The 64,559-nt window shown below is 43.7% G+C and overlaps 3 protein-coding genes across 3 annotated transcripts; 1 reads left to right on the top strand and 2 right to left on the bottom strand.

Annotated features, from left to right (window-relative positions):
* Positions 1-8,457: 8,457 nt before the first annotated feature.
* On the bottom strand, positions 8,458-10,869 carry LOC136655443 (toll-like receptor 6). Its single transcript, XM_066631899.1, has one exon. The coding sequence runs from the start codon at positions 10,867-10,869 to the stop codon at positions 8,494-8,496; it is 2,376 nt and encodes a 791-aa protein (XP_066487996.1). The 3' UTR covers positions 8,458-8,493.
* A 10,299-nt stretch (positions 10,870-21,168) lies between these two features.
* LOC136655381 (toll-like receptor 6) lies at positions 21,169-23,876 on the bottom strand. The gene has a single exon (XM_066631779.1). The coding sequence runs from the start codon at positions 23,874-23,876 to the stop codon at positions 21,660-21,662; it is 2,217 nt and encodes a 738-aa protein (XP_066487876.1). The 3' UTR covers positions 21,169-21,659.
* A 4,135-nt stretch (positions 23,877-28,011) lies between these two features.
* FAM114A1 (family with sequence similarity 114 member A1) lies at positions 28,012-62,934 on the top strand. The gene is made up of 15 exons (XM_066632311.1): positions 28,012-28,132; positions 34,660-34,985; positions 38,163-38,249; position 38,421; positions 44,851-44,961; positions 45,128-45,237; positions 47,829-47,963; positions 48,618-48,770; positions 50,085-50,208; positions 52,635-52,717; positions 53,029-53,196; positions 55,517-55,656; positions 57,951-58,023; positions 61,172-61,225; positions 62,070-62,934. The coding sequence occupies exons 2-15, from the start codon at positions 34,671-34,673 to the stop codon at positions 62,169-62,171; spliced, it is 1,656 nt and encodes a 551-aa protein (XP_066488408.1). The 5' UTR covers positions 28,012-28,132; positions 34,660-34,670; the 3' UTR covers positions 62,172-62,934.
* Positions 62,935-64,559: the final 1,625 nt, after the last annotated feature.

The following is a 64,559-nucleotide window of genomic DNA, read 5'->3' as shown; positions in this document are numbered from 1 at the left end:
AGAAAAATAAGATGAGCAGAAAAAAGAGACAATGTTCCTGAACATAAAGGAGCCTATAGATGTCCTTAATAGCTTGCAAAAGAGAGTGACTAAGATGATTACGGGGCTGGGGCACCTTCCTTATGAGGAAAGGCTACGGTGTTTGGGCCTCTTCAGCCTAGAAAAGAGACACCTGAGTGGGGACATGATTGAGACATACAAAATTATGCAGGGGATGGACAGAGTGGATAGGAGATGCTCTTTACACTCTCACATAATACCAGAACCAGGGGACATCCACTAAAATTGAGTGTTGGGCGGGTTAGGACAGACAAAAGAAAATATTTCTTTACTCAGTGTGTGGTCGGTCTGTGGAACTCCTTGCCACAGGATGTGGTGCTGGCGTCTAGCATTTGGTGGGTCACTGTGAGATACAGGAAGCTGGACTAGATGGGCCTATGGCCTGATCCAGTGGGGCTGTTCTTATGTTATGCATCTAAACCAAGATGGAAAAAGCTATGTGACTAGGGGCACAATCCTAACCAGGTCTACTCAGAAGTAAGTCCTATTTTGTTCAATGGTGCTTACTCTCCGGAAAGTGTGGTTAGGATTGCAGCCTAAGGCACTTATTCTTAAATGTAATAGTGTTTGTGTTTTATCAGTATTGAGGCAGCTAGTATTTAGATTCTGGCTGTTCAGCATTGATTTGCCTCAAGGGTACTTCTAAGCCCTCCCACTGCAAAAATTCCAGCAATGGCCCTGCTTTTCTCTAGCAGTGAGAAACATGTTATTCAGAATCGGGCTGGGTCCCCTGTACAGTACCTTATGGGTCTTTTATCCCATGTTTACTTGTGCCATTTTGTATAGCGAGTGACTGATGTACCATAGTTATTCCCCTGCAAACAGACCCAAAATTTCACTTCCTGCAGGTCTCCTTGGAGCAATTTCTGCACTGTCACAGCACAAAGTAACAGTGGCGTATGAAGGTCATTTGGCACCCGAGTCTCATAGAGTTTTGGCACCCTCCCCATGACAAAATTATTTTCAGTAATAATGATATGAAAAGTGTAAGAATAATGGCCAGAGAAGAAATGAACATTTTCTTTTACTGAACTTTATATTTAATAGGTTTCACATATGTAGTAAACAGAGAGCATAACCCAAAACAAAACAGGGCAGGAAAGCCTATCAAGATAACATGTAGTGGGCTTGTGGTCTATCATACATACAAAAGCAGTTTTGCTGTAATATAGAAGAAAGGCAAAACATGTACATTTATGAAGAATACATTTGGTTTTCTGAAATGCTTACCACAATCTATTTATTCCCAGTAGCAATCCCAATGTAATCCACTTTTTGTTAAAGTGTACACCTCTTGTTATAGGATTACCACTGTAATCTACTTTTTATTACATAGGGTGGATGTGTTTTCCTTTTGTGGGGGGTTGGCAATAACGTTTGCTGGAATAGAGATATTTCAATGCTGTTTGTTTCATTGCATTCTGCATGAAATTACGCATTAATGATATATAACATGATGGTATTATCTGAACATACCAAAATTTTAAAAATTGGAAAGCAGCATTTGTCACCCCCCTGCAACTTGGCACCCAGGGACTGCTCCCCAGCCTCTCCTTTTTTCACACCACTGGGACAGGCACTCAGAATAGCTGACTGAAAGAAAGGCCCATCCAGATCCAAGACTGCATTGATACTAAGGCAATGACTGGTTCTTAACTAACTTCGGGCACAATTCCACCCTGTGCTGGAACAGGCAGGCCAAGAGGCTTACGCTGTATCCAACACAGGATAGGAACCCAAGGTGGCTCAACCAGAGGCAAAGGGAAACTTTTCCCCTTACCCTGGGTAAGGTGCCTTCTCCCCATGGGTCTCCTCAGACTTGCGCCACCTCCTGAGATGGCAGAAGTTCGAGGAGAGTGGAATGGCTTGAAGCCACTCTGATCTTCCTGGGAAGGGGGCTGGGATCCGGCATAACTGCTGGATCCCAGCCCCACCTTCCACTCCCCGCCCGCCCACTGTCCACCCTCTCCCCACCCAGGAACACCTCCCTCCCACCTCCTCTCTGCCCACCCCAGAGACTTCAGCGAGGAACCTGGCTTGGAGGCTTGTGTCAGCTTCCACCAGCTCATCTGAGTGCCGGCCTAGCTTCCTCTCAAGGAGGCACAAACATGCCTTATGGCATGTTTGCAACCCTCCTGGGCCAGTGCAAGGGGCTTGCGTCAGCCCATGGGTGCTTCAGGATTGCTTCCTTCCATAAGAAAACACAGGTAGGATTTCTTGAGCAGATACACAGAACTTCTTAGACTTGCCTCACTCCTCAGGCAGAGGATTACACTCTTTTCTGCCCTCGCAGCTGCCAAATGGGATTAAAGCGTAATCATTTTTCTGCAAATGTCAGAGCCCTATAACCACTTATTAATAACCTGCATCTCAGTTAGATTTGTGGCCTTGTCAGCACACAAGTGTAGACAGTGCTTGCTAGAGATTTATGCCCCATTTTGAAAAAGCATTTTAATGGAGGAGAAAAAACGTTACACAACTTCACAATAATAAACTATTATTTGTGCTGCTCACTAAAATCTCCTTAATTCTCGTGACAAAGTATGCAGTTTTGTGTGCACAGCAAGTTTATATAAGGCCACCAGGGAGATTGACTGTTTAAATATTAACTCCAAAGTTTTTTTTCTTCAAAAACAAACAAAAAAAGAAACCAAAACATGCTGGGTGTGGATGTGTCCTAGTTTAAGGGTGGAGCAGGATTAGACATACTTTGATTATTTACTGAATTGTATGTTTTGAGGAGCAAAAGATGTAAACCCTGTTCAGATGTTCTGAAAAATGAGGACAAGCCCTGCCCCTGCCTTGCCCCATAGCCCCACACCTCACCCTCCCTTAATATAACATTCGTCCAGACCAGCCATTTTCAACTGCTGTGCTGTGGCACACTGATGTGCCGCGAGTGGTACACAGGTGTGCCACAGGAATTTGGGAGAAGGTGATTTACTAATATGGCCAATGGGAGATGTGAGCCTCCACTGGCAGCATGGTGTGCCTTGTCAATTGTCAAAAACCTGGTGGTGTGCCTTGACCATTTTAGTGCCTTGTCAGTGTGTCGTGAGATGAAAAAGGTTGAAAATCACTGGTCTAGACAAACACTGTACCTAGGGAGCAGTCCTCGCCATAATTAGGGGTGCTGGGCACAATAGCGCACCAAGGGGTGGGGCTGTTTGCCCCCAGTGAATGCCATAAGGGGGTGCCAGCATCACATGCCTCCACTGTTTTGTGCTCCACTGGCTGGCACAAAAATCATAGCACCTGACTGGTGTTTGCTGAAGTGCCAGCAAGAAGCACTGCCCACATTGCTTGCCTTTTGGTCCTTCCTTCATTGCAATAAAATATACAGATACAATAGACCCTGGCAGCCCAATCCTGCCATCCCTATCTGGCCCCAGCCAAGTAGAAGCATCTCAGCAATCAGGTGGCTTCCTCCAGGCATGCTGGGAAAGCTGTTAATGAGCCATGCGGAAGACAATTTAGTTGAGAGAGGAAAAGACGAGCAGTGTGTGGAAGGGAGAAAGTGGAGGGGAAGGGGGATGGATGTTAAAAAATTATCTGCTCTGGGTGTCAAATGCACTAAGTATACCACTGGGTGGGTCGCATAGATCTCTTATTGGATACAGTGGTTGTCTGTGCAGATAAACACTGCACACCTTTATTTTGTATACCACCTTTCAAGCCAAGTCCCCCCCCCCCCATAGTTTATGTGCAATTAACAACAACAAAATAATCAGATTTTCTCCTCTCTTCGGATTGTAAATAGCTGGAGCCTTTTCTTCCTCATGACAGCTCCAAGAGGGAGCAGGGGCTGGAGGAATGGGATGGCAGCAGCCCTCACCCAGCCCAGATGTTTTGGTGGCTGCTAGCTGCCTGATATAAAAAGTCACCAGGAAAATGGGTGCTAGGTGAACCTCCTTTAGCTCCTTGGGCCCCTTTTTGCCCTTGGGCCTGGGTACAAATTACCCCCTTCTTCTCATGGGCCCTGGAGGCAAGGCTGGAATTTCTGGCACACTCTTGATGCATTTGTATCTATAGAGCGTTACCACAGTTACAAACATCTGAAGAGGGCTATATAGTTGGTGAGCTGACACTGTATATGGTGAACTGGCACTAGTGGTAGAATGACGAAAGATCCTAGTTCTTCCTGGTCCACAGAGTAGACAAGAAAGTAAGAAATGAAGAAGTTCTAAGACTGAAGTTTGTTCCTGCTTCAAAATGTTCCTGTCTTTCTTACAACCTGATCCTAGGCAACAGTGATATCATCCAAGTTTATACAGTGGGCCCTTGGTATCCACAGACTATTCATTCCAGAAGACTGGGTAGTACAATTATTTGTGGTTGTGATGGTACAATTACTCATGTTAGGACTGCATTGTGCTGTGGCCTGCTCCACAGACCTTCTTAGTTCTTCAGAAGGCCTCTAGGACACAACCAGAAGCCCAGTGTATGTTCTCAACTTCTGGTCATGTCTGCAAGGTGTTCTGAGGTGTGGGGAGGCCTGTGGAGTAGGCCATGGGCCTTTCAGCGCCTCATAACACCGCCCAGACACAACCTGAAGTAGCTTCCAGTCACATCCTGGAGGCCCTCTGAAGCAGCTGCACAGGGTCTCCAGCCTTGTCCTGTGTGTGAAAGAAACTCTGCTAAGTTAGCCTGCCACCAAAAAGTTTAAATGCTTGTATAAAAATAGTTTTAATTTTTTAAAAATTATTAAAATATGTATATCCCACCTTTCTTCTTGCAAACAAAGCATCCTAATTAATTGGAGACACCACCTAAGCAATCAGAAGTTTTTCATCTGTTGAACTGGTTATGCTGCACAGCCCTGCTAGACTTAGCCTTTCTGAGCTGACTGGGAAGTTGTAAGTTTTAGATACTGAGTTCAGCAATAAACAGAAAGGCAAAATCTCTCTATGTGGTACTCACACTTTTAGCACTGGGACCAACATTTTAGAATGAGAATCTGTCAGGACCCACCAGAAGTGATGTCATGACTGGAAGTGACATCATCAAGCAGGGAAATTTTTAACAATCCTAGACTGTAATCCTACTCACACTTACCCAGGAGTAAGTCCCATTGACTATCATTGTTAAAAGCATATACACAGTAGCCTGTTCAAAGTATAGATCTGTAATATTTCCCCAAATGCAGTCACACACCACATGCTCCCTGCCATGTGGCCCAAATCAGGTCTAATATATTAAAAATAAAATATGGAAATGAATGGGAACCCACCTGAAATTGGCTCACAACCCACCTAGTGGGTCCCAACCCACAGTTTGAGAAACACTGCTCTATAAAACTATGTGACTTTCTTGATGCTAAATATAGCAAACACCGCTAGATGGCACCAAGTCTCTATGAAAAAATTCATTTAAAAGGAAGAGGTTCCCTCTCCTAGTAAAAACATCAGAGCACATGGACTGTATGGATGGACTTCGCAAAAGCACAACACTGTTGTCCTGAAGTTGGTACACCTGTAAGTTGGTTGTCCTTAAGTAGACAACCACCTGTGCATACATTAAATTAGGATGTCACTAAAGCATGATAACTAAGCAGTCAAGACACACACAGCTGTGGTACCGATCTAATTTGGAAAAGGGCATTTGGAGCTATGATGCCATCTGAACATTGAGCAACAAATTTGAATTCAGGAGACTCCCCCAAACCTCTCACCCGACCTGAAGGGAGATGCAGTCCCATTCAGATTGAATGTCACTTCCATGGATCATTCCACCTACCTACCCAAAGTCCTTCGATCTTCTCCAGATTCTGGAGAAGCTGCTGGTTAATGAGCTAGAATGTAGATGAATGCTATTACATACATACATACATACATAAACTGCACTAACCTGTTTAACTTAAGGGAGGGCACCAGGATGCAGGTCTCTTGTTATCTGGTGTGCTCCCTGGGGCATTTGGTAGGCCGCTGTGAGATACAGGAAGCTGGACTAGATGGGCCTATGGCCTGATCCAGTGGGGCTGTTCTTATGTTCTTATTAACCTAGGCATATCTCCTCAGATGTAAGCCCTTCTTGGTTTAAGTTCTCAGGTAAATAGGTATAGGATTGGAAACTCACAGCACAAACCTGTGTATGTTTATTCAGAAATAAGGTTCACTGCGTTCAGTGGTACTTATACCTGAACAAGTATGTGCATAGGATTGCTGCCCAAGTATCCTTGAGTGACATGAGGAGAAACAATTGCATGCATCAGCCTGGCCCACACACTCTGTTATGTCCAGGGAGCAGAGGCAGTGTCATTTTGTGCTAAATCCTATCACATGCAACGCAGAAGGTTCTTGGGTGTGCGCACACCCCTTTCCCCCCTGGCCAAGCTTGGACCTCACCACCAGGGATGGGAACTCGAGTCAGGTGACTCGAGGTCAAGTCACAAAAAACACATTTTTACTAACTCATGTACACTCAAGTCACCTGTGTGATGACTCGGACATTGACTCGAGTCTGAGGCCACCTGACTCAGCACTGATTCCCCATGTATGCGTGCTGGAGTCTCTCTGTGTCTGGGTGTGTACTTCTTCTTCAGTGTGTGAAAGAACTGGTGGAGCCATCATTCAGCTTGGGCAAGCAGCAGGGAAGTTCCAGTCAGGGCGCAGAGAAGGGTTAATGTTTTGCTTTTACTTTGAGTGGGAGATGAGGAGGTGGGAGTAGGCTCTATTGCCCATTTCTAGTAGGAACCAATGTTCACTGGATGAAGGATGGGTGGGCTGATATTTTCTTTGGATAAGAAAGGACAGGAGGAGGAGCCCAAGGGGGTTCTTTCCTTGGAATTGGCTGGAGAAGCCCAGGGAGGTGGAGGATACAATTCGTAGTGATCACACTTTGGCTCCTATGGGTGTCAGTAGCATAGTTATAGGGCTGCAAAACACTAAATTTTTCAGGGAGTCTCACCTCAGCTTGCAAAGCACTACATGTTGCAAGGAGCCTCACCTCTAGCCAACCGGAATGGGTCTGAAGCATGAACAAGAAGTGTGGGGCAGCAGGTGAGGCAGAACCACCCTATTGTAGTGTATGGAAAAGCACTGCAGCTGCTTCACCTGCTTACACCCAAGGAGGCTTCGGTGTAAGGAGAACCGCCTCAGGTGTAAGCAGACAGGGTAGCTGCAGTGCTTTTCCGCAGACAACAATGGAGCAGTTCTGCCTCACCTGCCACCCACACTCTGAAGGGGGGGTTCCCACTTGTACACCTGTGGTGAGGCTCCGTGCAACACGTAGTGCTTTGCAAGCCAAAGTGAGGCTCCCTGCAAAACACAGTGCTTTGCACTTCCTTTAGCTATGCTACTGGTGGACCCCATTGTTATTTGGGAGGAGGAAGCCTCACTGAATGACCAGCTGCAGTGAGGCCACTTCTGAATAGAGCTGCAAAGGATTGAGTCATCCTGGTAAGCCTCCCAGCTGCTGTGTGCTCCTCCCTCTTACCATTTCTGTCCCTGCTGTATCACATTCCCACTCCCTCCCACCTTGTTCACAGATGGGATGGGGACAGCAGGAGAGTGCTTAAAGAGAACACTGACACATACACACACAACCCCTGTGGCAGCTCCATTTTTTTCCACAGCTGAGTTTTTAAAATGGAATGACTTGAGACTCTCAAGTCTGTTCGAGTCACAAAAACACTCTGGGTGACCCAGGAAGTGCCCCTCTTATTACTCATTTTCGAGTTGAGTCATAGGGGTGGAGATTTGTGACCTGACTCAAGTCAAGCCATGCTGGATTTGCCTATCCCTACTCACTGCCCTGCACATTCTGCTCCCCCATCCTCAGTTTACCTGAGGCTGCCAGCATAGCCAGAGAGTAGGTGAGGAGGGGTTTGTTTCCAGGAAGGCTTTGCATCCAGAGGGGCCTTGAGACTGCATGCTGATAGATCCTATGGATGCAGAGGATGTGTGGGTTCTTCCTTTCTACACACACCCAGCCAATCATGCTCTGCTGCTGCCCACAATAAAGGTATGGTATTGGGAGGATTCAGGGGTCAGCTGGATGAGAACACCTGAAATCTCAATAAGTGCTCAACCTGAACATCTGCTTCTCTGCCACACAAAAATAATCAATAGCTGGTTTGGCCATAAAGCCATCAGTCTTTGGCTTCTAATGCAATGTGTTACTGTACTTCCATATAACATGAATAAATAATTTTGAATTACTACTTGTCCTGTCTCTAGAAATATTAAAGCTTTGCATGTTACAATCGTACATCATGAATAACTTTTCCCAATAACTTATAGGTCTTTCAGGTTTTTCTGGTTTCTGATGCATCCTGAAATCTGCTTCATTAATTGTATGTAATTTGAATTTGTAATTTGAACAAAAAGTGTAATGGATACTGCAATATTCAGCAATGTTACTTATATTTCACTGGTATAAGAAAATCATTATTGCATTCTCTGAAAACAAACTGACCTGAAATTGACTTTTAATTTACCACAGCACCCTCATTTCTTCATTGCCTGAAAGTTTAACATGAATGGATGCTCGAAGATTAGCCCAGAAAAGTCCTTGCTTGCTCTTCTCTTTTGGCCACTCCAAGTAGGTCCTCTTGGCCATGACAGCTTTAAGTTGGTGGTATTTGGCAGGAATGATGTATGCAGGGATTGACTCCAGCAAAATAAGAATTAAATTGTCAGCATTTTCACTGAACAACTTGTGATGAGCAAAGTAGAGCTCGTAATGACACCATTCGCTCTGCACAAAATTGGGAGACAACACAAAGATGGACTTGTAACTTTTCTCAATGCAGTCTATGATATTCTCAACTATGCTTTTGCCTGCAACAAAGTTCCTCTCATGTTGGCAGATCCGTATAGAACCATCCTCCTTCTCTAGGTTTGGAATCAGGACATTTTTCACCCAGTCACAATCACACTCACTATAGGAGATGAAAGCATGGAACTCTACATTGTTTACCAAAACTTCAGTATTATTCTTCCAACCCCTGTGCTTTACTTGACTCCACTGCCACAGCATCTTCAAATACCACGGAATGTCAAACCAGATGCACAGCAATGATACTGTAACTGCTAAGACCACTGTAGTAATTAGAACCACAGCAATCAGGAGATTTGTGTTGCAAACAATTTCAGAAACATGAAAATCCTTCAGGAGGAGTCCCCTTAAATCATCTGGGTATTCACACATGTATGACTCAGGCCAGTCAACTAGCTCCACAAAGTCATTTTTTCTGAGGTTAATGAACTGTCTTAATTCACAGGAGCACGTGAATGGATTGTGACCTCCTTTTAGCTTTTTGATGTTTTCACAACTTTGTAAGAATTTGGAAGCCTGCGAGAAAATTGAATTCATTTCGACATTCAACCATCTTAGACTACTAAACCGACCACACCCAGGCAAATCAGTCAGCCTATTAGAAGCCAAGTTGAGCTCTTTCAAACTGGTCAACTCAACCATCTCTTCAGAAACGCTTGCAATGTCATTGTTTTGAAGATCCAGCACTTGGATATTGATTGGTAAACAGCTAAAGACCAAATCAGACAACCGGTTGAATGACAGATTCAGTTGAGCAAGATTTCCACCCCAGTAACACCCATTTTGATTGTCTTTGTACTGTAACAAATTTTGGCTCAGGTCCAAATATTTCAGAGATTTCATGTGACTGGTCATTGAACTCACTTTATCAAGTTCTTTAAATTGGTTCTTCTGCAGAATAAGTGTTTCGAGGAGTTTCAAGTTGTTGCAGCCTTCAAAACCTGTGTTAGACAAGGTATTATTTGAAAAGCATAAGTAGGTGAAACTACTAGGATTTGAGGGACAAACCATGTATACCATTTGTGAATTTGAAATTGTCAACGCTTTAATGTTCATGTCTGCAAACGTTTGATAGACAGCATGCTGGTCAAATATCATATATTTGAGTTTAGTATCTTTAATTGTCAAAGCTTTTAGTGAGGTGTTAGTATACGAGAGAGGCTGTGGAATGATTTCTAGAATTGTCACATCATGGACAGTGAAATATTCAATACTGCTTTGCCACACATATTGAAACATAACAGTGATGTTTTTCCAGGACACTTCTATATTGTTAAGTGTTAGATTTAGCAATTTTCCATTTTTGTTGAGTTTTGACAAGAATTCTTTTATCACATTGACTTGTTTCCCTTGGATATTTGAGAGTTCTAAACTTTCTGTGTCTGTGAGATTTAGATCCAAAACAACAGGGAATTCTGTATTTGTAGGAAGTACAATTCGAAGACTCTTTACGTTGAACATTAGAAGGTGTCCAGGACTATATTCAGAGAGGTCTTCTAAGCCCAAAAACAGAGAATCCAGCTGTAAATGTGCAAGAACAGTGAAATCTGATTTCTGTATTCTTCTAGCACTCAGGCCAAGACGTTCCAGCTGCACCATCCTGCTAAACTCAGGGCATACGGTCATGGCTGTATAATTATTGTAAGAGAGATCTAGATACCTGAGTCTTCCAACAGGATGGCAGGAAAGAGTTCTCAAATTGTTATGGGACAGATCTAGATGTTCTAAGTCCTCATTGTATTGGAAAACACTGAAGTCAAGCTGACTGATGTTGTTGTAAGACAGAATTAATACTTGCAATTTGGTAAGATATCTAAAATCAGAAGTATGAAGTTTGGATATAGTATTATGTGACAAATCCAATACCACTGTTTCTGTTGCAAGTTTCTTTGGAACAGCATGGAGCAAGCTCTTTGAATAGTTTGCTGTAAATTCATGTTCTGCAGAAATGTGAATATTGTTCCAGAAAGTTATTATATAGATGCAAATGCAGGGAAAATTGTTTGTGCCTGAACGTTTTATTTCTGCCATAGTTTATCAGAATTCTTTAAATGCATTCAGTGATCTGCTGGTTTCTTTGTTATGGCCACAGAAACCTGTTAAAAGAAGTCACATTAAAATATTCAGAACTGTAATAGAAATGTTAGTTCTTAGTCTTTAAAGACTCAAAGCACCATTTTTTATTATTTTAATGGCAGTGGAAAACCCTTCACCACTCCACAGAAAAATCTATTAAGACTATAAAAATCTGCTGGACACACCTAACAATCTGGGTAAAGTTTTTTTCAGTCAGATGGTTGGGCTATTTTCTTTGGGGGAGAAAACCCGATGTGGCTTGAAAGACTGTCATCATTTTTCTGAGTGCTTTCCTGTTCCTCTGTGCTCAAGCAATAACCGTAAATAATCAGCTATTACAGAATCAGTATAAGTTCTGGCACCACCCAGAACAGAAGTAGTACCAGTAGTCAGCCAGGCTGGGCAGCAGTCAGAAGCTACACCCAATGGCTTGACCAACCCCTAAATCAGGAATTTTCTCCTTCTCACAGCACATTGATGTCGATGACCTGGTGTCTCTTCTGGCTTCCAGGAGACTCTCTCTCGGGTCCTACAACTCTGTTTTGAGGGCAACCGTCTGTAGTAAAAAATTGTCACTACCAGCGGTGGGACAGTTTGTTACTATAGAGAGTTGTCCTCAAAACAAAGTCGCTGAAGTTAGAAGAGTTTTTCAGCAATTTTCATCCACTGTGTACCAAACCCCTGCAGCATACATGTGGACCTTTTATAGCACACTGGCTGAAAACCAACACCCTAAATTATTGTGGTATTGGTGGTAGCCATGATGCAATCATTTGACATACTCTTGCCACCACAGCTTCATCTAGCATGCACCCCTATTTACAAATGAGTGTCTCCCTCATTGATAGGGGATGCTTCCATTACTCAGTGTGGGCTTTGATCCAGGCCCCCCCCCAACTTTCTAGCACTGATCTAGGGGAAGCTAGCAGCTGGGCTATTCAAGTCAAAATAGGGAGGTAAAGGCTACATGGCTGAGACATCTTTTTTACCAGGAAGGTCTGAATGCATTCTCTGTAGGTAACACAGAAGACAAATGAGGAAAAGTACACGAAATGTTTTCAGAGCCAACTACAGCAGTCGTCTGCACTACAAAAATTAGCACTACAGATACAATCTTGGCCAGTTAACACTTGAAGAATCTTTGTTTCAGCATATACTTCCATGTAAATCAAAAAGCAAATCATAACACCTACCTTCTCAGAGCCTCTCAGAGCAACCACAGAGAAGCATGAATCTTAATTGTTAAGCCATGAAGAAAGCTATTGGAATAAAGCTCAGGCAGAAGTTGCTCCCAGCTTCCTAGGCAAAATAAATCAGCTCTCATTTGAGGGAAAATATAAAGCAGAAAGAACAAGGGAAATAGACAAGGACAAAATTTTCACAAGATATTGCAAACCTTCTGCTTGATCAAATGAAAATGGGTACAGAACTTGTTTCACTACTCTGTCATGGACTAAAAATAAACTGGGACTTCCCAAAAATCAGCACCACACTGCCATCTATTCTTCCTTTTTGGTGCTCTTTTTTTCTCTTTTCCTGTTCATGCAAAACTTGATAGCAACAGTTAAGAATACTTTAACTATATACCTCTCTTCAACAACATCAAAAAAAGCCATTTACAATGCAAAAAAGGCACCAGCCACAGATACTGGAAAAAGCACCATGCTGGGGTGAAGAACCGTTGCTGTTTGGGAGCAAACAAGAGTTTGAGAGAAGGAAGGAGGAAGAGACTCCATTGCTAACCACTGCAAAGGAGCAAAGCAGCTGGGGACAGGATTGCTGGGAGGAAGTACTGTTGCCAGGGGAATTAATTGATCTCCCTTCTCCACCTGTGGCCAAGTAATTTCCCTCACAGGGGCAGAGCCAAGAGACCAAGGGATCTTGGCCCTGGCCCTGGCTCTTCTCCTGTGGTCAGGAGCCTGTGAACTCCAGGACAGAGCATCTGGAGGCAGTAAGCATCTGGTAAGGAAGCTTTAAGCTTCTAAGGATCTATAGATCGCTACACAAGATACAAACTATGCAGTCAGGCAGCCACAAGCAGGGTGGGGGCTATCCAGTGTTCTGCATCAAGTGCCACATGTATGACTATATGCCTCAGGGGCATAAGTCATGGGTGTGTCCTCATTGCAAGGAACTCCAGGGCCTCAGGGAACACATCTGCTCCCTTGAAGCCTTGGTGGCCAACCTGGAAAGCCAGAGTCGGGTAGAGAGGGACCACAAGGAGACTTCCAGGGACATGCAGGCTTCGTCCCATCCTCAAACGGGCAGCTCCCTGGCTGCCCGGGTAGGAAGCGCTAGAGGATGTCACACTGGGGAGGAGGAAAAACAATCCCCTGGGGGGGACTCCCTCTTCAGGGGATGGGCCCATATCCATTTGCATGGCAGGAGGAGGGGTCGGGGGCTTCTTGTAGTGGGTGATTCAATTATCCTGCAGATAATTGGGGTCCTTGTGGACAGTCCTGGAGAGATCTTGGGGTCCTTGTGGACAGCTCGATGAAAGTGTCAACCTAATGTGCTGCTGCAGTGAAGAGGGCTAATTACATGCTTGGGATCATTAGGAAAGGCATTGAGAATAAGACAGCTAATATTGTAATGCTGCTGTACAAATCGATGGTAAGGCCACACCTGGAGGACTGTGTCCAGTTCTGGTCACCACATCTCAAAAGGGATATAGTGGAGATGGAAAAGGTGCAGAAGAGAGCAACCAAAATGATTACTGGGCAGGGGCACCTTCCTTATGAGGAAAGACTACAGCATTTGGGCCTCTTCAGTCTAGAAAAGAGGTACCTGAGGGGGGACATGATTGAGACATAAAAAATCATGCAGGGGATGGACAGAGTGGATGGAGAGACACTATTTCCCCTCTCACATAACACCAGAACCAGGGGACATCCACGAAAGTTGAGAGTTGGGAGAGTTAGGACAGCAGAAGAAATATTTCTTTACCCAGCATGTAATTAGTTTGTGGAACTCTTTGCCACAAGAAGTAGTTATAGCTACTTGCCTAGATGCCTTTAAGGGGGGATTGGACAAATTTCTGGAGGAGAAGTTCATTATGGGTTACATAGTAGGTATGTGCAAGCTCTTGGTTTTAGAGGCAGGCTGCCTCTGATTGCCAGATGTAGGGGAGGGCACTGGGACGCAGATTGTGTCTGTTGTCTTGTGTGCTCCCTGGGGCATTTGGTGGGCCACTGTGAGATACAGGAAGCTGGACTAGATGGGCCTTTGGCCTGATCCAGCAGGGCTCTTCTTATGTTCTTATGTTGCTCTCCCCCCTCTCCTGCTAAATATAAGAGGACACCACTCTTAATAGTGCCTCTTTGCCTAGTTAGCTGGAATATAGCAGAGACTATGTAGATCAAAATAGTGCCAGTAGTTGGTAATATATATTATTTTTAAAGTAAATTCTTGTGGTCAATAACTTCACAACCAAGCAAGGAAAAACAATCAAAAGAAAACAAAAGTGAAACAGGGATTTTTGTTTGTGTTTTTTTTTTGTAAAAGATGACCCTGTCAGTATTCAGACTGGCTGCTAATGAAACTTTTACATTTCATCCATTTGTTGCAGTATGACAGGGCCACTCCATTCTAAAACATGAATTAAAATATTTATTCTGAGATGCTGTTTACTTGGGCTGCAGTCCTGCACAAGAATGCTTTTTGTTCAAACCTGGTAGAAAAACTATAGATGCTTAATGGAACAGTGACTTTAAAAAAATGGCACATAATGAATATAAAGAAAATTTCAGCTGTTATGGAGAGCAAGACAGGGAGTATCAATGCTGTGCAATTGTTTATGAACAGTGGTATTTCTTAACTATTAGAAATGAAATATGTATGATGGAGTGAGCTAACAGGTTTGATAAACATAAGTAAGGCTGCAATTTTGTTAATGCTTACTTAGAAGCAAGGCCCACTGTAAGACAGACTTCTGAATAAACATGTAGGTTTGTGCTATAAGAGATGTCGTTTATTTTCTAAATAGTAATTTTTAATATACCAGTCTGGTCTTTTGCTGTATGTTTTTAGATTTTTTTTATTTCACATTTTTATACTGTACTTCTTCCAAGGAGCTCAGTACATAGTTCCTCCCTTCCTTTTGCCCTGGGAGGTTGGTGAAGCTGAGATATAGTGACTGGCCCAAGATCACCCAGGAAATTTCATGGCTGAGTAGGGATTTGAACCTGGATCTTCCAGATCTTGCTGCAACTCCCAAATCAGTAGTAGGTAACTCTTTATAGACTTTTTAAAACACAAACATACACACACCTAAGAAAGGTTACAACCAAGTTATAAATTGGAGATGTTGCATATTTCTCCAAGAAAGTCTATGCAACCATGGCTTTTGCTGCTCCTGTTCTGATTTAAATCATGACTTGATCACTGTCAATTGTTGATGTATTGATGCAAGTGTGATGCTTCTGTAAGCAGCTGCTTTGTCTTTCTTTTTAAACAACTTTGGGCTCCTCAATATAGAAAAGAGGAAGTAATGGGGAAAAAATGGACAGATGTTATGTGTGAGAAGTCTAGCTAACCCCAGTTATGTAAAGGGGCTTTTTGACCTCTCAGTTAGAAATGTTCTAGACTTGTGGTCAATGTGGGCATCACATCATCTAAGGGAAATTTCTCCTAATAGTACAAGAACAGGTGCTCAGGGACTAGGGTACCCACCTTATTCCTGGCAGGACTCCTGGGCTTTTAACAGCTACATAGCAGGCAGAAGTTCAACAGTTAAAGCTTTTCCCATCATTATGTCTGCCTACAAGAAAGTACTGTATTTCAGCTCTCAAATTTCTTCTTATGAAAGATGCAGGTCCCTGTAAAGAATGGTGGCAGCCTTACTGGCTGCACTGCGGTCACCAGATGCATCCGAGAAGGTTTTTCCTGTGCATGACAAGAAAAGCAGCACCTGTTGCACTTGCCTCTTCCCCACTGCTTTAAAATGAAGGGAGGGCACAATACAGCAGTCCCTGTGACAGCACCTCAACACTGTTTCACTGGGAGAGTTCCCAAACTGCCTTAGAGGATGTGAATCCCAAATCTTTATGAACAATACCATACAGATACTAGACATGCAAATCATTATCTTTGCCCCCCCCCAAAAAAATAGCCTTGCTAGTCTCATGAGTTGCAACAGTAAGAGAAAAAAAGTGGGAGGGGGGCATACCTGGAGATCCCGATTCGAGGAAACAAATTGATTCAAAATGCATTCTTAGAAAAGGAGCTTGTATTTTGAACAGCTTGTCAGCCTTGAAATAAGAAACTGTCTGTGAGACTGAGGACAGTTTAAGCACAGTGACCAGATACAAAGGGGGACCGAGTGGCTATACCTTTAACTGTTGTATAGAAGAGGGGAATTTGGGCAGGGGCAGCTCAACATGGAAGTGTTTAAAAAGCTGCACCTGCCATAATTCCTCTTCTGTACAATGGTTAAAGTTAGAGGCACACCCAGTCCTATCCAATTTACCAGGGCTGGTGCAGCTGTGCCAATGGGATGTGCACTGCATCCTGTGGTGGGGAGGCAGTCTTGGAGGCCTCTTCAAGGTATGGGAACGTTTGTTCCCTTACCTCAGGACTGCATTGCAGCTGCATTGCAGGTGCTGGAAAGTTGGATTGGGCCCTTAGACTCCTTCCGTACACCCGCCTTTTATATCAAAAGTTGTTCAAACTCCATTATTGACTAGAAGACAAGGGCAGAGGAGGAGGAGGAGGAGGAAGGGAGGGCCAGGCTGGGCTCAGAGCCCACAGGCAAAAAGCAAGCAGCCAAATAGAGCTTTCTGGCTGCTTCCTGCTCTTTACAATGTATTTTTGGTTACTTTGTTGCATTGTTTGTTGCAGCTTTGCTCTCTAAGGCAGGGAAGACGCACAGGTAGAGTTTTCTGCGCTTCAGGTGGCCACCTCCAGCTTCATGAAGGAACCTGAAGGAACAGCTAAAGCAGCCTGCTCCCCTCTCAGCACTCATTAATAATAATAAAATAATAATAATAATAAACAACTATTTTTTTCCCCGCCTTTCTCCCCGGAGGGACTCAAGGCGGCTTACAACAAAGGTTAAAACAAATTAAAAACATAATTTAAAATAGATAAAAGCACTTGATGTTGCCTTTTCAGTTTTTTTTTCTTTTTTTGTCTTCTGATAAAAGGATGACATTTGGTTTCCTTGGCCAAACTGAAAAAAAAATACACTATTATATTCCTGCTTCCTTCTCCTCAGTACCAAGCATGCTGGTGCAATACTGAGTTTGGATATTTCACAATCATTATTAAGCCCTCTTTTTTCGCTACCCCCTACCTCAAATGGTTTTCCACTATTTGTGCATGAGAGGCATTGTATTAAGATGTTAAGCAGGCCAGCTAAGGAACAAAACCAAATCTAGAATGTGCAGCAAATACTTAAGAATGGTTTGTCATTCCACTTCACAGTCCATGTAGAGCCAGCCATGTACAGCCAGCCAAGGGATGGCTAAGGCTCAATCCTTTACACAGTTACCTGGGAGTATGGCCCATTGATCTCAATGGGACTTACTTCTAAGTAGATGTCCAGGGCATGCACTGTCTCTGTCCCATGCATACTTAGTAGAGAGTGAGCCCACTGACAGCCCAGTCCTATGCCCGATGGTGCAAACAGGTGCAGTGGAGTCACAATGGCTATAGCTGTATCCAGCACCAAGACTGCCAGATATCTCCCTGGGAGTAGGAACTTTCCGCAGGAAAAACCCCAGGTCCCGCAATGCAGCTTCTCAAGCCTGCTATTTTGCCAGCAAGAGAGCCTCAAGTTGTCAAAGCAGACTTGAAAGCTTCTGAAGCCTCTGAAGCATGACACAGAGGATAGGATACAAAGGAACAAGTGGTCCTTTATTCATAAATTATGCTTGATAAATGCTGTACCTCACAGTGCAATCCTATGCAGGTTTGCTCAGACATAAGGTCCACTGAGTCTGATGGGATACACCAAGGTAAGTGTGTATAGCAATAGTTTCAAAACTTTTTAGTACAGGGACCCACTTAAAAAAACAACTCTCTATCAGGACACACCTAGGTTTACCAGAGTTTTTAAAAAAGGAGATCTAGAAAGAAGTATTATTTATTTATTTCTAAGTAATAACCAGAAAAAAGACCCTCAAACATTTATCTCCCTATATTTACACATGCTTGCGAACTTCAGGAGCTCAGATCCTTGCAGGGCAATTAGCAACAATCTTGGAAACTGCAGGAGCTGAGCTCTTTGCAGGGTAATTAGCAACTACAGTATATGATTTTTGAATAGCCTCAAGGTTTGGGGCAATTAGTCATCTGATCTTTCCATCACCTTTCGGTGACCCAGGAGTGGGTTCCAACCCCCAGGGTGGGAACCACTGGTATATAGGATTGCAGCCTCAGTTCCCAGGTGACTCAAGTAGGCTACATTTAGAAGATAACTTTAATAACCGGCAAAAGTTGCATGGGAAACATTTGTAATGGACTACATGATATTCACTTGAACTATCTGGCATTGTGACCCAAGCCAAAGACAACTCTGACAACAAAACCCATCTGTTTTGCCTCACTGTTCTTGCATCTGCCAGAGTCCAATTGGCATATTCCAGCTAGGATATTCCAGGACCTACAGGATACTACAGACTTACAGGTCAGACCTGACTCCTGACAAGTAGACTGCAGGGCAAGGAAAGCCATAGATGAAATAAGGTGATGGCAAACTGTAGCCGACACACAAGACAGCAAGAGTAATGTTCCTAATTTCTCAGAGAACAAGCCTTTCTAGGGGTCAAAGACCTGACTGGATCCATTGTTCCCTTCTCTGGCCAGAGCTCAGCTGGGTGGTGTTAACAGTAGTTGAAGCCATACCTGACACACCCTTGTTCATCTGCTGTAGGAGTTACCAACTTCTGATTGCAACTGGTACTTCAGAGCTTGGGAAGTGTCTGAACTTACCAATTAATAGCTAAGCCATTCTCCACCTAGAGGACACCACTGGAAAAACCAGAGGATATGCTCTAAGGCTATTCTGTGGTGGTGTTCTGTGAATTATTTGAGTCTGGGCGCAATCCTAACCAACTTTGAAGCACAGAGGTAAGAGCAATAAAACTCTGAGGTAAGGGAACATTGCTTTACCTTGAGGAGGCCTCTGTGACTACTCCACAACTGCAGGATGTAGTATGTGCCCCACTGGCACAGCTATGCCAGTGCTGGAAAGTTGGTTAGGATTGCGCCCTTTGTGGATTAGTGGCCTGGTGGAGGACTCAGTCCAAAACAGAGGAATGATCAAATGCAGGCTTTATTTGTCTCAAGAGATGCGAGTGTACAGTAAGCAATTACTGAACACTCTTCTCAAAGGGAAGGCACAAACCTTATGCATAAACTAGGAAAGTAACAGGTGTGAAACAGTGTTCCTGGTGCACACCTTAATGCTGCCTGCAAAGATTATTGGGCCTGGTGCAAAGTAGTACTTTGTACTACTCTGTATTGCCATTTTGTCTTTCTCAGCTCTTTGGGTCATGTGCAAAAGGGGCCAGAGACTGGTCACCAAAGAAACAAATACACCAAGCAAGCTGGAGTCTCTCTGGTCATTAAAAAAAAAATGTATTCTTCCCTCATATCTGAGTCACTGAGCATGTCTCCAAGACAGTAACTAAGAAACTGAGCTGCAGATCTGGACTCTTGCATGAATTCACCAGTTGAGCTTAGGCAACTGAGGGCCCAGTCCTATCCAACATTCCAGCCCCTCCTAGGCGAGGTAACAAATGTTTCCTTACCTTGTGGAGGCCTCCATAACTACCCTCCCACCACAGGATACAGAACAAACCCCATTGGCATAGCTACACCAGGGTTGGAAAGTTGGACAGGATTTGGGCCTTAGAGTCCAATCCTATGCATGTTTACTCAGAAATGTCCCATTATAGTCAATGGGGCTTACTCCCAGGTAAGTGTCGAAAGGATTGCAGCCTCATTTGCTCTGACTCAGCTCTCCAGCAACAATATGGAGCTAATAATACTTGGGGCCCAATTCTATCCAACTTTCTAGCACATCCTGCAATGGGGAGGGATAATCATTGAGGCATTCTCAAGGAAAAAGAACATTTGTTCCCTTACCTCAGGGCTGCTGTTGTGGCTGCATCGGCACTGGAAAGTTGGATAGGATTGGGCCCTTAATGTAAGTTCTTCCAACAACCTTTCTAGTGGTAAAAGAGTACAGTGACTGGATCTATAGTTCCCTTCTCTGGCCAGAGCTCAGCTGGGTGATGTTACTATAGCTGAATCCATGACACACCCTTGTTCATCAGCTGTAGGAGTTACCAGATTCCTAGTTACCAAGGAATCTGGAAGCACAATATCAAGGTAATACATGTGAAGTGCTTTGCACAAGAAAATGTTATACAAACACTAAGTATTCTTTATAATAATAATAATAATTACTACTACCACTACTACTACATGAGATAGTTTTTTCCCTAACTTTTTAAAACTCAGATTTTTTTTAAAAATTAGGGGGTTGTCTTACATTTACAGCTGCCAAGGCCAGTACCAGGAACAAAACTAGTACCACAAAAGCAACAGTGGTGGCAAATACAGCTGCTGCAGGCCTTCAAGCACTTTCTGCAGTGGCAGAAAGGGAAAACATAGAGCATGGAGGTGCTGGTAGTGGCGGAACCTTCAGGTACCTGGTATGAGGGTGGAACTATATGTTCCAACATCCCCAGGAAGATGCTCAGCACATCTTTCTCAGCAAGGAAAAGCAAGCAAGCAACTCCATTAGTGAAGCCGGGACTTGTAGTTCCAGCCCTGGCAAAAAAAACTGTACATTGCTGGGCGCATGGGAGACCTCCTGTCACCTTCACCTCTGCCACCTTCTTTTCTCCTGCCCCAAAGTAAGTAGTTGAGACCTTTGGCCAATGAACTAGGGGGTGGTGGACAGAGTTTAATAGCTTTCAGAACTGAACTGAACAGGACTGACTTCAATGCAGTCAGGCATGCATGTTTTCACACAGCTGTTCAGTATTTCGACCACCCCTACCCAAAAGCTTCTGACACCTCTAAACACAAGTATACAGGTATGCCTATTAAGGGCTCATGATTGTCTTGAATGTATACTTGATGGCAATCCCAGTTTTGCCTCATAGAATGTGTGAATGGTTCTATATGGGAATGCAGGAATGTAACATGCATACGTTTATCAGTCCTATGTGCAGAGGTCATGATAAAGACATGAGTCATAAATTGTAATATGGTAGAGAGAAAAAGATTTTTTTTTTTTACAATTGTGGGTGCAGAATTTCATGTAATTCAATGTAGCTGTAAGGATGATAATATTGATTTACATGAATAACAGTAATTAAAAAACTTGTGTGTAACCTTCTGGGGGGGACGACTCCTCTTACATCCAGGGTTGCCTTCCTTTACACGAAATACTATTATCCTGCCCGTCACGTGAAGGGCAGGGCTCCAACGAACACTCTGCTTGATGTTGTATGATCTCAAGAAAGCATTAGAAATTGTTCATTCAGCTCATATTGTCCTTGGGAGTTTTCTCAGGGTTGGAAGCAAATCAGATCAGCTACCTGAAAATGTTTTCAAGCTTCTACTGCTAGTCCTGCTCTTTTCCAGATTTGCAAGCCCCACTTCATTGGCACAGGGGAATTTGCACTGGATCAGGTGCCCAATTTATCCCAGAGATATTGCATCATGTACAACATAAACCCATTCTGAACACAGTGATTTTAAAAAGTAGAAATTTTTTTAAATGATTTTTAAAAAATGGACAATTCATTCATTTCTGGAACCACTGGAAGCTCAATGTGAATAGCTCCTCTAAGATTAGCCCAGAAAATTCCATGCTTGCTCTTCTCCTTCGGCCACTCCAAGTAGGTCTTCTTGGCCATGAGGACTTTAAGTTGGTGGTATTTGGCAGGAATGATGTATGCAGGGATTGACTCCAGCAAGATGAGGATTAAATTGTCAGCATTTTTACTGAATAATTTGTGATGAGCAAAGTAGAGCTCATAATGACACCATTCGCTCTGCACAAAATTGGGAGACAACACGAAGATGGACTTGTAACTTTTCTCAATGCAGTCTATGATATTCTCAATGATGCTTTTGCCTGCAACAAAGTTCCTCTCATGTTGGCAGATTCTAATGGACCCATCCTCCTTCTCCAGGTTTGGTATCAGGACCTTTTTCACCCAGACAGAATCATGCTCACTATAGGAAATAAAAGCATGGAATTGCAAAGTGTCTAGGAGCTCTTCAGTCTGCTTCTTCCTGTTCCTTCGTTTTACTTGAGCCCACTGCCAAATCATCTTTAGATACCAGGATACACTGAAATAGACGCAGAGAAAAGACATAATAGCCAGTATGGCCACTGTAATAAAGAGTACTAAGACAACCAAAAGAGCTGTATTGCAAAAAATTTCAGATACATGAATATCCTTTAACTGGATTCCACTTAAGTTTTCTGGGTATTGACACACATAAGAACTGGGCCAGCCAATCAGCTTCAAAGCTCCTTGTTTTTCAAGGTTAATAAATTGTCTTATTTCACAGGAGCACATGAATGGGTTGAGTCCAGCTTTTAACATTTTGATGCTCTGACAGGTCTGGTAGAATTCAGAAGATGGTGAGACAATTGTGTTCATTTCTATGTTCATTAATCTCAGATTTCTAAATTGGCCACATCCCGGTAGATCAGCAAGTTTGTTAGATGCCAAATTGATTTCTTCTAAAGCATCCAGCTCAACAATCTCTCCAGGAATGTTTGAGATTTGGTTGTCTTGTAGATCAAGCATTTGAATATTGACTGGCAAACATTTAAAGACCGACTCAGACAATTTGTTGAATGACAAATTCAGTTTAATGAGATTTCCACCCCAGTGGCACGTATTCTCGTTATCTTCATATTGCAATAAATTGTGGCTCATGTCCAAATATTTCAGAGACTTCATGTGACTGGTCATTGCACTCACTTTGATAAGTTTTTTAAATTGATTTTTTTGTAAAATAAGTGTTTCAAGGAAAGTTAAGTTGTTGCAGTTTTCATAAACTAGATCTGTTAAACTATTATATGATAAACATAAGTAAATATAATGACTGGACTTAATAGGGCAATTGAAGTGTATCAGACCTGCATCAGAAACTGTCAAGGCTTCTATGTTGAGAGTTGAAAATGTATCATATGGTGAACTTTCTCTAATAAATACTTGGCTTTTGAAGTGCTTAATTGTCAAAACTTTGAGCGGTTTGCTAACAAGCTCATCCTTATATGGAACATCTTCTACTTCAGTGGCATTGTAGATAGTCAAATACTCAATGGCTGATTTCCTTATAGCCCAAAGAACATTAGCAAAGTCTCCAAGGGATCCTTGGGCATTGCTCAGTGTTAAGTTTAATAATGCTGAATTCCTGTTGAGTTTCAACAAGAATATTTTTAAGTCATTGACTTGTTTCCCTTGGATATTTGAGAGTTCTAAACTTTCAGTTACCATGAGCATTAGATCCAAAACAACAGGGAATTCCGTATTTGTAGGAAGTACAATTCGAAGACTCTTTGTGTTGAACATTAGAAGATGTCCAGGACTATATTCAGAGAGGTTTTCTAAGTCCAAAAATAGAGAATCCAGCTGTAAACGTGAAAGAACGTTGAAATCTGATTTCTGTATTCTTCTAGCACTCAGGCCGAGATGTTCCAGCTGTAGCATCCTGCTAAACTCAGGGCATACAGGCATGGCTGTATAGTCATTGTAAGAGAGATCTAGATACCTGAGTCTTCTAACAGGATAACAAGAAAGAGTTCTCAAATTGTTATGGGACAGATCTATATGTTCTAAATCTTCATTGTATTGGAAAACACTGAAGTCAAGCTGTCTGATGCGGTTGTGAGTCAGAATTAATACTTGCAATTTGGAAAGATATCTAAAATCAGAAATATGAAGTTTGGATATAGTATTGTGTGACAAATCCAACACCATTGTTTCTGTTGGAATTTTCTTAGGAACAGCATCAAGGAAACTCTTTGAAAAGTTTGCTGCAAATCCATTTTCCACAGAAGGCTGGATATTCCAGAAGGTTATTAGAAAGATAAACACAAAGAAACTGCTGGTGGCTAGGCTTCTTGTATATGCCATGCTGCAGGAGGATTCTTTAAGTGCAAGTACTATTTGACATCCTCTCTTTGAAGTGGCTGAAGGTGTGCAAAAAAAATTTCATTAGAACATATATGAAATCACTTTTAAAACTCTCAAGAAAAGTTTATTGCACTTAAATATGAATCTAGAAGCATTTAGATAATGTGCCACCATAAATTTCAATACATAATTGCTTATAAACCCCTATAAATAATGGTTTTGACTTTGTGTGGCCTTGTGTGTTCTCACTATGTATACGTGTGGTGTGTGCATAGTGAAAACAATGCAATGGTTAGATTTAGAAGTCAGGAAACTAGGGTTCAAATTCCTATTCTCATGAAGGTCAATGAATTGCCTTGGTTCATTCATCTCTGAGCCCAATGTACCTCACAGACTTGTTGCAAGGATGAGGTAACCCCATCCCTCATCCCATTCTGAGCTCCTTGGAAGAAAGGTAGGATATAAGATTGGGAAAGTACTGTGTGACTGTCATTACGGCTGGTGGCAATTCCATATTATATTCTGGCTTCAAAGGTGGTTGCAAAATGTCACAGGTACAATAGGTCAGTTTCACAGGTGTATACGTTATCTACAAATTTATCTAAGGTACATAGCCTTGACACTGTGCAGAAGCCTCCTTCATGCAGACTACTGTCCCCATGCCTGTCTTGTGAGGAACCAGGAAATTGCGACATCAGACACTCTAGGTACTTAGTTACTCCAGAGACAGTGGTGCCTCTGCACTTCCACTCTCTGCAGTTCCAACCTCCAGGCATACGTCCAGTAGTGTCGCTACGGGGTGCGGGCTGCACTGGGTGATGCACACAGGAGGGTGGCACCACTAGTGACTAAAATCGCTAACAGTTTATAGGAATAATGCCATCATGTTATATTCTATTCAAGGTGTAATTTTGTGCAGAATGCAATGAAACAAATCACATTTAAAAATTCATTCTATCACAAGGTATATGTACTACCTTATATACAAGGCATATATCACAAAGTAAATGAACTTTGAAGAGTTCATAATTAAACTGGGGGAATGGGCAACAGGATAGCAATGCAGTCAACTAATGTGACTACAAATCTCCAGAGGGCCAGAGGTTCATTGGAGACTGGGGACTCCCTGAGGGCCGCATTGAGAGGCCTCAAAGGCTGCAAGTGGCCCCAGGACCGGGGTTTGGGCACCCCTGGTGTAGTCAAAGTCAACAAATGTGAAGTCATGCACACTGACGCAAAATCTCCAAGTTTACATTTTGATGGGTCAAGGAGAAGGGGCAGTGCAGCTGGCACCCTCTTCACTCCCTCCCCAAAGGGTTTCGGCCACTGCAAAGGCTAAAATAGGACTTAAAATAAAATAAAGGCTTAAAATAAAATAAGGGGGAGATCCTCCCTCCCAGCTGCATGGTGATCTCAGATTCCAAGTAGATCCCCAAACATGAATGCAATAACATAGGACTAGCAGTCATGAGGATAATATGTTTCCCACTGAATCAAAAAAGCCAAACAGGTCTTACGTTAAAAATAAGAGGGATGTTTATTGAAACAGGGATGGCAGACACAAAAAGCAGTTACAAGTAGACAAATGCAAAAACACTTGGGCAATGGAAAACCTAGGCACAGGTCTTACAATGCAAGTAGGTAAAAGGCAAGTATGGAAAATAAAACAGAAGTCTGGCAAAACTTCCTAAACTCCCATACCTTATACTACATATTCCAGATAATGGTTTCCATCCACTATGGGCAGATCTCTTCCTGACAGATGGGGAAGATCCCAACACTGCACTAGTCTCTCAGTCAGGGTTAAGAGGCAAGAGCATCTTTTGACTTAAGCATATATGCCTTTTGTTGGGTGATGTCACTGTTCTATCTCATTGTTCAAATTGTGGTTACCTGATTTCAGATCTTAGTGAGGTGGCCATGGGTGCCCAAACTGGATGCATGCCAGTTCTAATAGGAGGAATGTGCAAACCGATGCCTTCTGGGATGATGGAACATAATCAAAAACCATTTGCTACTCCTAATGGTGACAATCCAAAAGTATTCAGTACCCTATTTTGAAACAGGGGAGTAGGAATTCTGGGGGTTGTCACCATGCATTGATAGAATGATGGGGTCTGAGCTACCACCAATGAACCAAGAAGGGATCTTGGGGTCATGGTGGATAGCTCCATGAAAATATTGACTCAGGAAGTGACAGCTGTGAAAAAGGCAAATTCCGTGCTAGAAGTTATCAGAAAAATGGACGGAAAACAAAACTACTAATATTGTAACCGGTTAAATCTGGTCACCACATCCCAGAAAGGATTTTGTAGAGTTGGAAATGGTGCATAAGTGGATAACCAAAATGATCAGGGGGCTGGAACCCTTGTCACACAAGGAGGGGTTACATGCAGGGCTTTGTAGTTTAGAAAAAAGGAACTAAAGAGGGACGTGGTTGAGGCTTATGCAAATTTGCATGGTGTTGATGGAAAGAAGCTCTTCTTCCTCTCTCAGAGGCCGAGCTCTTCTTCCTCTCTCAGAGCCAAGCACCAATCCAATGAAATGGATGTGATGGCCACTAGCTTAGATGGGTTTTAAAGATTAGACAAATTAAGTGGGGACAGGTCTATTACTGGCTGTATGCTACCTCCTGAATCAGAAACAGTGTGCCTCTGAAAACCCATTGCAGGGGAGCAATAGGGCAGAAATGTATGCATTTCTCATCTGCTTGTGGACTGGGATGGGGGGGCTCTGATGTATAGTTTGTAACATACTACACCACAGAGATTTCTCTGTATGTAATGAAGGATCATTGAAGACTACACAGGACCTAGAGCTAGAAGTGTGATTTTTTTTCTGTGATAACAAAATAAAAACAAATAACACTGCTTTCTGCACTTCTTATTTTATTTTATTTTTTAAAAACCCACATCTGAGAAAAAATAAAACCATTTTCTAACATCTCTACAGATTGGTCACTGTAGGCTTGTTGGGCTGGACGGGGTGGGGGGAGATGCATGGGTAAGGATTGTGGCTGCTTCTGTTGACACTATATCATCTATCTAGTATACTTTTAAAGCAATTCTGATTTACAATTATAATTTAGAAAAATGTGCCCTTGGAATAAAAACACATCAGCCAGCTTTCTGTACTTTCCTTGGGGAAAAATGAAATCTGCAGAACACCTGGACCTTCTGCCACATCATGTTGGCAACCTTCAGTCTCGGAAGACTATGGTATCGCGTTCTGGACGGTGGTTCTGGCACAGCGTCTAGTCTGGCTAAAAAGGCCGATTCGGGAGTGACAATCCCTTCCACACTGGGAGCAAGTGCAGTCTGTCCCTGGTCTGTCTCCCTGGCTATGGGCCTTCCTTCTTTGCCTCAGACTGTTGGCCAAGTGTCTCTTCATCATCGCTTCTACTAACTTCATGGTCTCCTAGAATAACTTCTACCGCTGAACAGATCTCAGTGCTGAGAACTGGAGTCGCCCGCAGGCAAGGAAGAGGCTGTGACTGTTCTCAGGGGGCTCCACGGGGAACGCTGACAAGTGCGTGTGTGTGAGTGAGACAGACAGACAGACAGAGCCAGAGAGCAGCGCGCTGTGGAAAGCGTCCAGTGCCTGCGCTTCTTTCAGAGAAGGGGGAACTGAAAGCAGCGCGAGGGCCCGCTGCCTTCCACCTTCCAGGGCTGATGCCGGCGCAGCGGGGCGTGCGGGGCGCCCTGCAAGTACGGGCAGGTTCTGCCTTACCTGGGCTGCGAAGGCGCCGGAGAGTGGGAGGGGGCTGGGCCCAGGGGCGCTTCCGGCTCAGCCCCGCACAGCCCTCGGGAGCAGCGCCCCCGGCCCAGGTGGCGGAGCGCGCCAGTCCTGCGCCTCCCACCTGCCCGGAGAGAAGGTCCGAAGGGCTCCTTGCGCAGCCAGGGGCGGGGCGCGCTCGCAGGCTGGGCTTGCGTGGGCGGGAGGCGGCCTGGCGCTGGAGGGGAGGGCCGGACGGCCCCCCAGCCGGGGAGGAGGCCGTCCTTCCCCGCGCTGTCCGCCAGCCCTCCAGCGCCCAGCCCGTGCCGACGTGGCCGGGCGGAGAGGAAGGTGCCGGGGCGCGCCGGGCAGGCAGCGGCTCAGCGGTAAGGGGCTGTTCCTCCCCGCCTCGCAGGGGAACTTTGGCCCAAGTTTTCTTTCGGGCGCCCGAAGGCGGAGGGAGAAGCTGCGCTGCCCCCCCCCCCGCAAAGCCGGACTGGGAGTCCCCCTTCCTCCGGCTGGCGCAGCGTTTCGCACAGCGGGCTTGGGGACCCCTCGCAGTTCAGCTCACCCCCCCCCCACACACACACACACTCTTGTCCTTAAAAGGGGGCTCTCTGGTGTCACGAAAGAGGCACGGTGCGGGTTGGGGGTCCAAACAGGGAGGGCATCTGATCTGGAAAAGGGGGGCAGGATGCTTGCACAGATGCTTCTCCCCACTGAGAGACCCAGGAAGCCTTGGCAAACTGTTGGATTGGGAAAATGCATGGCTGTAACGTGTCTGCCATCCCCAGGACCGCCTGACACGGGTTGCACAGAACGTGTGAAAGCTATCTAATTGGAGAACCGTGCGCCCGGGGGCCATAGATGTGTCCCCAAAGCACCAACGAGCCAGCGATTGAGGGCCCAATCCTATCCAACTGCAGAGACAGGGGGCCCAACCCTAGCCAACTTTCCAGCACTGATGCAGCTGCAATGCAGCCCTAAGGTAACGGAGCATACATTCCCTTACTTTGAGGAGGCCTCTGTGACTGACTCCCAACTACAGGATGCAGTGCATGCCATGCCCTGTTGGCACAGCTGCATCAGTGCTAGAAAGTTGGAGAGGTTCGGGCCCTGAGCCAGCAATCCCTGCCATGTGCACACCTTTCCAAAGAAACACCCAGACATGCATTACTGTCCTGTGATGTGTGAATGAGACATCACTTTCAAGGAGCGGGTGGCGCTGGGAAGAGCACTGTAAGAGCAGCGATCTGTCAGCAGATGTCAGTCTAATGCAAGGGACTGATGGTGTTAATTTATACTTGTTCAAAGTATAACTAAGGGCCAGATCATATATGGGGGGTGGGGTGGGGTGCAAGTATATCTTTGGGGTGCAAGTATATCTGTTCATTCATTCATGCATAAATTGGGGAAAGTCCTAATTTTTACCAAAAAAGAGATATAACAGTGAAAGAGTTGAAATTTCCTCCCTTGTTTTGCTATCTTAAGCCATTTCATATTGCAGATGTTGCATATAAGCAACAGAGATTAAATATGTACACCTGTGAGCTGGGCGAAGACTAAGCTGTGAACTTTTTTTTTGTTGAAAAGCATTATATAAGTAGACTTACTAATAATAACCCCCACCCCTTCTCCAGCTCCGCTCCCTCACTTCCAACGCATCTTGACCCAGCACAACTCACTTCTAGTATTAGAATCTGACTGAAGAAAAGTATTTGCAGTCAGACATGTTACTAGGGCAAATTTGGCCCTGCCACAGGCACATTACTGACTCTTACTGACTCTTTCAATCAGGAAGGGAGGAGGGAGGAGGAGCCAGCCAGGAGTATAAAGCTAGGCGGGCCATCGCGTGAGGCTCTCTGCAGACGCGTGTGGCCTCTGGGAACCCAGTGCCTCGGGAACTAAGTGCCAGGTAAGGCACAAGAGTTTAGCATCTGGGCGAGTTCAGCAGCAGGGCGAGGAGGCCAGGGCCCCATACGCTGCCTTTCCTCTTCCCTAGAGAAAAGGGCTGCTATCCAGTGTACGGTTTTTAAAAGGACCCCTAAATAAAACAACAACAACAAAAAAGCTATGCAGTCAGACATGCAGTCAACAGCAGGGTGGGGGCTATCCAGTGTTCTGCATCGAGTGCCACATGTATGATTATATGCCTCTGGGGCATAAGTCATGGGTGTGTCCTCGGTGCAAGGAGCTCCAGGCTCTCAGGGAACGCGTCCGCTCCCTTGAAGCCTTGGTGGCCGACCTGGAGAAGCGCAGGCAGCCAGAGGAGGACTGTGGGGAGACTTCCGGGGACGATCAGGCTTCGTCCCAACCTCAGGCGTGCAGCTCCTCGGCTGCCCGGGTGGGAAGTCTCAGGACTGGAGGACGTCATCCTGGAGAGGAGGGAAACAATCCCCTAGGGGGGACCCCTTCTCCAGGGGATGGGCCCGTATCCGAGCGCACTCGGGATACTCCTCGGCGGGAGGGGGGGAGGGGGCTTCTTGTAGTGGGGGATTCGATTATTAGAAACATAGAGAGGGGGGTTTGCGACGGATGTGAGGACCGCATGGTGACTTGCCTGCCTGGTGCGAAGGTTGCGGACATCACTTCTCGTCTAGACAGGCTAGTAGACAGTGCTGGGGGAGAGGTAGCGGCTGTGGTGCATGTCGGCACCAACGACGTGGGCAAGTGTAGCTGGGAGGTCCTGGAGGCCAAATTTAGGCTTTTAGGCAGGAAGCTGAAAGCCAGGACCTCAAAGGTAGCGTTCTCTGAAGTGCTACCTGTTCCACGCGCAGGGCCAGCTAGGCAGGCGGAGATCAGGGGTCTCAATGCGTGGATGAGACGGTGGTGTAGGGAGGAGGGGTTTAGATTCGTTAGGCACTGGGGAATGTTTTGGGACAAGCGGGGCCTGTACAAGAGGGACGGGCTCCATTTGAACCAGAATGGAACCAGACTGCTGGCGCATAACATTAAAAAGGTGGCAGAGCAGCTTTTAAACTGATCCCTGGGGGAAGGCCGACAGGAGGCGAGGGGCATCCGGTTCGGGACTCCTCATCCCTATGGGATGAGGATGGGGAGGTTAGAGAACAACAAGACAAAGGCAGGGTAGGAGAAGAAATTGGGAAAGGTAGTGTGATGGGATGTGATAGACGGTTTGGCACAATGAGAGGATGCGGGGACAAAGGAGCAAATAAGCAGCCCATCCTGGGGCATTCCGTGTATAAATGCTTTTATGCGAATGCCCGAAGTCTACGAGCAAAGGTGGGAGAACTGGAATGTCTGGTGACAAGGGAAAATATTGACATAGTGGGCATAACGGAAACCTGGTGGAATGCGGAGAATCAGTGGGATACCGCAATCCCGGGCTATAAACTCTACAGGAGGGACAGGCAGGGGCATGTTGGAGGTGGGGTGGCCGTTTATGTTAAGGAAGGGATAGAATCCAGCAAAGTAGAGATTGAAGGTGGGTCCGACTCCACCGTAGAATCTCTGTGGGTTAAATTACCAGGCTTGTGCAGCGATGTAATACTGGGGACGTGCTATCGTCCTCCAGACCAGAAATCTGATGGGGACCTTGAAATGAGGAAACAGATCAGGGAGGTGACAAGGAGGGACAGGGTTGTAATCATGGGGGACTTCAATTATCCTCATATTGACTGGGTCAATTTGTGTTCTGGTCACGATAAGGAAACCGGATTTCTTGACGTGCTAAATGACTGTGGCTTAGATCAGCTAGTCACGGAGCCCACCAGAGGACAGGTGACTCTGGATTTAATATTGTGCGGTACGCAGGACCTGGTTAGAGATGTAAACGTTACTGAGCCATTGGGGAACAGTGATCATGCTGCGATCCGTTTTGACGTGCACGTTGGGGGAAGAATACCAGGCAAATCTCTAACAAAAACCCTTGACTTCCGACGGGCGGACTTCCCTCAAATGAGGAGGCTGGTTAGAAGGAGGTTGAAAGGGAGGGTAAAAAGAGTCCAATCTCTCCAGAGTGCATGGAGGCTGCTTAAAACAACAGTAATAGAGGCCCAGCAGAGGTGTATACCGCAAAGAAAGAAGGGTTCCACTAAATCCAGGAGGGTGCCCGCATGGCTAACCAGCCAAGTTAGAGAGGCTGTGAAGGGCAAGGAAGCTTCCTTCCGTAAATGGAAGTCTTGCCCTAATGAGGAGAATAAAAAGGAACATAAACTGTGGCAAAAGAAATGTAAGAAGGTGATATGGGAGGCCAAGAGAGACTATGAGGAACGCATGGCCGGCAACATTAAGGGGAATAATAAAAGCTTCTTCAAATATGTTAGAAGCAGGAAACCTGCCAGAGAAGCGGTTGGCCCTCTGGATGGTGAGGGAGGGAAAGGAGAGATAAAAGGAGACTTAGAGATGGCAAAGAAATTAAATGAGTTCTTTGCATCTGTCTTCACGGCAGAAGACCTCGGGCAGATACCGCTGCCCGAACAGCCCCTCCTAACCGAGGAGTTAAGTCAGATAGAGGTTAAAAGAGAAGATGTTTCAGACCTCATTGATAAATTAAAGATCAATAAGTCACCGGGCCCTGATGGCATCCACCCAAGGGTTATTAAGGAATTGAAGAATGAAGTTGCAGATCTCTTGACTAAGGTATGCAACTTGTCCCTCAAAACGGCCATGGTGCCAGAAGATTGGAGGATAGCAAATGTCACGCCTATTTTTAAAAAGGGAAAGAGGGGGGACCCGGGAAACTATAGGCCGGTCAGCCTAACATCCATACCGGGTAAGATGGTGGAATGCCTCATCAAAGATAGGATCTCAAAACACATAGACGAACAGGCCTTGCTGAGGGAGAGTCAGCATGGCTTCTGTAAGGGTAAGTCTTGCCTCACGAACCTTATAGAATTCTTTGAAAAGGTCAACAGGCATGTGGATGCGGGAGAACCCGTGGACATTATATATCTGGACTTTCAGAAGGCGTTTGACACGGTCCCTCACCAAAGGCTACTGAAAAAACTCCACAGTCAGGGAATTAGAGGACAGGTCCTCTCGTGGATTGAGAACTGGTTGGAGGCCAGGAAGCAGAGAGTGGGTGTCAATGGGCAATTTTCACAATGGAGAGAGGTGAAAAGCGGTGTGCCCCAAGGATCTGTCCTGGGACCGGTGCTTTTCAACCTCTTCATAAATGACCTGGAGACAGGGTTGAGCAGTGAAGTGGCAAAGTTTGCAGACGACACCAAACTTTTCCGTGTGGTAAAGACCAGAAGTGATTGTGAGGAGCTCCAGAAGGATCTCTCCAGACTGGCAGAATGGGCAGCAAAATGGCAGATGCGCTTCAATGTCAGTAAGTGTAAAGTCATGCACATTGGGGCAAAAAATCAAAACTTTAGATATAGGCTGATGGGTTCTGAGCTGAAGGGTATTGAGAACAAAACGGCTAGTATTATAATGCCGTTGTACAAATCGATGGTAAGGCCACACCTGGAGTACTGTGTCCAGTTCTGGTCGCCGCATCTCAAAAAAGACATAGTGGAAATGGAAAAGGTGCAAAAGAGAGCGACTAAGATGATTACGGGGCTGGGGCACCTTCCTTATGAGGAAAGGCTACGGCGTTTGGGCCTCTTCAGCCTAGAAAAGAGACGCTTGAGGGGGGACATGATTGAGACATACAAAATTATGCAGGGAATGGACAGAGTGGATAGGGAGATGCTCTTTACACTCTCACATAATACCAGAACCAGGGGACATCCACTAAAATTGAGTGTTGGGCGGGTTAGGACAGACAAAAGAAAATATTTCTTTACTCAGCATGTGGTCGGTCTGTGGAACTCCTTGCCACAGGATGTGGTGCTGGCGTCTAGCCTAGATGCCTTTAAAAGGGGATTGGACGAGTTTCTGGAGGAAAAATCCATTATGGGGTACAAGCCATGATGTGTATGCGCAACCTCCTGATTTTAGAAATGGGTTAAGTCAGAATGCCAGATGTAGGGGAGGGCACCAGGATGAGGTCTCTTGTTATCTGGTGTGCTCCCTGGGGCATTTGGTGGGCCGCTGTGAGATACAGGAACCTGGACTAGATGGGCCTATGGCCTGATCCAGTGGGGCTGTTCTTATGTTCTTATGTTCTTCACCCTAGTTACACAGAAGATGCTGGTGGCTTCACACCCTCTGTTCCATCTCCTTGAAGAGAGCCTCCACAGGAGAAGGAATGGGGTGGGGGTTGCACAAAGCTGCCTCAGCAAGTGCCCTCTTTTCCAGGGAGAACTGGAAAGTGATGTCAGGATGCAGGTGACATCCCTGCCCTACCTGGAGCAGTGTGTTATACCTCTGCTTGCAGTGGTGGAGCATGTGGATCTAGAACAGGGAAGGATTCTACTATTTGTATTAAAACCCACTTTTGTCAGGTCCACAGGTGTACAGATTTGGTCTCTGTTGTGCATATGCAACGTTGGGCAGAAATGGCTTAAACAAAATTATAAGCTGTGCTATAGTTTTTTTTAAATGTCTGCTTGCATAATAATAATAATTTAAAATATAAAAATATATTAGAAGAACTCTTATAGAGATGCCGTGAATCTATCTGATAATGTCATGTTAATATTTCTGGTTTTCAAATCACATTCTCCACCTTTGCGTGGCGGACTAAAGTGATTATTTTTAAGCAACAGGCCTTTAGGCCATAACCTTTAACATCCCTTGAATCAATTTATCATCTTGGGCGGTGAAGTAGATAAAGTTCTTGAAAGAGCTCTGAACTGCAGGCCTCTTAGACAGAACAGAGAAGCGATTCCACTCTTTATGATTTGAAATGTTCTGATTTTACTAGGACTCATAAGGGTTACAATATGTTCTAGTATTTCTTTTCCATGAGGAAATTGTTATTGGATTCTTTTTTTTAAGCTTTCAAAAGTTTGTTATTGCCTATTACAGATGTATTGATTTCTTTCTTCTGTTCCTGCAGAATTTAAAAATATGTCAAGTGACACAAGTGATTTATTAACGCAAGAAAAAAATGAAGATCTGTCAGAACCTGATAGTAACATTTCAACTTCTGACGTGGTGAGACGCAATGAAAAAGCAGAGCTTATAGCCCCACCAGATGAAGAGAGGCAAGTTTCTGAAAGCCCCAACAATGAACCAGAAGGGGACCCAGCCTCCTCAGTACATCCTTCTAATGAACAACATTCAAGTGGGGACGTAGCCGAAAGCATTCTGACTGAATGCAGTGAGACTGTGAGCCTGGAACCAGAACCTGGGACTGAAGTGTTAAATGAACAGAGTGACCCAGTAAGGAATGCTTTTTCTTCCTACAACATTTTCCCAATTAATTATTTATATTTTTCTGCAACACAGTCAAAACTGATATACTAACTAAAATAGCTTCCCTTCTAATGCCAGCCCTATGTCAACTTCTGGCTTCCACATTATGGAGAGAGGGGGAGAATTTGATGCAGGGCTGCCATTTTTGACAGTGATCCTATTCCATGTTTATCATAATGTATAATTCCACTCTGAGGGCCCAATCCTAACGAAATATTGCCCACATGGCGCAGAGACACCAGTGCAAGCACCGTCTTGCAGGCAGTTGAAGACCATGTGGGAGTGGAGAAGTAAAAAAAATTTTACCTACCCTACTCTGCACCTGCATCACCTTCAATGGGACTACTCAATTCTGCACTAGCGATTTTGCTGGTGCAAGTTCAAGCAGGCCCAAGGGGCATGTTGAAAGCAAAATGGTGATCAAGATATCAGCAGAGAAGGCTCCATCAATACTTGCCCACCAACCACACACAACATGCCCCCCCGAGGCCCTAATCCTTGCCCTGATCTGCCCATCCCATTCATAATAATCTTGCATTCTACTAAGAATGAAGTATTGCACACCTTTTGTTTATGTGAAGATACAATGTTTGGGAATACATAAAAGTTACTATTTTGGGTTATCAGCATTCAGTGTTATTTTGGTCATCATTGTTACCAAAGGAAAAATATATCACATTTTACCCCTTGTACTGTACTTTCATTACAGTATGGGTACAGAACTTTAAGAATCTCTGGGAACTATTCAGGAATGCATTCCCAGAAAACCAGGAATAAAATACCATACAACATAATACGAAGAATCCTGAATGTCATGCTCCAGCTTAGCAACCGTGTGCAGTATTGCAAATGTACTGTAAGACACACCTGCAACACTTACCACCCGGCCAGTGAGCCCACACTGAGCCAGCTCTGGGTGGAGAATAGGCTTTCCTTACTTGGGGAAGAGGACAAATGTCCCCTTCCCCCAAGGAGGCGTCGGGAGCTGCCTGTGGCTGTCCAACACCCATAGGATGCAGTGGCAGCCATTTCGGCACAGCTGCAGCCTTGGACATTGGGCAGTTCAGGATTGGGTTCTTCCTTTTCACATTTTTCTACCACCTTTCCTCCAAGGACCACAGGTGGTATACGTTATTCTTTCCCTCCTTTTGTCCTCACAACAACCCTGTGCAATAAGTGATGTTGAGAACGAGTGATGATTTTTGTTCTTATGAATATGGGATACGACTACATTATAAAACAGGTCTTATATATTAAAATCATTTAATAATATTTATACTTTAGTGTGGATGAAGTTAGGTGCAAAGGGACATGGAACTAGTCTCTGCTGGAAAGAGAAAAGTGCCTCCTTCCTTTTGTGCAATTCAGCTTGTCCCTTCACAGCTGATTTTTATCTAGTGAGCAAACCAAAACAGCTGATAAGGAGTATGGAGCCTACCATTGGTTTTGTAGAATTAGTGCATCTCACTATGTTCCATGCACAGAGCTGTATTGCCTCTCTATGTCTTGGTCATATTGTGTTTTTGTGGTGTGCTCAAATACACACATACATACAATAGGCATGTCTGCTGCCTTGAAAACCTAGAATGACCAGAAGATGAAAGGTAAAAACTTAGCATTAATGTACATGGTTAAACTGACCTTTGTGTCAGTTTCATGGAATGTTGAGCTTGGCCCCCCGGTGGAAGCACAGAACTAGTAACATCATCATTATTAAATGTGCCTATCATAAATAATAAAAGCAGAGCAGCAATAGCTGCTTTGTTCTGGTCAGCAGAATTTAATCAATTTTCAGTCAGACTGTATTCAGCTAATTCTTCATTTAGGAATTTAAGCTTTTTTAAGAAAGATATTTGGTTGGTTTCAGATAAAAGATCTAGAGCAGAACCTGAAAGAGGAGATGATTCATTCTCTCCATAGTGGATAAAGAGAATCATATATATAAATTATTTACTTTTTTCCTCTTTTTTTCTTTTCAGGTCAAAGCATACAGTACTTATTAAAGCTAAGTTATACTTAAAGTGGGTGAATCTCTGAAAAGGCAGCAGAATTTTTACTTTCCTTAATACATTGTTGCAGTGATCTTCAAACTTCTATCCTTCAAGGAACTCTTTCCACACTGATTTGTCTGCCAAGCAGCCTCTGAGCTTTGCAGAGAATTTTAGGGGGCATTTTAAATATCATGGTCTGTTGGTTAGGGACATGAGCCAGGCTTCTTCAGCCACACCACCGTCCCATATAAACAGAGTGTATGTTCTAGAAATACCCAAAACCTTTGTACAGTGTACATTGTAGGGAAACCAGTAGTAGTAGTCTACCCTTCAGGGATCCTGCCACTGGAGATAAGTTGATAAGCTCAGACATTGGTCCCAGGGCATGATCTGAGAATCGTACATGATACAGGGTACAATCCTAACCCCTTATGTCAGTGCTTTCCAGCATTGACATAAGGGCAATGCACCTCTGAGGTAAGGGAACAAACATTCCTTACTTTGAGGAGGCCTCAGTGAGTGACAGCCAATTGCAGGATGCAGCACATGTTCCATTGGCACCACTATACCAATGCTGGAAAGCATTGACTTAAGGAGTGCGCCCACTGCCAACTTGTGAAGCTAATACCAGGTGTAGCCAGTTCCTGGACTGGTGACTGCCTAGGAATTCTGTGAATGCTGCCTTTAGTTCCATAATGGAAGACAGGTGGGATGCAAATATAACAAATAAAATAATCAACAAATGATTTTCAATGGAACTCCAGGGTTCCTCAGAACATTCTGTGAAACTCACTGTTCCAATGTAAGTCTGAAAAACTAGTGAAGCAGTTTAGAGAAAAATAGTATAGGCCAATATCCTGGAATTATTATTTTCCAAGAAGTTGCTGCTTTCAACATACACTTAAGGTCCCACTGGAAAGTGAACCCTTGCTACTCCAGCATAATGCAACATCATCACAATCTTGAATAGCTTTATGCTTTTTGAAAGAACTAATACCATTCTCTGCAATTACAGGAAAATACAGTTCGGAAAATTACAGAAAATAACTGTTCGTGTAATACCCCCATCTCTTTACCCTTACAGATGTATTGATTTTCCTTCTAGATTTTGATAATACAAATGGTTGACAGTATTCAATATATTTTTGTGCAGGACATGGATTCATTACCTAAAGGGCGTGGATGGACAACGTGGGGATCATGGGGCAAGTCCTTGCTGTCAACAGCATCTGCTACAGTAGTTAAGTATCCAAGCTAGTAAAGTCATAATATACACATATTTAAAAGTAATTGCTTTGATTCCTCCAAGGCATGAATAATCCCTTGGGGCAAAGGATCATGACATGAACAGGAGCTGCATTTCCTTCCAACAGCCCCAGTGGGTGCTTCTCTCTTTTCATACAAAATGAAGGGTCCAAACCTATGGGCTTGCTGCGCCATTGTAACTCATGTTCCAGCACAGCATGCTTTAGAGTGGTTGTGAAAGATGACATGCCATTCCAGCCAGCCAGGCAGTCACATGCAGCAAAAATGCCCTGATGCTGGTAAGTTGGCATGTGGGGCAGGCCGGGGGTGGTGAGTTGGCAGAACAGAGTGAGGAGGGGGAGGAACAGGGCAGAGATGGGTGGGGAGGAGGTGGGTCAAGGCCGGGAATAGGGCAATATCAGCAGCATCATCACGCCTTGCCTGGCCTTGGTACACCTTTCTGGGTTTCTGTGTGCCAGCAAAATTGCTGGTGCAGTTCCAAGTGGCCCCTGGGGGGCAGCAAAGGTTATCCCCTGGGCAAGGGAACAAATGTTCCTTTACCTCGAGAAGACCTCTGGGACTGCCTACCACAGGATGCAGCACATGCTTCTGTGGCACGGCTGCATTTGCGGAAGGTGGGGGAGTTAGATAGGATTGGGCTATCAAAGTTATAACTCAGCTGCATGTCAGCATTAACTTGATACATGCTTCAGTCTAGAAGGCAGTCAAAAGGCAGTCTAGAAAAATCTTAGATAAGTAATAACTGCATAAATCAAAGCAGCAGGGTGGCCATTCCAGGGGAAAATGTGTTGGCAGGGAAAGGACTAAACAAAGCACCCTCCTCCCATCCTTCTTTGCTATATATGGCTCCTTCTCAGAGGTACTTCGCAAGAGAGAAGCAGCATTTTAGACATACTGCATTGCAGTGTTTAGTTTGATTCTAAAAGGAAGGGGGGAATTGTAGTAGAGCACACAGGTCTCTAATGAATCACATGATGAATGATCACTTGCTGACTCTCTGCTAAAATATGTGAACTACCCCCACTGAACAGCTTTGCCCTGAAGGTGATGCAGGTGATATGAAAGCTCTTTCTGTATTTAATTTGTGCTGGCTTTTCGCACTCAGGCAAGTCATCACTTGATGCCACTGTCCACCCCAAGAGGGAGAGAAAAGTACGAATTTGTCTCCCCCACCAATCATAAGCAGCTCAAAAGCCTCAGTGGTAAACTGGAATCAAAGATTAAAGTTAAGTTATGCTTATTCTGAGGCAGAGTTCATCTTCCACAGCCTTTGAAATCTGTTACAGATAACAGATAGGATGCCTTAGCTATCTGCTGTGCTAGAATAATACCAACCTCCCTCACAACCTAATCCATAAACCAGTTAAAGTTCAAGTACTGTACTTGGATTTGAGACCAAACCACATGTTATATTAAATATGTGCTCAGGCCTGATGTGCTTGTTATTTCTTCCCTAAATAGCAGGTGAGGTTGACTTGGATGAGGAAGATGGGGAGGAAAGAGGTGAAGCCCCTTCCTCTTATGCCACAGTCCCGGTCCAGATCAGAGTGACTACCATGACTCCTGCTCAGGAAAGAAAGAAAACATGGTCAAGGAGAACTTCAGCTTAACTAGTTTTTGAATCAGTCTCATACAAAGTCAGTAGTTACAATCAAAGCAGCTGCTAGAACTGTCAGTCAAGCTTCAGGCTGCAATCTTATCCACACTTTCCTGGGAGTAAGCCCCATTGACTTTAATGGAACTTACCTCTGAGTAGACATGCATTGGATTGGGCTCTCAGTTCTATGCTTTGTCTATTACAGGCATCCCCTGCTCATTTGACATGGTTAGGGACCAGAGCCAAAAACAATTATATGTCAGATACATGTGATCAGTTAAAAGTTGAACAGTTTAGCTCTTTACAAAAAAAAAAATGATTTAATTTCATTGAGGCAAAATTGAAATGTTTTTTCAACCTCTGGCTGATTTTGCAGTGCCTAATCGATCTCTCTTTTTCAAACATTTGAAATGAGTATCTTTTTTATTTTATTTTTTTACAGCTGGGGAATAATTTCATTAGCCATGTTTTCAAACTGCAATTTGTATTTTTCTAGTTATCTCTTTCTCTGCTTAGTCTTTATTATACACACCAATCAAATTAAGCTTTCTCAGCAGGACAGCCAGGTTTCCCAAAATATTGTGTTATGAAGTTAGATATATGCCTCTGAGAAATACTGAAGTGTCAGAAAACCGAATTAGTTCGCGTATCACTTCATCATCAACAAACACTCTCTGGGAGATGAATTTGAAGCAGGAAGTAGACTAGAAGTTGTCCTTTTATGCCTTAAAATGGCCACAGAGAGAATACCAGATACAAATGTGGACAGAGTGCCTAAATCTTTAATCATTGTTCGGAAGAGGAATTTGGATGGGTGCAGCTTTTTAAACACCTCCACGCTAAGATGCACCTGCCCAAATTCCCTCTTCTATACAATGGTTAAAGGTATAGGCCACCTGTCCCCATTTGTATCTGGTAACCCTAAGCAAAGTGACTTTGTAAAAGAACAGTACCTTAGGGCACAATCCTAACCCCTTATGTCAGTGCTTTCCAGCACAGACATAAGGGCAATGCAGCTCTGAGGGAAGGGAACAAACATTCCCTTACTTTGAGGAGGCCTCCAAGAGTGACAGGATGCAGCACAAGTCCCATTGGCACCGCTATGCCAGTGCTGGAAAGTACTGACATAAGGGGTTAGACTTGCGCCCTTCGGGTGTTTTAAATTACTCTTATTTATTTTTGTAGATGTATACCCCCAAAGCAGTTAACAAGAGCAATTAAAAACAAACTATAAAAAAGCAATACTAAAAGCAAATATCTCAGAAAGCCAGCTGCAATGCCACTTGACAACAGGATACAGGTATCTTATTGTCTTGTCTCTTGTCCTGAGACATCTGGTGGACCACTGTGAGATACAGGAAGCTGGAGTAGATGGGCCTTTGGCCTGATCAAGCGGTGTTCTTCTTATGTAATTAAATACAAAACCCCCAGATAAGCAACAAAGTCAAAACTAAGGAATTCCCCAATTTGTAAAAATACACAAAATCTGTGGTGTGGAATAAAGAGATAAAGGACCTGTTTTGGAATTCAAGCTGCCCCACCCCTCTCAGACTTTAGTCAATCACTGAACTTCCCAGGGGACAGAATTCCAGAACTTGGGCACAGCTATGGAAAAGGTCCTTTCGCATGTGCTGGCCAATGAGACTAAAGAAGGTTCCATGTTTTCCTCTTCTATTTGTCATGGCAAATCTTAACATTTTTCAGACTGTGAATAAAAAATGTAAGAAATCCAAGGTTACATCAGCAATGTGGTATACCAGTCCTACTATCAATTAAGGATTTCTGCTTTTTCTAATTACATATTGATTAGCCTCTAATATGTTGTCAGAATTTCAAAAACATATTAAGAAAAGATACTGCCCAGAGGAAACAAGTAATTGAGGTCACAATTAGGTTATCTTTTCAAAGCACACTCAGAAACATTGGGAAGAAGTAAGGTATATCAAATTATTAGCATGTGAATACAGAATTAACTGTTACTTAAATGAAGCTCACAAAGTAGGTCAGTGGATGCAATAAAAATGATTATAAAGTTAATTTGAAGGAATTAAATCCCTAGGCTGCCCCCCTAAAGGCCTACAAGAAGAACTGAAGGGTGATTGAAGTGGCAACGTATTTAATGATCTAAACCAATTTCAGACCAACCAGTGATTATTAAAACTGATTCAGAGCGAATCCAAAAGAAATTTCCATCACATTTGAGAGATGGCAATGAAGTTAGAAATGGAAAGGAATGTCAGCAAATGTGAAATGATGCAAATTCCAACCTGAATTTTTTCTTTTGAGGGTCTGAATTATCTATTTCTACACAGGAAAGAAAGACTGCTACTTGGAAATATCAGCCATACTTTTTTTAAAATTTTAAAAAAAATCATTTTAAACTGTACAAAAATAAAGGCAATACAATATCCAAGCATGCAGTAAAATTAATATAACAGGTAGAGCAAGTGAACCAACATGCCACACTGCAGCAAAATTAAGCAACGAAATGAACAAAACAAAAAGAGTAGCCAAAAACTATAAATCCATATAAGGAGCCAGTTTAGCTCAAGGCTCTTCTTGAAAATCTGTGTTTTTCACCAAGCATCTAAGGCAGCTCAGACTCGTGACCACTGTGTGCTGGGAATATGGTTCCCATCCAGACCACATCTGAGCATTCCACCTGGGCGTCACGTGAAGTCCTCCTTTTTCGGAAGACAGGGACACTCTGGGTAGTTGTGTCTGCTGCCTGGTGTCCCAGAAGGCTGTGCAACAGGACGTCCAGGCAGATGCAACTGCCCAGAGTGTCCCTGTCCTCCGAATGAGGAGGACTTGGCACAGCACCCAGGCGGAACCAAATGGTCTGCTCACCAGGCGGATGGATCCACCTGAACTCCAGATCTGGCATCCAGGTCAGAGTTTGAGTGGCCCTGATCTAAGATCACAATCCTATTATTTCTGCCCCCCCCCCCAGTGCTGCAGTGGCACCAAAATGGTGACTGCAGCATCCTATGGGTGGGGCTGTTGCAGAGGTCTCCTCTAGGTAAGGGAACAATAGTTCCCTTATGCTAAACCTCTGCAGCATGGACAGGTCTACTTGGACCTGCAGCAGCTAAATAGCTGTCACATGTCCAAGTAGATCCCTGCTGCTCACCTCAGATAAGAGTTCAGGTACAGTGGCAGCCAGCAACCTACAGACAATACTTTTTGGCAGCAGCCAGATAGGGAAAGTAGTACCACCAAATCTCATCCATCAGCCAACTCCACAGTCACGTACACAGGAGATTTGTAGAAGCCCTGTGCATAAAATGTAGAGCTCTCAGCCATGTAAACCAACCCTGAAAGGCATCTCTGCGAGATGTACAGTTTAGTAGCACAGATTTCATATATACGAGATTTCAGGTTCAATCCTGATTGTAAGGCATCATCCTTGGGCATCTGAACCCTTTATCTTCCTGGTGCTAGCTATGACCCACTTGCAAAGAGGTTCTCCAGTGGTACACAACTGCTTGCACAATTGTGGCATAATGCCAATATAGTTTTTCCTTTCTCTAGTGCAGCAGAATGTTGTATCACACTTATCCCTGCCCTCCATGCCATGGATAGTATCAAACTGTCAGTATAATAGTAACACATGTGTTTCAAGCAGTCTATAAAATAAAAGTTTGTTTCCTAAGGGATATCTCACCATGGGTTTTTGTGCATTCTTCCCCCACGTACGTATATTGTTGCCCTTGCATGTAATTTTTCGCTAGTATTCTTTCACTGTGCTGGGATAATATGTGGTTTTATGGCTTCTGTTGGATAGTTATTATAAAATTCATAAGAGTACAAGACTACATCAGACTGTGATCACAGAACCTTGAAGCATTAGTTGAACCTTCCTTCTCCTTGATGTTCCTACTTCTTTGTTTGCATTTGGTTCTAATTGGATAGCACTGAAGCGTAAAAAAAAATACTTGTATATTAGCTGGAACAATCTATTTTACCACAGCAGCAGTAATTCATATAAAGCTTGCTTATATTCTGATTTTTAAGCTTTATTCAATTAACCACCTCTTGCTGTTAACAATAAAGCCTGAACAAACCATCCAAAGGCAAGCTTAACTCTTTCTTATTGAAGCTGCTGAGATGTGCAACACAATAATAAGCATGTTTATTCCCTGATAAGTATTCACAGGATTGCAGGAAAAATGCTAACCTTTGACTGGATTGTGCCCCCTCAAATTTTACTGCTGATTCTTTTTATGTATAACTGCCTGGATAGAAATAATTCTATTTCCGGTATCAACCGTTCCTAAAATGAAATGTGTGCGTTTAAATTTGGATTTGAAAATTACAATGTGTCACCTAACTGAATGCATAGGACAGTGGGGATACTATCCTAACCAACTTTCCAGCACCAAAGTTACAGCAATGTAGCTCTGAGGTAAGGAAACAAACAAAACGAATTCCCTTACCTTGAGGAGGTCTCCATGACCATCACCCAACTGCAGGATGCAGCACATACCCCATTGGCACAGTCGGTGCAGGAAAGTTGGTTAGGATTTTGACCTGGAATGAATATGATGACCCAATCCTATGGGCCTTTTACCCATATGGGCCTTTTACCATAAACGTATCTCCAGATATGCTTTCATAAAAGACCCAGTAATGATGCAAAAGTGCTGCTTCCATCTGGGTCAATTGTAGTAGCCACTGCAAAGCAACAGCCGCTCCATAGCAGATACTTCCTGTAGACGGGCCATTGGAAGTGGTATGTCGAGGGACTGATGCTTCTGTAGCTGGTGGAACAAACAGTCCTGGGCAACTATTTCATCAACAAAACTGGTCCAGTAATAGATACCACCTCATTTCTTTTGTCTGTCACAGATTTTCAGTAGCAAATATACATCAAACCGCTTAATATGAATTACAGCAGTTACCATGTTCATGTTTTAGATAAAAGAGCAAGTTTTAAAAAATCTTATAAATTAAATAAATATTTGTTTCTCTGCAGGGCAAGGATTAACAGCAGTTAAGGAAAAAGCAGCTACTCTCAGAATTCATGGACCCTCTTCTGGATCTTCAGAAGATTCACATCCTGAGGCAGCCGAATGTCCTACCCAAGGTAAGGTACTAAGTACATGCCCATGTACATTGCCCATGACAACCGGTTGTCCTGGAAACGTGAAGTTACTGTTTCACATCACTGCAAGTAAGACATCTGTAATCAATTCTGACATGCAATTTGAAGTGTATTTGTATCATGTGTTGTTTGTCTGTTTCCTTTCAAGATCCAGAAGACCCCACTCAGCAAAGTGCTCCAGAAAACACACCTTTGCCTTCATCACCTTCCGGATCCCGTGGAGTGTTTTCAACCATCACTAGTGCTGTTCAGAATACTGTAAGCAATTCTAGTGACAAAAAAGAGGGAAGGTATCCAAAAAGAACAGGAAAAAACACACACACAAAGACAACAATGCCGTATGAAAAGGTGGTATATGTGTGTGTGTGTGTGTGTGTGTGTGGCTCAAAGAGCAAAAAAAATAAATGATGTATTATTTTAAAATCCCTTCCAAAAGAATGATCTCCAAAAATCATTCTGAAAAATATGTAAGTATAATACGACCAGAAGAAAAATGTACTCCTATAGGATAAACATAGTATTATACCAGATTGGGGTCTGCATTGTGTTTTGCTTATGTACATTGAAATCCAAAAGGCAACTGTTAAATGTGAGCCTTTTCTGGGTCACCCTTCCTCCTGCAATCCTTATGCCCTACTGAAAAACTGCTCTTAAAGGTCAGGGGACTCTTAGGGTGGTGTTAGAAGCAGCGTGAAGGGGCTACAGCTAGAAAAGAAAATTAGTACATATACATTTGCCCATGTGGGTACTCTTACATGAGGCTTTTTCAAGTCTGGCTGTTGTTGACTCTCATATGTTTGTTAATTTTATATTATAGCAATCCTTTGTAGTTTTAGATTGCACTGAAATGTTTTGACTTTTTGCTAATCCTTTTTTAATCCAGTTAAGGATGGAGGCTCCATGAACAAGTCACGTTATCAAAATGTGGCACTGACTGGGAGAGTGTTTTGGAATACATTTCTGAAGAGAATTGTACTGTTTGGATATACTGAAACTTATTTTGCAATAGGAGTTTGGGATACAATTGTTTTGAATTGTATTCTTATGTTGAGAGAGAGAGAGAGAGAGAGAGAGAGAGAGAGAGAGAGAGAGAGAGATATTTGCAGAGCTCAGATATCTTGGGGATTTAAAAAAAAATTCACTGTACAGAAGTGCCCTGAGAATTTGCTACTAGCAGTATTTAATATGAGAAGAAGAGGATCTTGGAAGAAGGAAAATAGAAAATTCTGCTTAATATAAATTGGTTTATCCTTCTCATGTTTGTGTCATCCAGTCTCACTCTTTAAAATATACATCTTGATGGACAAGGAGTAGTAGACAAGTTCTGAAAAAAAATAGGTTTTTAATCTTGCTCGTTATTTATAAAATGAAAACTTTTACTCTAAAGTTAAAGTAACTGATATTATTTTAAGCTCAAGTAGCTTTAAGTTTCTGTAGCACAAGCTTGCTAATTATTATAGGCAGTTTATAAATGAAGAGCTGGCAGAAATTTTTTTTCCATGCAAAATGAGATTAACACACTATGCTGGTGATAAAAAGCTCTTGCTCTAATTAAAATGCAATCTATTCATATAATCTGCATTCACATTTTCAGGGATGTACAATCCATCACTCATTTCCATGTGTGGAAAAAGTGCTGTGCATTTGAGCAAGAATCTGCATTCTAGTGTTGACTTATATTGTGGTGGTGGTGGTGTTGGTGGGCACTGGGCCTCATAGGCAGGAGAGCCTAATGTAGCTTACAGATTGAAAGCAAACAGTGTCTTCCTGTTAAACATTCCTTTTTGCTTTGCGGGACATAACAAAAACTCTAATCTTGCCTTGTGGACAGCTTTGGAGTTTCACATCCAAAACGAAAAACAGCTGGACTCACATTGATTTGGTCTCTTATCCAAAGTGCCAGATGCTCTGTTGTGACTGACATGTGTTACAATGCTCAAGGCTCACTTAGAGATTTAAGAGCTCCCAGTCCCTACTGAGCGAAATACATGCTGTCAAATCAGTGAATAATTCAGATGATTATGTAACACCCTTTCACGCCATGTGCATGCAAATTTAGGGGAGTGGCTATCTCAGGCTCAAAAAGAGGCAGCCTCAGGGCAATGCAGAACTTTATTGCTCAAGTTCTTTCCCTTTCCTCAGAATCATAGCTATGGTGCATGCTCAGTTAGCCACATTCAGTGAAGGCACTGAGTTCCTCCCACTCAAACTTTGTAGTTTTTTGCATGCATCAGTTTAAAGGACTAAAAGGTGTTTATAGATGAAATGAACTGTCACACATCTACACACACTCATACACACATCCCCTGACACAGTGTTTTTTTGAACAGTCTGCCTTCAGATTACCTTTCCATAACAGTTTGGAAGCTGAAGGTTAAATTACTGATTCATTTTAATGTGTGGTTTCACCCTGCATGTCTCAGTTTTCTTCACTGAATAGCATGCATGGGAATTGGAATTGTGGAGTGAGGGTAGGGGGCTTTAACGTTTTGCCCTGACAGTGGTCTTGATCAGAATTGCCTACTCCATGTGTGCTATTTTATCTATTTTATCTTTATTCTCCAAGTTAAACAGCATGCTCAGGGTGTGATTTGCATTAAACTGTTCATCAAAAGTGATGTGTAGTTTAGCCCTGAGGATCCCCACAACTGCATTGGAATTCCTATGCATTGCACAGAATTCTTAATATTGTTGTAGAGTGCACTCTCTATTCACATGGAGCACTGACCAGATCAGAGGGGCTTCAGTATTGTTTCCCCTGAACTGAGAAGGTACCCCAGAACACACAAGTAAATGTGTTGAGGGTTGTCATGCCAGCCAATAAAAATATTGTTCTCTGTTTTGTGCAGGGTAAGAGTGTCTTAACTGGAGGTCTGGATGCTTTGGAGTTCATTGGCAAGAAAACCATGAATGTCCTTGCAGAAAGTGATCCTGGATTTAAGAAAACGAAAATACTGATGGAACGAACAGTTTCCTTGTCACAGGTGAAATATGCCAACTTTGATAATTCAGTAATAGAAAGTGGCTAACACAATTAGGGCAAAGTCTTCATACATAACTATGATTATCATTTTGTGTAATGGATACACCTTACAATGTTTTCCTTGATGATTTATGTCATTCTTTTCATACATCTTATTACATTATTATTGGAAAAACCGACAGTGTAGGAATATTTGTGTTTTGTACCTGTAAATTAATCTAATGTAAGAAAATTTTCTATCAGCCATAAAGTGGGACAAGGGGCAAGACTACGTACAGATCATTGCTCTCCCATGCAAACCTCATTTAAATGAATGGGTGAAATGCAAGGGAACATATAATACATTTCAAATTCTGCTTTTACACGATGAGCCATTATTCACATCTGATGTTGTGTTAGGAGATGCAGATAACTTTTTAAAAAACTAAATCAACTGTAATCACTGCTAATTTGAACACCCATAGAGAGAATCTTTCTTGAGCTATTTAACTAGAAATGTTTTATTTAAATGATGAAACATTTTCACCTCTGCTAGTATGATCTACCCTCCCAGTTTTACTATTATTGCCTAGAGGAGCCGAGTTGGAAGGCAATGAAATCTGTCAGTTCTGCCATGCAACTAATAAACCAGCAACCATAATCTGTATTTCTGCAGCTGTTGCGAGAAGCAAAAGAGAAAGAGAAGCAAAGACTGGCCCAACAAGTCACATTTGAAAGGACGGCACATTATGAGCTGCTTTTTGATGAGTTTCAGGGACTGTCTCATCTGGAAGCTCTGGAAATTCTGTCTAATGAAAGTGAAGCCAAGGTACAGTATATGGACTGCATAAATCAAGATAACAAGAATGGCTACTGGAACATATTTCTCAAGAATAGCTTCCGATAAGATTGAAAGCTGCCTCTAGGAAACCATCTACTATAGTGAGAACAACAATTTCTGCTTTGTTACTTAGCCATTTGAATTTATGATCTGATCTAACCCCATGGGTTTATAACATTTTGAAATGTTTTTTGCTTCCTTGGCCCACTGTGCCTCATTCAGCCACCACTGTAGGAGGACGGCAGCCCAGTTCCAAGCTTTCCATTGCACACTGGAGCATCGGCACCAAAGCAGCTACTGCTGTATCCAGCAGGCTTCAGGAAGCTGCTAGAAGTCTCTACAGGGGAAGGGGACTTTCATTCCCTTCCCACAGGGAAAGCCCCAAGCCTCACAATGGGGCTTCTCAAGTCTGCACCAGCTATTTTGACTCCGCCAACATGAGAGACTCCGTATCAGATTTTTCAGTCCGACATGGAGCTCAGGCCAACAAGGAGTTCAGCCCAACATGGCCCCACCCCCGTCCTGCCCCGGTTCCTCACCCCACCCTTGTTCCACTCTCCCCTGCCCCTTAGAGGCCACACTGCTGCCCAGTGGTTGCAGTTACCCCTGGTGGTGGTGCATCCTGCCAGCACTGGGACCAGCGCCTACCCTGCGTGCTCTCTCGGTGCTGTAAACGTGCTTTAAGGCACATTTACAGCAGCCAGCACTGGTGGTAGGGCTCTGTGCTGGTGCTGGGAGAGTTAAGGATTGGACCCTAATACTCATTTACCACCTTTTTCTAACAATCTCTGTGTTCAATTCTTCCATGAACAGATTTTTTTAAAAACTGAAAACAAATTCCTAATGAAGTCTCTTCCTTGTTTTCAACCTGAATTAATACATGCACACATAGTTCAGTCTCTACTGGCTCACATCTGGTGTAACCCAGATCAACCCTCGCTCCCATAATGTGAACAACCCCTTTTCTCATGTCATTATGTCATTGCATTATGCTTTTCCTCTATCTCACAAAAAACAGCTAATAATCATGTAGCATGATGATACCACAACATGTGGTATGTGATCCTACACTTTAATGGGAAAGAGGATAGTACTGTACTCAACACAAAGATTTTGATTTTGGTGGCACCCGAAATCCCATACCACATGAAGTTCTTCCTTTAAACTGTATACAGTATAAGCATAGTGGAGTTCAGAATTGTATTATCTGGTCTTGTTTTGCAGCCATGTATCATAGGTCCTTAGCATGCATTCATTCAACTACGCATACCCCTTCATTTAATTTTTGTTTTTACATTTCAGATACAGTTGTATTTAGCAGCACTTGAAGGAGAGGAATTGGAAATAACAAAAAATGCTTTAATTGCTATTAAGGAAATCTTCCTTTCACAAGAATTGGATAACGAAGACAGTGAAACCAAAAAAGGTAGATACAGAATGATTTGTGATAATAATAATAATGTTTTATATTTATAATTCTATCTATATCATTATGTAGCATAGTGTACTGTATAGAGAGATCTACTGGTTTAATTCAAATCTACTTAAATAATTCAAAATCAGTTTGATTTCTAGGAATGAACGATGGGCAGAGCAATCCTAATGTGCTGGAACAGGCAGGCCAGCAGGCCTGTCCTGTATCCAGCACAAGTTTGGGGCTGTCTGTGGCTCAGCCAGGGGCAAAGGGAAGCTTTTCCCCTTACCCCAGGGAGAGCCTCAGAGACCCCAATGGGTCTACTCAGATCTGCACAACCTCAGCCTGGAGCCACTTGCAAGTTGTGTTGCATGTAGGAAGTTGGTTCCTCAAGTCAGGGATAATATTGGGCCTCACTTTTCATTTAACCATGCAAAACAAATGTGAATCCATTATGAAGCTACTTGATTGCAGAAGCTACTCAAAATAAAACAACTTCTTGGGAAAAAAGCATGGGTAAATGTAGGAGAGGTAATCCTAACCTACGCTGGAACAGGCAGCCCAACTGGCCTGCCCCATATCCAGTGACAAGCCGGGCTGGCTGCTGCAGAACCCAAAGTAAGGGGAATTAATTCCCTTTACCCCATGTCACATGGCAGCTGCTCCAATGGGGCTACTTGGATCTGTGCCACTGAAATCAGTGGCGTAGATCCAAGCAACCCAGTGTAAGGCCCAGCTGCTCAGTAGGGTGGTTAGGATCCAGCCCATGCTGAAACCTGTTACAGCCCCCTCCCAGGGCCAGTCTGCCCACTGAACCACCCACCCTTCCCCCTCTCCAGGTTGTCCCCATTCTGCCCTCTTCCACCCTCCCCAAACCCCCACGCCTAGCACAAATTTACCCCATCTGTCAGCATGGAAGCCGAATCTGGGGTCCACAGGCTGGCACATATCCTTGCATCAGCCCAGCTAATTCACAAGTCATCACAGCTGTGTCTTTATGGCTTGTTTGCAACAATACTGGGCCAGTGCAAGGGATTTGCACCAGTCCAGAGAGCACTCAGGATTGCACTCTAAGATATATTTAAAAATTTTAAAAGGGAAAACAGAGAACTTATTACCAATATATTGATTATGTCATGAATTTAAATTGCTTCCAAGTGGGAAACATAAAGAATCTGTTAAAGAAATTCCAGAGGAATAGCCATGTTAGAGCCCAATCCTGAGCTCCTGTGGTGCGTGGCTGCGGCAGCACTGAAAATGGCATGCACTCCCATGGCAGCCGCAGGCAGCAGCTCAGGAGAAAGGGACTTTTGTCCCCTTCCCTTGGGTAAAAGGAGTAGCCCCACAATAGGGCTACTCAATTCGTCACGGACCAAAAGGTTGGCAGTGAAGTAAGAGCCTTTGTGTCAGGCGCCAAGCCTGACGAGAAGGCTCTGGATCCAGTGGAACATCGCTCCACCAGTCCTGCCTTCCTCCCTCCCCGCTCTCTCCCCCGGCACACCTCCCCACATCCTCTCCCCGCCTCCCCATCACGCCTCCTCCCTGCCTTCCCCCTGCCCCTGCTTTCCTCTCTGCGGCTCTGCGATCCGTGCGACCACCGGGCGGTGGAAGCTGGGCGCCTGCTCAGTGCTAGCCCAGCACCAGCCAGCACTGGTCTACCACAGGCACTTGCCCAGCGTTAGAGCTCGCAAACATGCCTTATGGCACATTTACGACAGTGTGCACCTGCGGTAAGCCAGTGCATCGAGCCCAGGATTGGGCTCTAAGTCTCCAGCAGGAGAAACAACATAGAGTCTTGTGACACCTTAAAGTTGAACAAATACAGAAGCTTGTGTAGGATACAAAAAGTGTATGCTACAGTAAATTTGTAGTCTATGAGAGTTGATACTGTAACCAGTTTGTTTGTCTTTAAGGTAAGAAAGAAAAGAAAAAAGGGAGATAAAGAAAAAATGCCTTTACAAATAATTATTGGAATGTATGTTGGGGGGATAGTAGATATGATTGGAATATTTCAAGGTATATTTTTCTCTTTTTCTCCTCTTGTGTTTTAAAGTACCTTGTAATTATAGCAAAGAAGACGTGTTATGTATGTATTGCTTATTTTTTGTTTCTACTGTGTGTGTCATCAGCTACTATATATCTAATTACTAATAATTAGCTATAATTTTATTCATTTTATGTTAATGGTATCTAATAATTTTTTTAAAATCACAATCCATTTCACATGGGAAATTTTGAGAAGCCTCGTAAATATCTATAAAACTGATACATATATAAATATTAGAGGGGGTTAAATACGTTGATTCATACGTCACTACCGACAGTAAAATGAGATGAGTGTGGAGTTTTTACCAGCTGTACAGTTCTGTGTTATTTGTGAACTGTACTGTATTACCAATACAGTTATGAAACTATTTTTTCCCTTTCTCTTCCAGCAGATATGGGAGATGATTTCGTCACTGTGTTTACAGAACTACTGTTTGAACTACATGTTGGTGCCACTCCTGACAAACTTAACAAGGTGGGTTAAGGGGGATCCACTTTGTTGCCTAGCTTACCTAGAATCCTACCTGTATTTTTCAGCTCAGAGCTAACATTAGATTAAAAAGAGCAAGAACAGGAACAGCAGTGTGGTAAGTAAAAAAAAAAAAAGTGGGAAAAGAATAGCAAAAAGTTGAGAGAGCTGTGAGAGAGATTAATGAAGGAGAGATAATAAAAGAGCCAGGCTTTGTTCACTCTGCTTGACCAGCTCTAATGTACTGCATCTCTTAAGAGCGTATTATTCTTTATGACTGAACAGTCAGGCTCTCTTTTCTGGTGGTTGTCTTGCAGGCTAGAAAGAAAGCTTATGATTCCTTGGATGAAGCTCGTCTCCTCACATCTGTAGAAATAGAAAAATCTCCAGAAGAGAAAATTAAAGGAGAAGAAAAAGAAGGTGAAGAAAACATTCAAACAGAAGAATCTGTAAATGGAGAAGAAAAAAAGAACAAAACTGTTGAGGTGAGAGAGAAGCAGATTTCTGTTGAACTGCCTATCAACATTTTGTAATATGTGTAAATAATCACATTACTTGCTAGGGCTCATTAAATTAGATCTCTGTATGTTGTCATAACGCTGATTATTTCTGAGAGAGAAATAGAACAGCCTTCCTTCCAACTTTAATTTGAATTCATATTGATCTTCACATGTATAACATTTTTCTAAGCTGAGTATGCAGTAAGTTCTCAGTTTCATACTCCATTTCTGCAGATTTGCTTATCCAAGGGAACAAATAGTGCAACTTACTTTGCATAATTTATGGTCTGTTCTCAGCCAGTCATGGCATTCTGAAATCATCTGCGGCCATTCTGAATGTCTGGGCCATTCTGAAACAATCCCAGCATCCATGGCAGCTATCCTGAATTTTGTGGCAACCATTTTAAAGCTATCCAAGCCATTACAAATCTGTAGATTCAATATCTGCTGGAGTTTGCAGGAATCTATCCCCAGCAGGTAACAAAAATTGACTGTACTGTCTCTGTTACACTGTCAAGCTGAGATAACTTATGGACGTTTACCCTAAAGCAGGGGTGCGCAAACATTTTGCAGTGAGGGCCACATCATCTCTCTGACACTCTGTTGGGGGCAAGGAAAAAAAAGAATTAATTTACATTTCAAATTTGAATAAATTTACATAAATGAATATATTAGAGACAGAACTTATATGAATGAATGAATTTTACTGAGCTTATTTATAATATACATGAGAACTATAATACATGCACGTAGAACCACATGAGAACTATGAACCATTTGCCATACTTCTCTTGCACAGTGAAAACATACAGACCAAGCCAAATTCTGTCTCTGACATGGAGACAGAAGTTGTTCAAAGGCAATGGGAGGGGTTTAAAATAATGCCCAGGGAAAGCAGAAAACACATGGAGACTATAAAAGGCCTTGCTCTGACTTGGCCCACAGCTCACATCTGGGCCAGCATGGGCTACAACACTCTCTCATGGGCCAGAGGCTCATTGGAGACTGGGGGCTTCCTGCAGGCAGATTGGGGGTCCCCGAGGGCTACAAATAGTCCCCAGGCCAAGATTTGCCCACTCCTGCCCTAAAGTGTTAAGGAAGAGCATGCACATAGCAAGCTTTTTGTGTGTACAGATCAAACTTACAGCCTAGTCTTAAGAGGACTTTTTGGCACCAGAACAAGCTTTCCAGTGGCGTAAACCCCATTATGGCTTTCGCAAATTGACAACGCCAGTGTCTGCGGCCTGGCCACCACTGCAAGCGGTGAGCAGCTGTGCCCATGCAGAGGTGGACAGCGGATGCATGCCAGAGCCACATTGGCACCGCTGCATCACCATACAGGAGTTAGGATTGGGCAGCCTGATTTGCATCCAGTATACATCCATATTGCAGTTAATATTCCAGTCCAGCGGAGTTCTGGATGTACATTGCTATCTGAGCTGCATGCTTTTGTGTTGATACCTATTCCTTGGCTTTGCAGTTGAAAATGTACGTCCCCATGTATTCTCTCACACAACTAACATGCAAAACCTTCTTGCAATCTGTCTGCAATTGGACTGGGCCCAATTATCCTAAACTGATATCCCAAATATTCATTATGCTCTAAATATGGATTGTTTGAGATGCCTACAGATGGGGCTGGCTTTGCCTCTATTTCTCTATGTCAGTGTTCCCATTTCTAATATCCTTGCATTCCTTCTTCACATTTTCTTCTGGTTCATGCTGTACTGTCACTTTGCCCCAACATTGCCACTTCCCTCTTCTTTGACCTACCTCGCTGCCCCTACTTTACCAGAGATGCTGACTGCTGATTTCTCCTTTTGAGGCCAGTACCTGTCAATTTCTTGTCAATCCAGAGAGAAAACCACTGGAACAATTTCATATACCCATCAGTAGGGCTGTAAGAGTTCCAAAATCTGGAGAAAGGTTTCTCCTTTGCTGAAAGGATTTTAAAGAAGAGGGCAGGGCACATTCTTTCATTTTGCGGTCTCTAATGCCATTGGTTAAGCTACCAAATGAAGTGAAACAGAGCCCTTTTATTGCTTAAGGTCAAAAGAAGCAGTTTTATTTCTAAAAAATGTGCCTGATTGATAATTTGCCATATCTGTCAAAAAGGATTAGGTACTCCCAGATTTACCTTTTAATTGTTCAGATATAACAGCATGTTCTTAGTTGAAGGTGCATAGCCAATTATATTTGCTAGATACAGTTGCACTGATCTTATCATGACAGTGCATTGATTTATGTTAGAATTCAAGGCATCTTTGTTAATCTCTTGCCCTGAGCCTTTTGTGTTTCGTTCCAGGAAATCTACATGTTGTCTATGGAAAGCCTTGCGGAGGTAACCGCCCGTTGCATTGAGCAGCTCCATAAATTAGCAGAATTAATTCTCCATGGCCAAGAAGTGGAAAAACCTGCCTTGGACCAAGCAAAAGTTCTAACGAAGTGAATATATTTTTGTTCACATTCTTTCTGTTTGTGTGCAAGTGCTTATTTAATGCTTTTCCTGCATAACTGCATTGGAGAAGGCGCTTGGTGACTCTCTCCTAAACATCCCCTGCACCATTCTGTCTGCCTACAGTATTGCCAGAATGTCTTTGTAACATCACCATAGTAGGTTGAGAGTGCAATCCAAAGATCATGCTGGGCTGGTGTAAATCTGTTACTTAGGCCGGCCCAGGAGTGTCGCAAACATGCCATAAGGCACATCTGCGCCTCCATTTGAATCAGGGAGACTGGCACAAGAGCAAGCCAGCACAAGAGCTGGAGGCTGGCCAAAAGCTGGAGCCACGATGGAGGTGAATTCGTGCCAGCGGTAGGCTGCTGGCATGGAGGTTTGGGGAGGGTATTTTGGGGGCATTCCAGGGTGAGGGAAGGGTGGGCGACGGAAAGACTGTTGGATGGGCCTGGTCCAGGAGGGAGTGGAACTGGCCTCCGGCACTTAGGCTGGTTCCTAACCCCCCTCCCAAGCAGCCTGGGATTTTAGCTGGCACAGATCTGGGTAGCGCCATTGCAGTTGCTGGGGCAGTGATTGGGGTAAGGGGAAAATTATCCCCTTGCTCTGAGTTGCTCCACAGTTACTTTCAACCCTGCTCTGGGTACAGCGCAGGCCAGGTGGCCTGCCTGTTCCAGCGCATGTTTGGATTGGGCTGCATCTGACATTGTACTGCTGTAGTTGTTGGTATATCCTCCCTTATGCACATTTGTGCTGGTGTAGCATACCTACTATGCTGACACAAGTTTTCAACTTGACCTACACTACAAACTTACTTCAGTCCTGAACAATCCTGGGAATTGTAGTTTGTTGACATGCAAAAAATTCAGCTGGAGGAAGTCTGTGTTCATTTTCCAGCTTCCAGAGCAAGAAGCGATGGAGAGCAGTTCCCCACCTCCCACATTGCAGCCCACTTGGGTTGCATTTTTTTTTCACATTTCAGTACACTCGCCATGCTAGCAGTCTTTCCAGTGAGCTCAGGCTAGAAAATGTGGCCACATTGTACAGCAAATAAGGGAAGCAGTGGAGGAAGGGGGTTTTGAACTTGGACAAAAGGAGCCATTCATTCTCAAGATTGCAAAAGCTTTATACAGAAGTTAATAACTTTAAGGTAACCTTAATAACTATAAGGCAATGATGAAATGTCAAGAAAACACACTGAAGTGCATTCAACACTGTTTTCCTTCCATTTTTTAAATGACTCATGTTTCTTGCATGCTAGAGGGATGTTAGCTACTTCACTTCCAGCTATTTTCTAGCCAAAAAATGGATGCAGCCAAAGAAATCCCTTGCCAGAATTGCATTATCCTGGGATCCTCAGCCCCAGACTACAAGCTGTGTTAAAACATGTAGTTGCCTCTGCCTTTTTATGTATGTATTTTTCAGTCAAACAGCAGCACGGAGATGCATGATCAAGATTGTGACTGGGATGCACAGGGAAAGGGTGCTGAGCCCTTTCCTACCACACTATAACACTTAACAAAAATGATTCTGCAGAACCTCCTCTTATTTATGTACTCAATTATCAATTATTTGCATTTATATCCTGCCATTCACCATACAGTGCCAGGGTGGATTGCACATTTATAAAAGACAATAAAACGAAAACAACTCCATAATAAATTACAAAGCAAGTCAATTTGCATGTAGCTGCCAGGGCCAGCTCTCATAAGGCTGCTATTTAATATATTTTTTTTAATGCAAGGCCAAACTACACATTTAGCATAAAGTAATTTGGTCCTTAAGAAGAGGGAACAGATTCTTTAAATTAATGAATGTTATTTATGTCTGGACTGTGAATACACCCCTGGAATCAATCATGTTCTCCTCACTTGAATGTTGGCAACCTTCAGTCTCGAAAGACTATGGTATCGCGCTCTCCTCACTTACTACTGTACATTTTGGTAAGCCTTATTCAGTTTGATGAGTCTTTTAGATTGTGCAAATTCTCAGACACGTTGCACCAGACCCAGTGTAGCATTTCTTCTGCTAAGATTATTTTGATGTTTCCTTACCACTATAATTTCCATAGCAATAAAACTGACTGCTTATGATTTGTTGGCCTGTTCTGGATTGCATACTATCCTTATAAAAATGCATCATAGTTTACAAGCTGATTAATATAATAGCAGTTAATTGCAATTCAACTTCAATTTAGTGAAATGGTACTAAAAATATTCAGAAATATGCTAGTAAGTAAGGCCAAGTCTATATTTTGTTCATGTTCTCATTGTTTCATTAACAGTTTGACAAGCACAATGTGTAATGAAGTGTCATCCCTATCAAAAAAATGCTCTGATGTTTTAACTGCAGCTGGGGTAAGTTGTTATGGAATTTCTTTATTTCATTTACAATTCCCCTCCTGGGCATGATCCCACCCTGTCACTGCCCCATTCTGCCCTCTTTCCACCCCATTCCACCCCCTGTGGCCTCATCTGCTCTGGTGGGCCTTTGACGCATCCACTGGCACATGTGAGACCACTCTAGCCTCTCCACCAGTGGCCTGCCAGTATACATCGGCAGAGGACACCAGTACCTGGCCAACAGGATTGGGCCAAAAGATACCAGAAGTGATTTTAGCATAGCAGTTTTCATAGTGACGAAAGTCAATCTTCACCAATTGAGTTTTGTTGGTAGAGTTTAGTTACATGGTATCAGGCATGAGCTGGGCTAAATAGTCCATGATGTGGCCCACTTTCTTCCACCCTAGAATGAGAATGATGTTGCTCTGAATCTTGAGAAAGGTCAGTGGGTTCCAAACAGGATTGGGATGAAACAAATATTTCAAATGAACTTCATCTATGGCCTGTTCCTGGAAAACATGCAAAGTGAACCAGTAAAAATTATCAAAAAGAATACTTCTAATGCAGGGTGCCCAAACCCCAGCCTGGATTGGGAGCGGCCCCTCAGGAGCTCCCAATCCGGCCCACAGGGAGCCCCCAGTCTCCAATGAGCCTCTGACCCTCCAGATACTTGCTGGAGCTTGTGCTGGCCCAACACAACTGCTCTCAGCATGAGGACGAGTTTTTGACCTATCACCTGATCTGTGGAACGAGGGCTCCCTCCACTACTTGCTGCTTCTGTGATGCAGCAGTGGCAACAAAGGAAAGGTTGGCTTTGCTTTGTGCTAGGCCTTGAGCTACTGCAAGACCTTCATTCATTCATATAAGTTCCATCTCTAATACATTTATGTAAATTTATTCAATTTTGAAATATAAATTAACTCTTTTTTTCCCTGGCCCCCGACAGTGTCAGAGAGATGATGTGGCTCTCCTGCCAAAATGTTTGTACACCCCTTTTCTAATGTAACATTTCAACTTGCTTCATTTCTGTTTGATGATGAAATTGTAAAGGGGCTTTTCTGAGTCATTTTCATGCCACAGTGGTGTCTTTTTGGAGGTACTTTTAAAGGAACATAATTTAGGGCGCAATCCTAACTTGCACTGGAACAGGCAAGCCAGTAGGCTTACGCTTTATCCAGCACAGGATTGTGGCCAGCAGTGGCTTAGCCAGAGGCGTAGCGAAACTTTTCCCCTTACCCCAGGTAAGGACTGCTGTCCACAATGGGTCTCCTCGAACTTGCGCCACCTCCTGACCAGGGACGGGGTTTGGGAGCCAGCATAACTGCAGGATCTCAGTCCCGCCTCCCGCTCCCCGCCCGCCCCTCGGGCCATCCATCGCCTCCCGCCCAGGAACGCTTCCCTCCCTCCTTCTCCCCGCCCCCCCACGCATACCTTTCATCCTTGTGTCGGCTCATCCAAGCCGACACAAGAAGCTGGGGGAAAGCTGGCATGGAGACTTCCATCAGTCTCCGCAGGCCGGCACATCTCGGAGCACCAGCCTGACTTCCTCCCAGGGAGGCGCAAAGGTGCTTTAAGGCACGTTTGCAACCCTCCCAGGCCGGCCCAAGAGACTTGGGCCAGCATAGAGCGCAGTTTGGATTGCGCCCTTAATCATATTGCTTTCACTTTGAATAATTTATGTTGGTGGCAAGTTATAGGAATGTGTCTATTTCTGCATTTTCTTAGCATATCATATTTCTCTGAGGCAATCATGATAAATATTTATATCAAACAGAAATTTCACCATGAAATATTAATCTGAACCAACATCAAAACTAGGCAACTTACATGGGTTTCAGTTTTTGACCTTGATGCATCTGCACCTCAGCAGTTTTGCCTGATATAATCACACCAAATTTAAAAGGGACTCAGCTTTGGCTTGAAGTATATTTTGCAGTGAACCACACACTCCATACACAACTGTGCTATGGGGTGCAGCCTGGCAGTGAACAACAGAAGTGAGATCCTTGGGAGCTGAGTTGTGTCGTTGCTTTGTATTGTCAATGTGAAATTGTAAGGAAGAATTCCAAAGTGAAATTGTCTGTTGCCCACAATGCAAGCAGAGTGTAATTTTTCTAGTTCTTTGAAATGCACCGGCAGTACCAGTACTTCATACTGTCAGGTATCTATAGCGGAGTACACAATGCAAAGTGAGGATAGACCCTTGGTCTACTTGAAATAAACGGCTTTATCATGCTCATAATTGCACATGTGACTATGACCAAAATGGATAAGTTTTACAGATGTGGCTGGCCCTAACAGACTTATTTTAATTCTGAGAGCAAAGCCAAGGAATAGCTGTTAGAGGACCGTATAAACCAGTCATTATATAGATTTAGAGCAGATTATGTTCCTGAGTTTAATAACATCTGCACAGAAGTGCTGTACATTTCAAACATTTAATAACTACCTTGTAACTCTGGCCTTGTCACTACAAGCCAGCAGTTATTCAGAAATAGCAAACATCACTTCTCTTTCTCACTATAGATTTCTTTACCATTGTTTGCACTGGCCATTGATTCTATCAATCAATATGGTTTAATAGGCAATCATTTCTTTATGTTTCAGAGGTTTATATATACTGAAGTAAACAAAGAGATGGCATTGAGCTTTTTTTTTAATCACTAGCTTTGAAGTGGTTTTGTAGCATTTATTGTTGGATCCAGATTCCCCCCTCCCTTTTTTACATTTACTTCACAATCTCTCATACTCAAGGCTGATTACTAATTAGAGTTCTTCTTTTTAATATAGTGCCATCCACATTTTATAGAGTAACAACAATAAGACTTCTTATAATAAGGCATCAGGGCAAATAGCCACTGAGGGGACATATTTTTGGAGACTCATTGGCGCTGTGGCTGCGTTATCCAGGGAAGCAAACACTCCCTTACCCCAAGGAGACTCCTTGTGCTAGCCTGGCACCAATAGGATTCAGTGGTAGCCACTTCAGCTACCACTGGGCACTGCTAGACTTAGGATTGGGCTGTTAGTATATAGCAAGTCAGCACTTTAAAAAAATGGCAGCATTGCAAACCAGCATATACTAAATAGAGAATGTTTATTTTATTGCATTGTCTTGGTGCAACCCCAGCACTCAATCTTGTCCATGTTTTCATTTGAGCAGAGTGACAAAAAAGCTGAAGTCCTTAACCCAATGGTCAACAGTGTAATAGTAGAAGTAAGTTCACAACTATTTTACGTGCTTTACAGTCATTTTTAAATGAAGCAACACATGTATTTATGACCCTATAAAGAGTCATAAAGTGTAATGGTGGTGTCATTGTACATTTTCATTCCATTTCATAGACAGAGTAATTTTGTGTTTTTATACATTATCTCCAAGATTAGCAGTCTTGCTTTATTTTCTAAAAGTCTTTAGGAACATTTTAAGACAGTAGTGAAAAGTCATTCCTAATGTCTTATAGTACATTGAAAAGAGCAAATCACTCAAGTAATTTGCAGTTCAGTAAATTTACCCTGCTTTCTTTAAAAAAAAACAAACTGCAAATAAACCCATGTTGTTGGTTAGTGTTTCCCCTGTCCGGAAATTATAGAATTTTGTCTCTGAACAGTTATTTTCAGCTTACATTTTATTTAAACGTTTAACTGTACTAAATGGTTAACTATAGTTATATGATACTAGACACCTTGGAAGTAATTCAGTAAAAGGTGGAATCTACATTTTAAAAAATATTATTCAAATAAATAAAATATTTTACTGTCACAATAAAATATTAATACGAACTCTTGCAGGTGTACAAATATATTTAAAGACCTGTGTATATGTCACTATAGGAAGCTTATCTCAACCAGATTTCCCAGTTACATGAACATGTTCTATGTTCAGTTACAGTTACAGTTCTATGGCAACAATGTATTATGTGTTTGCTTCCTGCAGCAATCGTAATGTGTAAAGCTGCTCTCACTTAGAAGCCAGGTTCATTGATCTTAAGATAAATGTGGATTAAGATTAATGAGAGACACTGTTATATGTTACTAACAACATTTTCTTTCCTCGTTAGGGCTGTAACAGCACCACTTACATTGAAAATGCTTTCCAGTTATTGCTTCCGGTTCTTCAGATCTCCCATATCCAGATTAATGGGTTGAAGACACAACAATGACCATCTCCTATTTAAAAGAACAATCACCTTTATCTCTTGATTGTATCTGTAGCTTTAAAACATGTCTGAGACCTTAAGTCCTCTAAGGAGCCTTGCAGGGACCCTAAATGCAGTTTTGCACACACAGTATTGAATAACACTTTCATATTTAGTGAGAATCCTATAAAAACGGTTTTGCTATAACGGGGACGACTTTTCTTTCACATCCCTTGCATTAATTCAATGTAAAATCATGTTTATTGTTGAAACGTAGAGTGATATATTAATTTTGGACATGGATGTACTAAATAACTGACATCCTTTGCCTGCAGCACCGGAATAAAGTCCAGTGCTGCAGAATCAGCACAGTGCAGAGCACAATTTGGTGCTCTGCAGACAAAGTATTTTGTTGCTGCTGTTGAGCCTAAAAGTTGAGCAGTCAGGTTGAGACAAATGGACAATCTGGTCTGTCCCTTGCACACTGGTGACAAAAGGAAGGATACAGCAGGGGACTAGATTTTCTCCTTGCAGTAGCATAGCAAGTCCAGTGCAGGGAAGACGACAGAGATGCCATCATGTCACTCCCTGCATCAAGGTTTTTCAGACAGGGGCGTCGCGACGAACCAGCCTGTGGGCTCTGCCCACTTTCACCTTAAGGGGTGGGGGCAGCCTGGAGGCAGAGAGTATGATAACAGCGGCATGAGGCAGCGGAATAATAACCCAGGATTACGCTGCTCAGGATCGTGACACTCAGGGGGTTGCACATACCTGAGCCTCCTGCAGCCTCCTGAGGGTGCTGGGAGCCCTGTGCAACCTTCTGCAGGGCTCCCCACAGCTTTGAAAGCAGAGCGATCGCACACTGCCTCTGCTAAAGCAGAAGTGGAGTGCAATCACTCCACTTTCAATTCTAAAGATGTGGGGAGGCCTGCTGAAGGTTGCGCAGGGCTCTGCGCACCCCCGGGAGGCTGCAGGAGGCTCAGGTATGTGCAGCCAAGCCCCTGCAGCCCCCCCCTGAGCAGCGCGATCCTGGGGATTGCACTGCTGTCTTCCCGCTCCCCCCCCCGCAAGAACTTAGAACGGCTTACACTCTCCAAAGAAGTTTGAAAACCGCTGCCCTGCATCATTGCGTCACCTCCCTGCATCAGCACATCAACCCCCGATTTGGAGCCAAGTGGCTGCGAGGGCGGATGGGAGTGCCCATCTGCACTCTGTTCACTAATCTGAGCACTCAGGTCACCCCTGCCCTAGGCACCAGCTGGCCCAGCACTGGCTGGCTCTGAGCACGGGCAGCCCAATCCTGAGCTCCCATGGCACGCAGCTTTGGCAACACTGAAAATAGATGCTGCCGCATCCTGCACACCACAGGTTACTGCGGGCAGCACCTTGGGAGAAGGGGACTTTTCTCTCCTTCTCCTGGGTAAGGAAAGTAGCCCCACAGTGGGTAAACGTGTTCGTGTAGGGCGCCAAGCCCCACATGAATGGACAGGATCCAGTGAAGCAGAGCTCCACTGGACCTACTTCCCTCCCCTCCCTCCCCACTCTCTCCGCCCAGCACGCCTCCCGCCCGCCCTCTCCCCGCCTTCTGCCTCCCCATCACGCCTCCTCCCTGCCCCCTCTCCACCCACCTACCCCTTCCCCAGAACGCCTCCTCTCCACCTACCCTCTGCCCCCACTTACTATACCGCGGCTCAGCGGTCCATGCAACCGCCAAGCAGCAGAGGCTGAGTGCCAGACAACGCCTTATGGCACATTTGTGACAGTGCATGCCAGCAATAAGCCGGCACGTTGAGCCCACCCCTGCGCTGGGCACCAGCCAGCCTAGCTACATTGCTGTTTCCTTGTTCTTTTAAAATTAATTTCAAAAGTACTTTTTTGTATTGTTTCTAAATATTTTTACTTTAACTTAAATGAAACAGAGCAATTTCCTTGCATTAACACTATCACAAATTAATTAAAATGTTTCTACCACAGGCATTACATCTTGGCAAAAGCTGTAATTATTTAAGGGCGCAATCCTAACCCGCACTGGAGCAAGCAAGTCAGGAGGCTTGCGCTGCATTCAAAGCTGGTTACTGGCCAGCAGCGGCTCAGCCAGGGGCAAGGGGAAGCTCTTCCCCTTACCCCTGAGTAAGGGCTACCGGCCCCAATGGGTCTCCTCGGACCTGCGCCACCTCTGGAGGTGGCACAAGTTCGAGAAGAGTGGAGTGGCTTGAAGCCGCTCCGTTCTCCCTGGGGCGGGGGTTGATATCCAGCATAACCGCTGGGTCCCAGCCCCGCCCCAGCTCCCTGTGGCATGGAGGAAGCCACTGTGGAGGCTTCTGTCAGCCTCCACGTGTCGGTGCATCTACATGCACCAACACGCCTTCCTCCTACAGAGGCACAAACATGCTTTACGGCACATTTGCAACC

Source organism: Tiliqua scincoides, chromosome 6 (assembly GCF_035046505.1).
Source record: "Tiliqua scincoides isolate rTilSci1 chromosome 6, rTilSci1.hap2, whole genome shotgun sequence".
Classification (NCBI taxonomy): domain Eukaryota; kingdom Metazoa; phylum Chordata; class Lepidosauria; order Squamata; family Scincidae; genus Tiliqua; species Tiliqua scincoides.
The sequence above is the reverse complement of the archived record's forward strand: the minus strand, read 5'-3'. Positions and strand labels throughout refer to the sequence as shown.

What these genes read in the sequence shown, in the direction of transcription:
- LOC136655443 (XM_066631899.1), bottom strand. Translation starts at nt 10,869, where the DNA reads ATGGCAGAAATAAAACGTTCAGGCACAAACAATTTTCCCTGCATTTGC.
- LOC136655381 (XM_066631779.1), bottom strand. Translation starts at nt 23,876, where the DNA reads ATGGTGTTGGATTTGTCACACAATACTATATCCAAACTTCATATTTCT.
- FAM114A1 (XM_066632311.1), top strand. Translation starts at nt 34,671, where the DNA reads ATGTCAAGTGACACAAGTGATTTATTAACGCAAGAAAAAAATGAAGAT. An exon ending in AGCCGAATGTCCTACCCAAG is followed by an intron (nt 44,962 to 45,127) that starts GTAAGGTACTAA and finishes TTTCCTTTCAAG; the next exon opens with ATCCAGAAGACCCCACTCAG. An exon ending in CTAGTGCTGTTCAGAATACT is followed by an intron (nt 45,238 to 47,828) that starts GTAAGCAATTCT and finishes TGTTTTGTGCAG; the next exon opens with GGTAAGAGTGTCTTAACTGG.